At 38.5% G+C, this 72,089-nt stretch overlaps 1 protein-coding gene across 1 annotated transcript; it reads left to right on the top strand.

Annotated features, from left to right (window-relative positions):
* The first annotated feature begins 52,681 nt into the window (after positions 1-52,681).
* Positions 52,682-59,442, top strand: LOC149171226 (uncharacterized). Its single transcript, XM_089425896.1, has 2 exons — positions 52,682-54,163; positions 59,263-59,442. Exons 1-2 carry the CDS (start codon positions 52,682-52,684, stop codon positions 59,440-59,442), a joined length of 1,662 nt encoding a protein of 553 aa, XP_089282022.1.
* The last annotated feature ends 12,647 nt before the right edge of the window (positions 59,443-72,089 follow it).

The following is a 72,089-nucleotide window of genomic DNA, read 5'->3' as shown; positions in this document are numbered from 1 at the left end:
AAGCTGTCTATACAACTAGCATCCGAGACCAGCTTGCTCGGTGAATGTTCCCTTAACATATCTTAGCCATAACAGAAATCATACAGCTATCCAGCATCCAAGAAGAATCATATTACGAGGAGAAAGGAATTAGTGTTTTAGTTTGATTAGGATTTTATGTAATCATAGCTCAGCACTTTTGTAATTAATGAGTTGGTTTAGAAATAGATAAGGGTAATTAATGGTAGATCATCGAGTTCTCCCTTCATGCTTGTTGAGGAGACTCAAGATAGGGATAGTTTTGGGTTTTCCTATATATGGTGAAAACTAGGATGTAATACAGGTTGGACATTTTATACAAAAACAGAGTTATTTGGGCCATTGTAAGACTTGTGACAGTAATAGTAAAACAGTGTTGATTTCTTCTCAAGATTCTCGATGGATTATTGTGTTCAAATATAATGATGGTGTTTTATATTTTATGTTCTTTTACAGCCTTGTTGTAACACAATCACTCAGAATTCATAATCTTATGCTCTGACTTCCTGTGTGTTTGGCAAGCTGTGGTTTTGATGGAGTATGTTTGACATTTAATGCAAAGAGCCTTGACTTCCATGAAATGACTATGTTTTTCTTGTTTACTTAGTGTATGAGACTCCATAGCCCAATGAGAACCAGTTTGATATATATCCAACCAGCTTTTGCTTTCATGAATGAGTAAAGAGTTAGCCATCTGTTGTAGTGAAGGATTTTTATCAAGAGTTTGTGAGAGAGCCCTCTCTGATCAAAGAGGCTAATCTTTGATCTAAAGTTAGGTTGAAAGAGTTACATGAAATCTTGCTTGGTTGCAGCCCTCAGTAGTGATTTTGTGATAACACAGCACTCGGAGGAGCAACAAGTCGTTAAGGGGACAGATAGCCGATAAAATACCTGGTAATAGGAGTGATGGTAAGGAAAGTGAATATAGGTGAGGGTTATGGTAAAATCAGTGGTAAACATGGAAACGATTATGGTAATTATTCCAATACATTAGAAATGACTACATTTTAATGCTGGCGTGCTTATTCGTACATAGTGCAATTTCCAATGAGCATGGGTATATGTGAAGGATACGGGTAAGGATATGATCTGAGTGGGTAATGATGCCATATTAATGGTATGATTGGATGATTTAAATGAGGTACAATAATAATGACAAATGGTATCATTATTATTAAATATGATAATCTCTCCCCCAACTAAGTTATGACCATCCTCAACCCTGATTGGTCATGTCATTAAAGAAATATCATTTAAATTCACGGATTCGTTCGGGGACTTACCTGATGACTTACCTTAGAGGAGTATCAACATCAGTGGAGTAACAATACTAGTAGAGTATTATCATTGGTGGAGTAACAACATCAAAAATGGAAGAGCATTGTAAAAGGAAAAAGAGAGTTGCAAGTGGAGTAGCAACAAGGGAAAGGGAAGAGCATTGTATAAAGGAAAAAGAGAGTTGTAAGTGAAGTAGCAACAAAGGAAAGGGAGGGAAAGGGAAGATTGTTTTGACAAGGGGAAAGGAGATATGTGGGTGGAGTAGCATCAGAACTCAACTTTATTTTATATATATATGAGGTGCAAAGGAATAATTTTCTGCACAAATGATTTCAAAACCAGAATCATCATAAATTTGTATAATAAATGAATCCCTAGAGCTTGAATAGTGATACAACCAGAGGTGATGTCTGTTTGCAAGTAAAGGAGTGTTGAGCTTCCAATTTGTCATAATTTTGTGAAACCATCCATTTTCGCATCATTCCATTCACTCATTGTCATCATTTTTAAACATATTTCTTCATAAACATACCAAATTCCCACATACATGTTTAAATGGTTTATTATTATTATTTTATATATGTTTAATGAATTAAGAATAATTTTGCATGGTTTTACTGATGACAGTTTAGCAAGTTCAAGATTGCTACAGGTTTGTCAAGTTTGTGTAGCTATCTCCATGGTTGAGGTAGTAGAACCACTCTAGAAGGAAATATGACACATGTACATTGTTTCTAGAAGCTCCAATATGTACTTGTATTGGTCAAATTCCACCCATCTCACACATGTGGACCTCTAGCAAAAGATCAAGGGAAAAATGCAGCAGTTTTGACTAGTCAACTTCAAATGCATTTTATGAGCAAATGCAAGCGAATTTTGGAAAACACAAACATGGGTTTTGTTCAGAACGGGCCTAAGTAAGTTGCCTATGATCTGTTTTCTCCAATTCATTACCATTTGGGAGAATTGCGAAGTTCATTGGAGCCTTATTTTCCAAATTACTTGGATATACGGTTTTTCAATTTTTCATTTAATGCATAGTCAACAAAAAGCCCTGAACGAGTTGTTCTTTAGCAAATTCATGGCATAGAGATAAGTTTGGTTAGATCTAGGCTAATCTTTGATACAAAAATATCTGAAATTTTATTTTAATTGATCTCATGACCAAAACTCAAGCAAGACAATTATGAGTTTGTTGATTGTCTCAAAATTCTATAAATTGCAGTCTCTTTGATGAGAGGGATGATCAAAGATGTCAAGGATGATAATAATTTGTAATTTTTGTTGCTGATTGAAGGATAAAAACTCTATTTTTTTCCATTGAATGTATTTTAATATGGTGTAGCGTTGAATGAAATTGGTGATTTAAATCTCTTCTCTTGATCTTAGTTTTCAACACCTTGCAATACTTAGGAGGGTCCCCTGGAGATCTGTGAGAATAGTATGGATTCTTTCCATTTCTTTCATATTCTCATGAATGGTTTGTTTTACATATATCAATTGTTTATTCTTATCATAGATTAAAACCTCATGCTTCCCACAGATTAAATGTTTATGCTTTCTTAGATTAAAAATTTTCATGATTCCATAGGTTAAAGTTTGTAAGTTTTAGAACAAAATCTCCATGCTTTCATAGGATAAAATCTCATTTTTTCTTAGATCAATAATATTTATGTTTTTTTTTTCTAGTTTAACATTAATTTCCTTTCCAAACACTTAGTACTTTCATAGTTTATATTAAAGAATCTAATGAATCTAATTTCCTTTTGAAGTTTCCAATTCATTTTAATTTTTCATAAATATTGAAAGCTAATCTCCTATCACATACGATGTAGCGTACTTCGCAAGTTCACGTGCCCTAATTGACATATAAATGCAAGTAATTTCACAGTCAATTAAATTACCCAACATTTTGGTGTTGTTGCCGGGAAAGTGTATAATATAAGAGTCCTTTTCTTTTCATTAAAAAAAAAACAAACAAAAACTTCAATCACCTACCACCCCCACTATGTCACATGGTGCAGTAAGAGCCACACATCCACATCACGAATTCTTATTTTTGCAGGTAGAAGAAGAGGTAAAAAAAGAGGTTGAAGAAATGGATGGAGATGATGACAATGAATAAGATCCTTTTAAATTTCCCATTCAAGAAACTAATGTCAATGCTCATATGAAGACCATCCCTCCATTTGTACTTCCTAACTTCAAAGGTATGACATTAGAAGACCCGAAAACTTTTATTTTTGAATTTGAAATAATTTGTAGATCTTATGGATACTCATTACACATTCAAAAATTGAATTTATTTTCGAAAACATTGAAGGATAAAGATATTAGATGGTTCATGACTTTAGGAAAAAATTCTATAAGTACATAGGATGATATGAAAAGAGTATTTTTGGAAAAATATAAATATTATTACATACACCATGTCCTTAGAAATGAATTCTTTAAGATGAACCAAAAAGAGGATGAAAACCTAGAAGATTTAGTGGAGAGATTTACTTGTAATATCAAAATATCTAAATTGCATAATTTAGTATCAGACACATTAAAATATCTCCTACTAAATGTTATAAGGGATGAATGGATTGATCTTGTTGACCTGGTGGGAAAAGGAGATGTCTATCAATTTTTATTTGAAGAGATTTGTGAACTGTACAAGAACATATCAAGAGGAAAAGAAAAGTATGTAAGATCCCTTCAAGATCCATTCATGGCAAGAGTAAGTATACCGACATCAGGATTGGTAATTCAAACTGAAGTTAATAATATTTAAGATATTATTGGTAATTTAAATGAACAAATTGATATGCTAAGAATGCAAAACAAGCAAAAAGTTGAGAATGTTGCCTCATTTATATTTTTCCCTAAATGTAGAAAGAAACATGATTTTCATGAATGTCCACTTTATAACATTAAAATTTGTGAAACCTGTGCAGGATCACATACTACTAAACATTTTCCATCATTACCAAGGTTACAGGTAGTTTACCAAGGAGGATATCAAACACTGGAACAATCATATTATGTAGCTCCAAGAAGACCATGGAAAAGTCATCAATCTGGTATGATGCAAGATCTTAATTCACATTATGCACAACAATCACAAATTAATTGGCAAACATCCTTTCCTTGGCAACCTTGTCCATCTCAATCCCAATCTCAAAACCAATCTTAGCAACAAGGTTGACAAGGGCCTTACAGACGAAATACACCATATCCTCAATCTTTCCCTCACTATCCTCAATATCAATATCAATGTTATACATACCATTCACCTCTACCATAACATTAGTTTCACCCTCAGTTGACCTAAATTCAACCTTTCCCATTACCACCCACATGAATACCCAAAAGATCCATTCCCACTCCACCACTTGCACAACCATTTCGAATCCCCAACAATAAAACACCTCAATCCACTTACAATTTTGAGGTATTGCAAAATGATTCTCTAGCTGCCGTTGAAGAAAAACAACTAGGACAAGAAGAATAAGATAAGCTCCAAGAATCATGGATGCCTGTCGATAAAGTGCAGTTGTTGGAACTTGAGATTGAAAAGTTTCATGCATTCCTATCACCAGATTCTATCAATGGAGATCACATCTCTTAAGACTTGCATGACATGATAGCAGGAAACCAAGGAAAATAAGACTACAATGAATCTTGGTTCAAGACATTCATTGGATCCAATTATTCCATTCTTCAGTATCTTCTGACATCATCTCAATCAAGGTAGTTGGTCTCTCATACACTGGTACATATCAAAGAGTATATTTCAAACCTGTATATGAGTTTATCTATCATCTTTTTACACACATGATTCCATTGGAAGTATTCATATAGTTGAACGAGATTTATTTTTCAAGTAAAGTAGGACATATAAAAAAAAATAAAAAAGAAAAGAGAAAAATAAGTCCTATTGTGAAAACCATCTTACTAGCGCAATTGGACATGATCTTTTCTTGAAAACTAGGCAACTAGTGAGCAACGCTCACAATAAGTTCTAAAATTTTATGATGGTTTCAATCTTTTATTGTGGTTCTTCAAATCATGTTTGGTTCTATGCTCGAGTTGACTGATGTGGGATTACTTAAGGCCCACCTTCCAATAGATCTTGTCCCATCAACCTCAACACCTTATCTGGGATCAAGCTCAGATATTATTTCAAGTGCCTTGGAACTTGCATACATCAATAGCAAGCCTCATCATTGTTGGGTTGTGTTATATTCCTTCCACGTAGTTAACAGGGGTTTTGAGGGGCACCCGTAACCCCACTTTATGAGGTCTGGGACAGTGCCCCGAAAAATTTTGGTTTTGGACCCTATGTTAGGTTGGGCGGACCCACCTATGGTTTTGTGCATGATTTTCGCACATGTTTTTTGGATGCGATGGTTTTCGGTCCATGGTATTGGATGCTTCGGCATGTATAAATATGTATTATAACATTGAAAGTAACATAATGAAAATCAAGATGGTAGTCCCGGCTTTGGGATCTAGGGGAAAATCTCTGTGTATATGTGTTTTATGTGTTCTGCTCTCGCATTATTTATTTTCTGTGTTTTAGAATTCGTATGCAGGTAATTTCTATACAGGGTTAAAACCTACATTTGGTATCAAAGCATATTTGGCTTCAAGGGGATGCCTTTGTTGCTGAGGGGTTTCTCTCAGGCCTGTGGTAGACCCTATTCAGTGGGAGATATGCGAGATCGATTCTATTGGTGAAAGAAGATGGTGAGCAGTGGAAAGATAGAGATCAAGAAATTTAATGGTCAGAGTTTTGAGTTGTGGAAACTCAAGATGGAGGATCTGTTGGTGGATAAAGATCAGTGGATCGCGGTAGATCCGAGTACTAAACCAATAGGAGTGTCCGATGAAGAATGGAAGAAGTTGGATCGAAATGCAAAGAGCACAATGCGATTGTGTGTCTCAGATTCAGTATTGTTGAATGTATCAGGGGAAGCTACAGCGAAAGCTTTGTGGGACAAGTTAGGGACTTTGTACCAATCTAAGTCTCTCGTGAATAAACTGTTCCTGCGAAAAAAGTTGTATAACCTGAGGATGAAAGATGGAGACTCAGTGACACAGCATCTGAATGCATTTAATACTGTGGTAAGTGAGTTAGCATCTGTTGATATTAAAATTTTTAGATGAAGATAAGTGCATCAGTTTGTTGTGTTCTCTACCAGATTCGTGGGATAGTCTGGTTATTGCAATAGGTAGCATTGTAACTGCCTTACAGTTTGATGAAATAGTCTCAGCCTTACTGACGGAGGAGATGAGATGGAAAAATATGGAGAGCCAGAAAGGTGATGCCTTGTCTGTACGAGGACGGTCCCAGAACAGAAACAAAAATAAGTCATCGAGTGGGAGATCTAAATCTAGAGGGAGATCTAAATCTCTAGGAAAACCTATAAAGGTGGTGTGCTGGAAATTCAAAAAGGGAGGCCACTTCAAAAGGGACTGTAAATCTAAAGCTCCTGACAAAGGAAAGGGATCTGATGAGGCTCCTTCTATAGAGGCAAAAACCACCTCAAATGAAGGTGGGGATGTGTACTTGGCTTCTTCAAGTACACATGTAGATCATGAGGCATGGTTGATTGACTCAGGTGCATCATTTCACTTCACTCCCCATAGAGAGTGGTTTTGTGAGTATGAGAAATATGATGGTGGTGATGTCTTCTTAGGGGATGACAGGTAGGCTAGAATCATTGGTCATGGAAAAGTAAAGTTGAAGCTGCAAGGTGGAAGGGTTAGAACACTGTCGGGTGTTTTGCATATTCCTGCATGAGCCAAAAATCTGATTTCAGTTAGTAAGCTAGATGATGCAGGTGTAAAAACAGTGTTCGAGAAGGATACCTGCAAGATGGTTCGAGAAGCACTAGTATTGATGCGGGGAGTTTGGATTGGAACTCTGTACAAGCTGCAAGGTAGCACTGTTATTGATGGGTGCAATAGTTCTATGGTTCCTAAAAGTGGAGCAGAAAATCTAGTGGTCTCTAGAGAGAAGACCATGCTATGGCATCAAAGGCTTGGACATATTGGAGAAAAGGGCCTTCGGATACTTCATGGTAAAGGTATGGTAGAAGGTATGAGTAATAGCTCTCTAGATTTTGATTTCTGTGAAAATTGTGTATATGGGAAGCAGAATCAAGTGAGTTTCCCCTGGTAGTAAGAGGGAAAAATAGATATCAGAACTTGTGCACAGTGATGAGTTTGGACCTGTGAAGGTTCCATCACTGGGTAAGTCTGTGTACTATGTATCATTATAGATGATTTCTCAAGGAATACATGGATATATTTCCTTAAGAATAAATCTGAAGTCTTTGACAGGCTTAAAGAATTTAAGGCTCTGGTGGAAAACCAGACAGAGAAGAAGATAAAGGTGCTGAGGACAGATAATGGTAGAGAGTTTTGTAGTAAGGAATTTGAAGAATTCTGTAAGAAGTGTGGTATATTACGGCAAAAGACTACTCCATATACACCTCAGCAAAATGGAGTTGCAGAAAGAATGAACAAGACGTTGATGGAAAGGGCAAGAAGCATGCTCAGTGGTGTCGGGTTAGGACAGGAATTCTGAGCAGAGGCGGTGGATACTGCATGTTACTTGATCAACAGGTCACCTTCATCAGCATTGGAGGATAAGACTCCACAAGAGGTATGGACTGGTAAGAAACCCTCTCTTTCACATCTGAGGGTATTTGGATGTGCTGCATATGTACATGTTCCAAAGGAGAAAAGAACAAATTTGGATAGTAAATCTAAAAAGTGCATCTTTATTGGGTATAAGGATGGTTTAAAGGGTTATAAGCTTTGGAACCCATTAACAAGGAAGGTTATGTACAGCCGAGATGTGGTGTTCAGAGACGTGAATGATGTTATTAAACATGAAGCCCAACCAAAGGAACCTGAGAAGATAGAGTTTGAGCTAAAGGAGGAAGAATCAAACTCTATAGTAGAGGAGGAATCAGAAGATGAAGAACCACAAACTCTGGCTGTGAAAAGATCAGTTCAAGAAAGAAGGAAGCCAGAAAGGTATAGTCCATCTGCTTTCTATTCAAATTTTTCTTTGTTTGTTACTGATGATGATCCCAGAACTGTGAAGGAAGCAGTGGATTTAGAGGATGGAAAGCTCTGGAAAGAGGCAATGGTCGATGAAATGGCATCTTTGCACAAAAATGAGGCTTGGGATCTTGTGGAGATGCTGGCTGGAAGGAAACCCATTGGCAGAAAATGGGTGTTCAAAAAGAAGAAAAATGCAAAAGGAAAAGTGGAGAAATACAAAGCTCAATTGGTAGCAAAAGATTATTCCCAGGTGCTGGGAATTGATTTTGGTGATATTTTTTCTCCTGTTGCCAAGGTAACTTCTATTAGATTACCTTTATCTGTTGCTGCTGCTTTTGATTTTGAAGTAGAACAGATGGATGTGAAGACAACATTTCTTCACGAGGATTTGGAAGAGGAGATATACATGAAGCAACCTGAAGGCTTTACGGTGAAGGGTAAGAAAGAACTATTATGTAAGTTAAAGAAGTATCTATATGGGTTAAAACAGTCACCAAGGATGTGGTATCAGAAATTTGATACATTTATATGGGGACTTGGCTTCACCAGAAGCAAAGCATATCACTGTGTGTATTTTAAATTAATTGGTGACCGTGTTATTTATCTGGTCTTGTATGTGGATGATATGTTGTTGGTTGGAAATGACAAAGAAATTATCCAGGATTTGAAGACCCAATTGTCCTCCAAATTCGGCATGAAAGATCTTGGTGCTACAAACTATATTTTGGGCATGGAAATTAAAAGATATCGGGCAAAGAGGTAGCTCTGGTTAAACCAGAGGAAGTATGTCAAGACAATATTGCAGAGGTTTAATATGCAGGATAGTAAACCGATGAAGGTTCCTATTCCTGTAGGTGTGAGGTTATCTGCTGAACAGTGTACCAAGACACAAGAAGAGGAAGAGGACATGTCCCATGTTCCATATGCAAGTGCAATCGGTAGCCTGATGTACGCAATGGTTTGTACTAGACCAGACATTGCACATGCAGTGGGAGTATTGAGCAGGTTTATGTCAAAACCAGGGAAGGAGAACTGGACAGCAGTGAAGTGAGTTTTCAGGTATTTGCATGGCACTAGTGATTATGGTTTGTGCTACCAAGGAAGACCAGGATTGAACATAGTGTTGGATATTCATGGCTTTGTTGATGCAGATTGGGTTGGAGATCTGGATCAGAGAAGATCTACAAGTGGGTATGTGTTTAACCTATTTGGAGGTGCAGTCAGTTGGATGAGTAAGATACAATATGTAGTGGCACTATCAACTACAGAGGCAGAATACATGGTAGCCACTCATGCAAGCAAGGAAGCAGTTTGGTTGCAAAGATTGTGTTCAAGTATGGGGTTAGTATAGGAAGCTATAAGGATAGACTGTGACAGCCAAAGTGCAATATTCTTGGCAAAGAACCCCGCATAATTCAAATACAAAGCACATTGATGTTCAATATCACTTTGTGAGGGATATGATAGAAGACAAAAAGGTGTTGCTGGTAAAGGTGGACACTTTGAAGAATACTGTAGATGCATTGACAAAATCTGTGAGCTCTGAGAAGTTCTCTTGGTGTAGAGAGACAATGGGCATTTCAGGGCTGGAAAAATGACTAAGCTCTCTTATGGCCCCCTGTGGAAAGAAAACAACAAGTGGGAGAATGTTGGGTTGTGTTATATTCTTTCCACATAGTTAACAGGGGGTTTAAGGGGCACCCGTAACCCAACTTTATGGGGTCCGGGGCAGCGCCTCGGAAAATTTTGGTTTTGGACGCTATGTTAGGTTGGGCAGACCCACCTATGGTTTTGTGCATGATTTTCACACATGTTCTTTGGACGCGATGGTTTTCAGTCCATGGTATTTGATGCTTTGACATGTATAAATATGTATTATAACATTGAAAGAAACATAATGAAAAATCAAGCTGGTAGTCCCGGTTTTGGGATCCAGGGGAAATTCTCTGTGTATATGTGTTTTATGTGTTCTACTCTCGCATTATTTATTTTCTGTATTTTAGAATTCGTATGCAGGTAATTTCTGTACAGGGTTAAAACCTACACTCATTGACAAAAATGGGAATACAACAATGTCTCTTGGTTGTCATATCTTGTAGATGACTCAACTTCAACACATTCATTCATCCCTTTCAAGATGCACTCGAGTAACTTGACACTCATTTACATTATCAGTGAGTTATCTCACATTGGTTAACAATTTTCATCAGTGATTGGTAATCCAATGATTCTTTCCATGCTTGACTTCAGAACATTCATTCGCATGGTAAGAATTGTACCATGAATTTTGGTTTTGGATGAAGACTATATGGTTTTATGGAATGAACAACAACTTGTAGCAGTATATTTGATTGGTTTCTTGTAGCATCATGTTCATCTTGTTTTCATTCAACAACAACATGATGGCACCATTACAATGCTTTTTCATCATTTAGTTTTCAAGCAAAACAATAAAATTGGGTCTATTTCAGTTAATATGCATTATGTTTCATGGTTTCTACTTCAGCATGCAGTACACAATCCAAATCAAAAATTCAAACTTGGAGAAAACAACTTTCTGCAAAAATTGACATTTTCTGCAACAACTATGGAAAGTTGCAGTTTCTGCAGCTATTGTTGTAATAACCTATTTTTTTGCTATAGTGGCTTGTTCCAGAGGTAGTTTTGGCACAAATGTTGCAAGAGATTAGAGAAAAAAAATAAAAATTAGCTTTTGGTTTTTCTCAGAATATGGTAAATTGAGTAAGACGGAGGTAGAATTCCAAAAAAAGGCAATTTTCCAGGACTTTTCAGCACGTTTTTAAGGCATATTTTCAATTTTTACCACTGTGCATAATTTTTTCGTCATCAAAAGTGAATTTTGAAGGTATGTGGTGGTAAAATGTAAAAATACATTGTTTCCTTTTTGAAGCACGCAATTTGGCCTTAAAATGAGTTCATGGCATATGTTTTTGTTGCAACGTTTGGCAATGTGAAGAGTGAAACAAGGCAGAAATTGATTTGAGCATATCTTGCAAACTCTGCATCCGTTGGTCCTAAAATTTTTATGGTAAATGCATTGAGATAGGATAAATAAACACATGAAATTTCAAGAAATTCTAGTGTGTATTTCAATAAATTCGTGACTTTCACCTACAACCATTTATCCATTTTCTCGAAATCTGTGCAACCATTGGCCGTGATATTTTGTGGGAAGATGCATTATATTAATGGTAACAATCTCAAAAAAATTCAAGCGAATAATATTTACCATTTGAGATAAATTGGAAAAATAAGTCTGCTACATGAAAAAGATACATTTTGTGGAGCAAGGTCAAAGTAGAGGTCAACACATCATGGCGCAGAGTACCTGAGCCAAGTCAACACCAAATCAACCATTAGATCATGTTCTCTTCTCCAATTCCAAAAGGTAAACTTGAGGTAAAACTAGCCTTAAACTTTTTAATTTGTTAAAAAAAATTGGAAATTGTAATAAGAAAGCTATTGTAAAACATGTGATCTATGTATTTAACCCTATCATATCCACATTCTTCAAACCATTTTCTCAATCCTTCATTCATATTTTACTTTGCATGCATAATCAATCTCAATAATTGTTTCCAACCTTCATACCTTATTGGATACTCTACAAACCTTGTTATGGTTGAACCCCATCCCATGATTGCATAATCTTTTCCTTCATAAGTTCTTATGTTTGCCCTAGTAATAATGTTGTCTCCCACCATTCTCATGTTTAACTTTCTCTTCTTGTTGCAATATAAATTGATTCATATCTCCTTGATGAATAATTTGACATTTTTGGCCTTCATATGAGACTAATTCAAAATGTGGAGATGATTTTCTTAATGAACCATCATAGTACATGGTTGTAGCACATGATCAAAAATTACATGGGGCATTTGGATTATGTGTCATATTGTTCATCTTCAAATTTCTAATGGAAGCCAAGAAATGATGAGTACAAATCCACAAGAAGAAGAAGGTTGCAAGAAGGCTTTTTTCAGACTCTTGAAATCACTTGGAAGTATATTTTAGGCTTTGATAAATTGTACAACCCTCACCTACAACTCTTATTTTGTGTTATGTGCAACTCATCTAGTCAAAGCTTCACATTGAGAATTCTTCTTATTTCATTATTTTGTGAGTTCTTGAAAAAATATTTGACAACATTGTTGAAGTAGGATTGGTTGCTATAAAAAAATGTTTCTATTCATGGATGATAAGAAGACAAGCATTATGAGTTGCAATTTATGATCATTTCCAACCATGCTAATGGGATGAATTTCACAAGGAGGGAAATCATATTTTATGGTTGTAGTAAGAGTCTTGATGTGTTCTTCACTATATGACATTCTGCCAAGGATTGAACAAATTGTGCATAACTTAATAGTGAGAAGAACTTCATAAATAGTTTCCAAGTTATTGAAAGAGTTATATTTAAAAAAAACATGAATTTACAAAGGCTTTGACAAAAATGAAAAAGTACTTAGATGTGCTAATTTGTGGGCACCCTTGCCCTTCACACAAGTTGTATATGATAATGTGAAAGTAGCTAATAAGTAATGGAGGGATGTTTGTTTTATTGGAGAAGAACAAATCAGCAGGCATCACTTCTACCTTTATAGCATCCATGAGCAACCTAGTATGTGAAGACTTCAACTTATTTGAATTTCAAAGGAGGATGGGTAACTCTTCTTTCTTACGACACAACAAGCAAATATGGAAACAAAGAGTTATGCTACCAGATTTGTAATCTTGAAAAATTGAGAGAGAAAAGTGCATCTTATTGATATAGAGGGTCAATATTTCTCTCTTGGAGCTTTGGTCAAGGATGTAGTTGAAATGACAGAATAAAGGAACACAAGGAACCGGTTGGATTATGAAACTTTGCAATGCTTTATTTGCATGAGGACATGCAAAATCTTCGGTGTGGGGGAATGTTGGGCTTCCAATTTGTCATAATTTTGTTGATGAAACCATCCATTTTCGCATCATTCCATTTACCCATTGCCATCATTATTAGCCATATTTCTTCATCAACATACCAAATTCCCGCATACATGTTTAAATGGTTTATCTTATTATTTTCATTATTTTTAATGAATTAAGAAGAATTTTGCATGGTTTTACTAATGATAGTTTAGCAAGTTCAAGATTGATGCAGTTTTGTCAAATTTCTGTAGCTATCTCCATGGTTGAGGTAGTAGCACCACTCTAAAAGGAAATCCAACACATGGAAATTATTTCTAGAAGCTCCAATATGGATTTGTATTGGCCAAATTCCACCCAGCTCGCACATGTGGACCTCCACCAAAAGATCAAGGGACAAACACAGTGGTTTTGACCAATCAACTTCAAACTCATTTTCTAAGCAAATGCAAGTGAATTTTGGAAAACAAATACATGGGTTTTGTTCAGAACGAGCCCATTTAAGTTCTCCATGAGCAGTTTTATCAAATTCATTACCATTTGAGAGAATTACAAAGCTCTTTGGAGCCATATTTTGCAAATTACGTGGATATAAGGTTTTTCAATTTTTCATTTAATGCACAGTCAACAAAAAGGCCTAAACGAGCAATTCTTTAGCATATTCGTGGCATAGAGATAAGTTTGGTCAAATCTAGGCTAATCTTTGATCCAAAAATTCATAAAATTTTATTTGATTTGATCTCATGACCAAAACTAAAGCAAGACAATTATGAGTTTGTTAATTGTCTCAAAATTCTATAAATTGTAGTCTCTTTGATGAGAGGGATGATCATAATTTTTAATTTTTACTACTGTTAATTGAAGGAGAAAAAATCTATTTTTTTCCATTGAATGTAATTTTTTTAATATGGTGCAGCTCTGAATGAAATTGGTGATTTAAATCTCTTCTCTTCATCTGAGTTTTCAACACCTTGCAGTCCTCAGGAGGCTCCCTGGAGATTTGTGAGAATAGTATAGATGCTTTCCATTTCTTTCATATTCTCATGAATGGTTTGTTTTACATAGATTAATTGTTTATGCTTATCATAGAATAAAAACTCATGCTTTCCATAGATTAAATGTTTATGCTTTCTTAGATTAAAAACTTTCATGATACCATAGATTAAAGTTTGTAAGGTTTTTTTTTTTTTCAAGTTTAACATTAATTTCCTTTCCAAAAAAGTAGTACTTTTATAGTTTGTATTAAATAATCTAATGAATCTAATTTCCTTTTGAAGTTTCCAATTCATTTGAATTTTTCATAAATATTGATAGCTAATCTCCTGTAACATACGTTGTAGTGTACTTCGCAAGTTCACGTACCCGGATTGACATATAAATGCAAGTAATTTAACTGTTAGGATATTCTGACACAAGAAATAGTTAAGTATAACTTGATCTAGTGTAGAGTTAGGTAAAGTTTGTTTCTTTACTATGTACATTTGTAACTTACAATATGATGGTCACAATATGTTCTAGACATGAAGTGATCTAACGGTTCATTCTCTCCTCGATATTACCAACATTTGATCCGTGGCTTAACACCCAATTGGTCCATGATCTCTATTTAAAGAGAATGGAGGGTCATTTGTAGGGTGACTGTCCATGAGAGAAGCTTATGTAAATTTTATTTATTTTATTAATAAATTGCCTAAAGTGGTCGCGTTGTCTCAGGCTATGGACTATTTCCCTCTTTGAAGGTTTAACTAGGTCAAGAATATTGGTGTATTGATCTATGATTTGTTTGTGAGTGGTGTCCTTTGGTGTTCTGTCTGAGGAACTTACCCTATAAATCCCTACATGGTATCGGAGCTATTTGAGGGCCGCCTCTGTTGGTGATCCAAATCTGAAGCCGATACAACTGCATCTGACTAATGTTTCCTAGATCTACTATTTCTGACTTCTTTCGAGCCAAGAGGACTGCTCTATTGTGTTAGAATCATTTGTTCTCGTGAGGAACCCCTTTCGTTTCACGCAAAAAGGTTTTTGGTAGCCCTAGCTACATTATTTTTAAGATCTAGAGGTATACAATTTTTATTTGCAGTTTTAGTTATTCATCTCTCCATTTATTTTGGTTTATTTAGCTCTCTGTTTTTTATTACCGGATCTATACCTTTCATTTTTGTGTATGCTCTTTGCCCCGCAACTCTGTGCGATCTAGGCAAATCAGAAATAGAAAGGAAGATTTTTTCTTGACATGTGTATGCTTTTTTCCACCGTGCCTTAGTGTAATCTTGGAAAATCAGAAACGTTGAGAAAAATTCAATCAGAAACATTGAGAAAAGTATATAGTTTCTGGTGAAAGCTAACTTTAAGCCATAAGGTTTGGTTTTCTTTGCATGTCCGTGTTGGGTTGTGCAATTTTTTGTTTTGTAGGTAAAAATAGTTTTTTGAAGTAAGCACACACCCTAAAGCTTCAGTGACTAAAACAAAAAAAAAAACCCTTCCTCTTTTCCAAAATTTGCTAATCTTGTAAACTAGCTCACTTGGTCCAAAGTTACTTTATGATAATAGAGGTCGTGGGTTCAAGTCTTTCCTTTTGTTGAGTTATTTTTTCAAAAGCACATGTAACTTATGTTTTAAAGTTACTTTATGTAAAAGTGTTCTCACCATTATAAAAAGTGAGTCAATTATAATTTTAAAGTCTCTTTATCTTTTATTTAAGTTACAATTTAGTGAGTAGCTCATAAAGTACCATTGTACAAGTGACTTTCACTTATTTATAAAAGTGGGTCACATAATTTTTTTTTTTAAGTGAACTAATTAGATTAAGTTTGAGGGGGGGCGCAAATTTTCTTTAAATATAACGTTATCATTCATTTCCGCACATTCACGCACTTCGTCGGCATCTTCAACAACTTTTCTTCAAAAAGCCATAACTTTTTCATCCGGAAGTCGTTTTCAGAGCCGTCTTTTTTTAATCAGCCTAATTTTTTGAGATTACAACTTTAGTTTCTGTTAAAATGGAAAGTCCATGCAAAGTTATTCTTGACATCAACAACTCCTTCCAATGGTGGTCTTACATTGTGGATTTACTTAGAAGTAAAAGTCTTTACAGAATAGCTTCAGGCCAAGAAACTAAACCTAAAGATGAATATAAGGCAGCCAAATGGGAAAATATAGAAGATCAAGCACGTGGGTTGATAGGGATGTCTATTTCTCTAGACCTTAGATTCCATATCACAGAACTTGATACCCCTAATGAAGCAATGAAACAACTCACTAAAGTTTTTGGAATTAAAAATGAAATTAGAGCCCATCAACTCGAAAATGAGTTGCTTACATTGGACCCCAATAATTTTTCTTCCATTGAAGATTTTTTGTCCAAGTTCAAGACCCTTAGACTTCTCTTGGAAGGTGTTAAGGTTAAGAAAGAAGATGGTAGCCTTATCTATTCCATTCTTACTAAGTTGGGACCAGCCTACTCTATGTTTGTTTCCACTTTCCATTCTACTAGAGAAGCCTTTATTTCTCACGGAAAAGACTATAAGTCCCCCTCTTTTGATGCCTTTTGTGATTCTTTAATAAGAGAAAAAGAAAAACTCTTACATTTTGGTCTTCTTAATCTTGGAAACTCTTCTAAGAAAGCCTTAGCCACCCAACATCAACCAAATTAAGAATCCTAAGAAGCAGTATCCTAAAACAAATGGTCCTAAACCAAACACAGGTCCTAAGCAATTCCAGTCTCAAAATGAAAAATCATTTCAAAAATATGATAAGGAAAATAAAGGCAAAGGGAAGAATACTGATAGACATTGCAACTTTTATAATCAAGATGGCCACTTCGAATCCAAATGCTTTAAGAAGATGGAAGCCTTAGAAGCAGCAATGAAGAAGTATAACATCCATTTGGAGCACTCTTCAACTTCAACTTCATTTTTAGGAATAGCACTTTCTGCATGTGGTTTTCAAGCATCTCGTTGGGTTATGCACTAAATGTATCTTCTCCTTCTCATCCTCATGAGTGGCTCATTGATTCTGGAGATTCTTATAACATGGCCAAAAACAAAGCCATGTTTTCTTCTTTAAATGATTGTAACACCAAAAATATATATGTTGGTGATGATAGATCTCTTAGTGTTGTAGGGACTGGAACTATTCATCTAGACAATGGTCAATTTAATGATGTACTATGTGTTCTAACCTTATCCTGCAACCTTCTATCTGTATATCAGATAACTCATTCAGGAAAAGGTAAAATTGTTGAATTTTCACCTCATGATGTTGTAATTAAGGACCTAAGAGATCCTAGACAGATTTTAGCTACTGGAATCGCTGATGATTCTACAAGGTTGTATAAGTTTAACAACTTTAAGTCATCCACACTTCCCTCAGTATTTTGTTGCTCATAATGATGAAGTGAGCAAACTTTGGCATGAGCTATTTGGTCACTTAAACTATAGCTCCCTTCGAAATCTCTATAAAGAAAATATGGTGACAAGTCTTCCTATGGTATCTTGCAAAGATGGTGTTTTTTCCAGATGTGTACGCGGAAAACATCATCGGGATAGTTTTGAAAAATGTGCCTCTTGGCACACCTCAGCCCCTTTATAGCTTCTACATAGTGATTTATGTGGTCCACTTCCAGTTGTTTCATTCTCTAGCTACAAGTATTTCTTAACTTTCATTGATGATTTCTCCAGACGCACTTAGGTATACTTCTTAAAACTCAAGAGTGAAGTATTTAACATGTTATTGGACTTTAAGGCCTTTGTTGAGAAATAATCTGGACATCAAATTCTTAAGCTAAGATCTGATAATGGAAAAGAATATGTTAACAACAAATTCATCAAATTTTGCACTAAGCATAGAATTCAAATGTAGCATACTATTCCATATACTCCACAACAAAATGGTGTAGCTGAAAGGAAGAATCGCACCTTAAAGGAAATGGCTAATTGTATGCTTCAATCTAAAGGACTTAGTCTTAATTTTTGGGCAGAAGAAATTAACCATGCTAATTACATAGTAAATCACACTCCTACTAAGGTTTTAAAGAATATCACTCCAGAAGAAGCATGGAGCTCAATTAAACCAGATGTAAGTCACTTTCGTGTTTTTGGAAGTGAAGCATGGGCCTAATGAGAAACATAAAGCCTCAGAACCTATGAGTGAAAAATGTATTTTTGTTGAATATTCTGAAGATGTCAAAGGATATAGACTTATTCCACTTAAGTCCAAAAATGTTATCATTAGAAGAGATGTAAAGTTTGATGAAAATATATTGTCCTACGAGCCTAGTTTGGCGAATGTGCCACCTCTATCTATCCCTTCTATTTATGAAAATATTTTTTCTTCAGATGATGACAGCAAGGATGAAAATCCTCCCCCACCTTCTCAGGATCCTCCTTCAGCTCCTCAGCTTCCAAAATGGGTCTGTGCTACTCGGGATGCAGCAGGTGCTCTTGCAGGTGATCCTATAGATCAGCGATGTACATGTTCTTAGTTCGATAGAGCCTCTTCTTTACTGGCTCAAGCTTTAGCGAATTATGATCCTAACACCTTTGCATAATATTCATGCCATCCAGATTGGGATGCAGCTATGAATGAAGAATATCGTTCATTATTGGCAAATGATACATGGGATCTTGTTCCTCTTCCAAAGGGATGAAAACTTGTTAGATGAAAATGGGTTTACAAAACCAAGTATAGACCAGATGGAAAAGTTGATAAACATAAAGATTGTCTTGTTGGTAAGGGTTTTCCACAAGTTGAAGGCATCGACTATACTAAAACCTTCTCCCCTATTGCCAAAATGAACTCCATCCACCTTGTTCTTTCCCTTGCTGCCTCTTTCAAATGGGAAGTCCATCAGATGGATGTTAAATTTGCCTTCTTGCATGGGGACTTGCATGAAGAAATCTATATGGAACAACCTCCTGGATTTATACAAACAAAATCCAGCCTTGTATGTCAGCTTAATAAATCCCTTTATGGTCTCAAGCAATCCCCTCGGACTTGGTATGCCAAAATGGATAGCTTTCTTTTACATACTGGCTTTTCTAGGTGTCATTCTGACAATACTGTCTACACCAAGAAAGTGGGTAAGTATCTTATCATTATTGTTCTTTATGTTGATGATCTTATCCTTACTAGTAGTGATCCCAACCTTATAAACCAAGTGAATTCTAGCCTTAAAAAGCAGTTTGAAATGACAGACTTAGGACACTTGCATTATTTTCTTGGTCTTCAAGTCTTGCATTCTAAGGAAGGTATTTCCCTTTCCCATTCCAAGTATGCATGTGATCTTCTATGCCACTTTCACATGGAAGACTGTAAGCCAACCCCTTCAACCTTTCAGTTTGGAGCCAAACTTTTAGTCACTTGTACTTCCCTTGAAGTTGATGCTACCTTATACAATCATCTTGTAGGAAAAATTTTGTATCTGACCCATACCCATCCTGACCTTTCCTTTGTTGTTGGCCTTATTTCTCAGTTTGTGAAAAACCCACATGAAATTCATTGGAAAGCAGCTAAAAGAATACTTTGTTATGTTTGAGGTATAATTCAGTTTTGGATTCATTACAGTCTAGAAGCATCTCCTCTATTGGTTGGTTTCACTAATTCTGATTGGGCTGGTGACCCTGATGATCGGAAGCCTACTGCAGGTTATGTCTTCACTCTTGGTTCTGGACCTATTACATGGGCTTGCAAGAAACAAAGTACCATTTCTCTTTCTTCAGCAGAAGCAGAGTATCGTGGCATCATTGAAGCGAGTAATAAATCCTTGTGGCTTCGTCAGATCCTATGAGAGTTTGGTTTTCAGCAGTAGCATCCGACTACACTTTGGTGTGATAATGAAAAAGCCCCTCAACTATGCAAATATCCAGTCCAACATCAGCGCAGAAAATGCATTGAACTACACATGCACTTCATCGGAAAGCTCATTCATGACCATGTTCTTGAAGTGCAATATTGTTCAACCGATGATCAAGTTCCAGACATCTTTACAAAGGCTCTCACAGAGGCGAAGTTTATTAAACTTTGATTTATGGTTGGAGTTCAGGGAGTTGTCACTGAGAGGGGGTAGGCTCTAATGCCTCCTTCCTTCTCCTATTTTGTCATATTTTTACATCCTTCAATCCTATCCCAAGTTTTTCTTAAGGGGGGATGTTATGATAATTTGACACATAGGAAATAGTTAAGTATAACTTGGTCTAGTGTAGAGTTAGGTAAAGTGTGTTCTTTTACTATGTACATTTGTAACTTACAATCTAACGGTCACGATATGTTCTAGACATGAAGTGATCCGACGGTTCATTCTCTCCTCGGTATTACTGACACTTGATCTGTGGCTTAACACCTGATTTTTCCATTATCTCTATTTAAAGAGCATGGAGGGTCATTTGTAGGGTGACCGTTCATGAGAGAAGCTTATGTAAATTTTATTTATTTTATTAATAAATTTCCTGAAGTGGTCGCGTTGGCTCAGGCCATGGACTATTTCCCTCTTTGAGGGTTTTAACCATGTCAAGAATATTGGTGTATCGATCTGTGATCTGTTTGTGAGTGGTGTCCTTTGGTGTTCTTTCTAAGGAACTTACCCTATAAATTCCTACATTAACAGTCAAATTAATTATCCAAAAAGGAGTATGTGCATTGTCTATTATTATGAGTTTAACAGTTCCATTGTCAAACATTGTGTCAACCTCATATGGACCCATCCATCTTAAGCAAATATTTCCTTTAAAATCCTTGAACCGGAAATCATAGAGTAATGCCTTATCACCTTTTTGAAACACCTTTTCCTTAATAAATTTATCGTGCCACTTGGTTCGTTGCTATTGGATTGTGACAGCGTTCTGTATATCTACCAAACCTATTTCATCTAACTCATTAAGTCAATGTTTCTGGGCTGCAGTAAGATCCAGGCCTACTTCCAGAGCTCTCATGAGCGTTTTTACCTTGAATTCCACTAGAAACAAAGGGAATTTTCCATACACAAGCTTATATGCTGAAAACCTTGGTGTATTCCTCCGTGTAGTTCTATATGCCCAAAGTGCTTCAAGGATTTTTTCAACCCAATTCTAATGATGATTACCCATAGTCTTTGTAAGAATATTTTCTAAGACTTTATTTGTGCTCTCGACCTGACCATTTGCTTGAGGGTGATATGGGGATGTCACCTGGTGTTTGATTTTGTATTTCTCCATAGGAATTGCTATTGAATACGATGTAAACGGTGTCCTTCCATCTGCAACTATTTCCCTGGGGGGCCCATATCAAGCAAAAATTCATTCAAATAAAAAGTCTGAGACAGTTTGTTCAGTGGATTTTGAAATAGCTTTAGCTTCCACCCATTTCATCATGTAGTTTGTATAGGCAAGGTTATATACTTTCTAATGAGAAGGAATATTAAACGACCCAACAAAATCAATAGCCAATTTCTCAAAGGGCTCAAGGACTAGTTGAATCTTCAATGGAATTTCATCTAATCGAATAGGTTGGCCCATTTGTTGACAATTGTCACACCCACGATCATATTTTCTAGCATCCCGAAATATAGAGGGCCAACAATATCCCATCTACAACACCTTATGATCGGTTCATTTACATAGAAGTATCCTTCGCAAGGTTCATTGTGGGAAGATTCCAGAACATCGTGGATTTCGTCCTCACCTACACAACATCAGATTTGTTGATCTGGTCCAGTTTAGAATAGGTACCCTTCTATCCATGTATAGCTGGAACTTTATTGAATAATTCTTCGTTGTTCCCTGTATGGAAAATGATGAGGTACCTTACCTGTAGCAAGATAGTTAGCAACATCTGCATACCACGAGGTGTGAGTAGAAATTGCAAAAATATGTTCATAAGGAAAACTATCTTCTGTGCGTTATCTCTTCATCATTAATATTCATCGTGGACAAGAAATATGCTACAACATTATCCTTTCCTGGTTTGTCTACAATAGTTATATCAAATTCCTGTAACAATAATAACCATATTGTAATTTGCTGAGGATTTATAGGTTTATTCATCATATATCTGATGGCTAAATGATCTGTGTGCACAAAGGTGGGGTCCCCTATAATGTAATGCCAAAAAATTTTAACAACATAAATGATAGCCAAAAATTCCTTCTCAGTTATCGTATAATTAAGTTCAGCAGGAGTTAAATTCTTGCTGACGTAATAAATTGCATAGGGTCTCTTGTCTTCTTGTTGTCCCAAAACTGCTCCAACTGACGTATGGGAAGCATCCATAGAGATATGGAATGAAAGTTTCCAATCGGGACCACACAATATTAGAGCCTCATGGACTAATTTCTTGATCCCTGAAAAAGTCGCTTCACAAGCATCAGTCCACACAAATTCTTCATCTTTAGACAATAGTTGGAAAAGTGGAAATGCTATTTTAGAAAAAAAAATGTGAAGTGTCGATAATACCCAACATAACCAATAAAGCTACATGTCACCATTTGTTGGAAATAATACTGAGAGGGGGGGGTGAATCAGTATTATCAATAAAAAAATTTCATTTCCATAATCAAATTCATATATGCTACTTCCACAACTTCTTATGATTAAGTTAATTGATCTTCAATGAGTGCATTAGAACATTATCAACCATATTATCAGTTAACAGATGCAGTAACATAGAGTAGATCATCACACATAAGGCACACACATGAACACCATGATATAAGGTGGAAACCCAATGCGGGAGAAAACCACCTGCTGCAAGTCATCTCAATCTTCTTCTTAATAAGAAAATCCTTTTACAATATTTTTTACTGGTGCAGTCTTATGCCAGTACAGGAGCTACAACCCCCTTTGCTCTTGTATTAGCCGATCCATTTACTAGTACGCAGGCTACTACATGCTACAATGCTCCAAAGATTTCCTTTAGCTCTTGTACTAGTACGTAGGTGCTGACCTACAATCTTATCTCCTCCAGGTACCACGTTTCATCAATTTTCAGACTGGATACACTGAAGCACAACACATAATCTGAAAGGCCACATTTCATCCAATTTTCATACTAGGCCCAACAACATTGAAGCTCATAATCAAATAACCTTCTGAATTACCCAAGCACTAGATCCATACATATACAAGTGAGTCATCAATCAGATCTAGTCCATCAGATCACATAAAATGAGTCAATAAGAACCTGATCCATTCATCCATCAATGTATAAACATTTAATCAATCACTGCTGTTACCAGGACTTAATACCAGAAACCAGACATCACTTCAAAACCCAGAACATAACAATAAACAGGGGCAGCTAAATAGATTTCATGAGAAGTACGCAGCTTCACCCGTACAACTCCTGCGTATAAGTACGCATTGTTTCCAACTGCATTCCTGCGTACCCACGCACTATACCTCACAGACTTCCTGCGTACCTACGCTCTGTGTCCAATGAACTTCCTGCGCCCCTCCGCAACTGCAGCGCTTCTGGGCCTGCGTATCTGCGCACCTGCAGCGCTTCTGTGCCTGCGTTTCTCCGCACTTTTCTTTCACTGTACTTGCGTACCTGCAGGTATAGATAATTTCAAGACTTCAAGATTAACCCAAACTGTCAGATCTATAGATCTGAACATGCACCGAGGAGATATCAACCCATTAGTAGATCCGACTTGTAGTTCTCATGTTTCTCCTAATTTAGATCTAGTTATCTCTCACAAACCCATCACTAGGATTTCAGATCTAGCTTCTCTTAAGATCTTCTTATTTCACAAGTGTCTAGCCAAATGATCTCCTTTGCTTTATATAGGCAAGCTCTCCCTAAAATCATGGATCAATACCAAAACATGGGGCTCAATAATAATAATAATATAAAACAATACCACGGGCCAAAACCATAGAATCAAGAACGGCGGGCTAAATACCACGGGCCAAACATAAGAAACCCCACGTGAGCGTGCTTCTCTGCCTTGAAGTAAGTGAACTGGGGGTACGCACCTCATGAACGGGATAACTGCGGGTATGTACGCACTTTATGTAAGACAAGCCTGCGTGTACGCACCTTCTGTATGGTGTACCTGCGTACCCCTTATTTTCTTCAATATTTGAGAGCTGATCATCAATCTCTACTACTGACCTGAAGCACTGTGATCTATCACCTGTATGGGTTGCCATCAAGGACAATACTTTAGCCATAATGCCAACAATCTCCCCCTTTGGACTTGATGGCAAAGCTTACTAAGAACTTGCCATTTGATTCCTTTGAGCTGTCCTGCATCTATGTATTATGTCACATCTGATATCTCTTCTATAGATTCATCTTCTATGAGAGGGTTGCCATCAAGTACAACACATGCATCATAATGCCAACACCATCTATGTCTTTGGAGTGGGAAAATTTAAGATTACCTCGACCTTAGCGGGATCAACCCGTATTCCTCAGCGAAAAGTAAATTCGTTAGGACGATCCCTTCTTCCATCATCATATGACATTTTACTGTGCAAAGATAAGCATGAGTCTATTTACATAATTTAAGTACTTTTTCTAAATTTTCCAAAGCATATTCGAAGGAATCACCATATGGGGTAAAATCATCCATATAAATTTCAACATTGTCTTTAATCAAATCAGAAAATATTCCCAATATCACTCGTTGGAAAGTAGCAGGTGAATTACAGAGTCCAAACAGAGGACCTGGTATGGAAAATTTCCCGAAGGGAAAGTAAAAGTGGTCTTATCCTTATCTTTAGGAGCTATCTGGATTATATCCACTGAATCCATCCAGAAAAGAAAATAACTTCTTTTTGGCTAATGTATCGAGAACTTGGTCGATGAAAGGTAAGGGAAAGTGATCTTTTTGGGTAGCTTTATTTAGTTCCCTATAATCAACATAAATCCTCCACTTGTCGTTCTTCTTTGGGACAATGACTAATGGGGATACCCATTGGTTGTCAAAGATTGGATAAATAAACCCAACATCCAATAGCTTTTGTAGTTCTTCCTTAACAATGTTTTTCAAAGCAAGGTTCATTCTTCTTTGTGGTTGGCGAACATGGCGATATTCCTCTCTTATATATATGTGATGGGTACATAAAATGGGATGAATCCCTTTCATATATGTCTATTCCCAAGAAAATGCCTCCTCATTTCAAATAATTTTTAGCAATTGTTCAGTTTGGGAGGGCGGTAGATTGGGATTGATATTCAGTCTCTTCCCTGGGTCAATCTCAACTGGAATACTGTTAAGGGTCATTGTGACAGGAATACTTTCAGTTTCAGTCTCTAACTGAATGGCTTCCTGGGTAGTACAACTAATAACAGATTCTAATAGTTGTCAGGTCAGGCAAGAAACATAATCAGGGTCACTAATAAACATATTAATAGCATCGTATTTTTTTCCTCTTTAAAACCAAGAGCTTCCCCAATAGTGAGAATTGGTCTCATATTTTCATTTCCAAGTTTAGACTCTTCCCTGAGGGAAGACCTTTTTGCTAAGGTAAACCCTGGTTCGACCAATGATCTTGGTTCTACAGGGGGATAAAGAAAAAGATTCTTTGTGATCTCTCCATTTGATATCACCATGTTGCCCAATCAACACCCAATGTAGGGATCGATCGTAGTGATCCAAGGCCTTCCTAAGATCATGGGATGCCCCCCAACTAGAGATTGAGTGTGCAGTACTAAGAGATCGATAGGATAATCCCAAGAATCCACGAAAATAGTTACATCTTCCAATTTCCCTATAGGCCTCACAGTAGATCGATTTGCAAGTTCTAGAAGCGTCGGGGTTGGTTTAAGATTAAGTAAGTACAATTATTGATTTTATAACGTTAATTTCAGCCCTAAGGTCTACCATAACATTTTTAATATCAATGCCATTGATTTGGACTATGAGGATCAAGTTTCCTGAGTCACCATATTTAATGGGTATAATTTTTCCCAACATTATGTCTGACAAATTCCCCATGACATGGATAGTAGGTGGGTCTTTCAACTTCCTTCTAGGCTTCTTAGAATACAATTCTTTAATTGTTTTAGCATAATTGACACATCCTTCATGGCCTGGAGCAATGGAATCTTAACAAATAAATTTTGTAATTCCCCCAAAAGATCAAATTCAGGTTGAGGAATATGTTTTCTTAGGGACAACCTCTCAGGATAAGGTGGGCCTGTGTGACTCCCTCGAGTGACAATTGTTTTGGTGGGGGGTTGTTGTTCCACAGTAATTTGTGTCGGATTACCCCCAGTTTCCCCAAAGGGGTGTTCAAATTTTGGTTCCAAGACTTCGTCATTAGTTTGTTCAATAACTATTTGTGAATTATTTGTATTCACCACTCATCTAGATCAAAGATTCAATTCATTGAATGCCGAAGTGGTCAATACCATATGCAGGAAGGTTGAGTGTCTCAACCTATTGGGATCCCCTTTGGGTTCAGGTTGGATTGAATAGGCAGTTAAGGATGTAGAGGAGGAGTATTGGTGGAGGCATTGGGTGGGAGTTGTAACTGTTGTTGTGTCATAGGCTGGGGAAGTTGACTTGTAGGAAGAGGGGGTCCATGCTAGTTCTGAGACCAAGAAGGGACTGAACTAGGTTGAGGTGACCATGATTGCCAGGGTGTAGGATATTGATAATATTGCGACCATGAAGGTGGAAATGGTGTAGGCTGAGACCCAAAATTCCAATTATTAAAATATTGAGAAGGGTCTTGAGTCATACCTTGATTCATATTCTGTGGTCATGGTTTCCATGGCTTCTTTGGTCCCATAAAATAAAGTTGGTTTGTCTCTTCATTTGCTCCTTGAAAAACTACCTTCAACCCAGGAAGTGATGGACACATGCTAGTGGAATGGTTTTTCTCACATATTGCACAGGTTTCGACGATATTAAGTGGACACTCCTTTAGTGGGTGCTTCTTCCTGCATTGTGGACAGACGATGGCCACTGCTTTCTCAGCTTCCATTTATTTCTGTTTTTTCCTACAGAACATCTTGTTGTGAGGACAATGTGCTTAGGATGTTAGTCCTCAAATTGTCTAGTAAGTTCCCAATTTCTACTTTTGTGACCCCACTACTGGATGATTTGAGAGCTCATGTTCCTTTCTTATGCCTCATTTGACACACAGTTCACAGATAGTATCAAACTCTTCCTTTGATATATCTCCATCTCATACCACATTTAGAAGTTCCAAAGATTCTTCTCTTAGTGTTCAGAGTAAGATTATCTTCAAAATACCTTTATCCAAATCACTATGGCATGATATTTGCAGGTTTTATTTAAAGAGTTCCACAAAGTCCTCCATATTCTCTTCCTCCATCTACATAATCTTGAATATTTATTCTTTAATGTCTCGAGACTTGTAGTAGTCCTAATATTTTTCGAGGAAAATTTGCTTCATATTGTCCCATGTCGTAATATATTTTCATCCTAGATCCATAAACCAACGCAATGCTATCCCTTTCAAGGTAGCATGGAATATCTTCATTTTTTGAGCATCTGAAACATAATCATATTCTCGACAGAAAACATCGAACTCGAAGAGGAATGTATTCGGATCCTCCAAAGAGAGACCATGGAAATTAGGTAATGTTGTTAAAGGAATATGGTTTACAACGCCAAAATGTTGGAGTTTAGATATGGGTTATAGATTCAACCCCTTCCACATTTATCTGTCAATCCAGGGTTTGTTAATTATTTCAAGGTTCTCATGCAAAGTCTATGCAAGACATATTTTCCCTACCTAGTATTGAGCATTTACAAAATACATGGCCCAACAAATGCTACGAATCGAGTAACAACAAAATAAATAACATTAACAACAACCTAGAGTAACAACAATTAAGAATCACAACAAGATTATAAAGAAGTTAAGAAAGAACAACAAGTACAAAACATGAGCATCATAACCAAAATGCATACCTATTCACAGGATTAAATCCAACAACACTTGATCAAGAGAGCGAGCCCAACTCTCTGATCAGGGTTGTGGCGAAGAGTTAAAGATCACATAAGATTATAGAAAACTGGAATTAGCTTTAACCAAGGAAAATACAAATAAATTTTTGTTGTTACACCCAAAAGGGAAAGTTTGTCGTTCTTCTCTATTGAGCCTTACTTATATATATTTATCGTTACATGAATAACAATTAACAAACTTAAAAATTGTGGCAATCATACCTATGCACAAATATACAATGATTGTTCAAATAGAAACAAATGCAAAGATAGCAGTTAGAGTTGATTCATCAGTTGTTCGACAATTGAACATTCTTAACTGTCCCATCCTTGAATAGCGCTGCCAACATGTCAACAACATCGCGCCGAGTTATATTCCATTGAGCATCATCCAACGTGAATCTATAAGATAATTATGTCAGCAAGCCATCTAAGCATCATTCTCCTAGGACTACGCTTCATTAATTAACATTTCAAGAAGACATGCCAATTTGATATACCTTCATTGATTTGAGATATAAATCGACCTCATAAAAACTATGAAATGGATAAAAAGGAACATGTAAAAGTGGGTGAAAATAGGTACTTTTATCGGCCAAGAGGAATATTTGGTATTATTTTGATAATATATTGCTTCCTATCATTGTTGGTCTCTTTCAGGAGAGAATTGTAGTAATTAGTAAGCGCCATTTCGAAGTCCTTATGAGTTCTGATCATTTGTACCTCTGTGTTTTTCAATGAGAAAATTCTATTGTGTTGTGTATGTTTTATCATAGACTTGTGGAAACGCTTTGCTTTTTTGTTTCCCTCTTCTAACCACTGGATATGAGATATTTACTTCTAGAATATCTCCTCTTAGGATATGCACTCCTCTAGTTGGCATAAAGTGTTGGCTTCCTCTTAGAGAAGGTCCTCTGATCTTCCTTCTAGTTTCATTCTTTGTTGAATACTCTCCATCTGCCCATCCAAATTGAGATTGGTTTCGAAGTTATTACCAAACTCCTCTCTATTCCATTTTTTAATGTAGCTCTTGAGAAATTTTATCTTTTTTTGAAATATGCACATGGATGTGGTTTTTGAAACTTCAATATCATTCCATCATTCGCTAATCTTTTCCAAGAGATTTGGATCTCTGAACCAACATTTTTCAAATTGAAATGTTCTGTTTTTGGGATCCCATTAGTCCAATTCAAGGCATATTGACTAATGGTCTAATCCTACACAACGAAGAACGAAATCTTTTATAGTAATGTTCCTTTCCAATAGAGATTTTGAGATTAGAAATCTATCAAGACATGAGGTGGTTTGATGCTTGTTGTTACATTTATTGTTCCATGTATGCATTCCATTGATTGTATCCACATTGATGACTGCTAACCTTTGCATTGTCTCCTTAAAGTGATACAAATCAGTATCAAATCTATAGATACCCCCTCACTTTTCATCCAAGCTCTTTATCATATTGAAATCACTACTGGAAATCCATAAATATTCCTTGTGAATTCTTCAAACCGAGTGATCCAGGTGGATGTTGGTGGTCACCCACCTATCCCATTTGGACCCCCATGACTGTCTCTTTTAGTTTTTCAGTTTCTGTAATTGTAGCACAATTTACTATTTTAGCAGTTTTTCGGGTCCTGAACTTTCGGAGCCATTTTGAGGCCCTAAACGACGTTTTTTGGGAAATCTGGGAGCAAAATGGGTCCATGGTCCAATGTTGTTCTTCCCAAAGTTTTAGTGCTCGGATAGATCTTTCTAACGAGCTATTGTACGCGTCAAACAGAGATTGGGTGCCACAGTTACGACCCCAAGAAATTGATGTACCAATTTACCCAAACAGGGCCCACAATTTGGCGTTTCATCTTCTAGTGTTAGGTTTTGGGATGTTAAGGGTTTTCCATTGTTTCTCAACAATAAATAGGCCTTCGAGCCTCATTGTAACACAGTTCAGAGGCATGTAGCCACCACATCTCTTCTCAGAGATAAGCTACCATCGCCCTAGCTGTTTATTTCCATTTTTTGTTTATAAGCATATATCAGTATTTTACATTAATGAAATGAAGTATTATTTCCGTTGCATCTTTGTGTTTATGGTTATCTCTGTAATTTGTTGCATTCCTATTTAAATCCGGATTAGTGGTATCAGAGCAGTCTGCTTTTTCTCTGTTTTTATTTGCATGTCCCCAACGAGGTCGGGATATAAGGAGTTAGGGCTTGAACTAGTTTTACCTTTGCAAGAATAGCCTCGCAAATCCTGACGGCCTCCCATGGCGGATGAAAAGAAAGACGAGGGCCAGGAGATCCTATCAAAATCTTTCTTGAAGAAGCCCTCGAGCAGCAAAGGAACGCGATGATGGATAGCTTTGCGTAGATCCTTAAACAGCTACCCAAAGGCGACGCATCGGCTTCCAATAGCTACTCTGGAAACGCCACACTATTTAAGGTACAAGTTAATTTTGAAATCCCCATATTCGAGGGTCAGATAGACATAGATTCCGTAGATAAATGGTTAAATCTGCTAGATGGGTATCTTTTTGTTCATGAATTTGCGAGTCGGGAAAAGATTGTTTTCGCTCTTCTCAAAGCAACCCCCCACGTTAAGGACTGGTGGGAAACCTATTGCAAGCAGAAGGATGAAAGCACATGCTCACTATTTTTAGCCGCATCCACTTGGGATTCATTTCGAGATGCCATCAAGGAGCAGTACTACCCTGTCAAAAACTACGAGGACAAATACATAAAATGGACTACGCTGTGACAGGGAAGGGACCAAGATGTGCTAGAGTTCACCAACATTTTTCATACCCTTCGCACACAATTGGGTATCAAAGATTCTGATTTGCATCTGGTACTCAAATACCGTGACCGCATACACAGATACATCCAGGAAGAGATGGAGTTCCTGAACATCTCCTCACTCAGCACAATGTATCGATATGATGTCAAAATCGAGCAAAAGTTCAAATAGAAGAAGCGAGACTTTGGATCTGCGAATCCGAAGACCAAAGGACAAAGCCAAGGCAGGGTGACCTAAGACAACCCATCGAAGCCGCAAGAAAATAACAACACCACGAAGTCGAAAAAGGACACGGGAAAGTGTTGTGAGCTCCACAAGAGCCCCACTCACAACACAAGTGAGTGTCGGACCAAGCAGTCGCTAGTGGCTGAGTTGAAGGCTTCCGAATCATATGAATGTTCCGACCCTGAGCCAGAACCCGACAAGGGGAATGGCAAAGGGAAGCAGATCATTGATGTGGATCCCAGCACCACTGTTGCCACCACTCATAGATGTGAGTGAAGGGATCACTGCTGCAATTCATTTTCGACAGTGGCAACCAAAAGAACCTCATTTCAGTAGAGGTCGTGAAGTGGTTGGGCCTACTGACTACACCACACCCGCAGCTGTATAGTATCGAGTGGCTTCATGAAGGACGGGATCTCAAAGTTCGCCAGCAGTGTCGCCTTCCCTGCAACATCAAACCCTTCACATACGAGGTATTGTGTGATGTTACACCTTTGGATGTTTGTTATGTATTATTAGGCCAGCCATACTTGTGGAGGCGACATGCTGTGTATGATTCAAGGCCTTGTGCTGTCATTATTTCTTTGTGTAATTCATTATACAGGATACCGGAGGTAGCCCCACCTACCGCCACCTCTTTGATCTCTACTAAGAAAGGCAACAAGCTCATCTCCCAGACTAGGAAATTCATTTTCTGTCTGATTCGCTCCAAAAGTAAGGGGAAGATCGTCACCACATCCATGATCCCCACGAAGGGTTCCTCCACGCAGCAGCAGTAGCAGCAAAGGAATACGGTCATGACAGAACACAGGAACAACTTCTCCTCACCCACAAGGGTACCACACAAGCTTCAGGTGGGCAACAAAGTTTGGTTGCATCTGCAGAAAGAACGCCTTACAAGAGCCCATCAGAAGCTCCAACCACGCCGACATGGTCCTTACAACATTACCAAGGCTATGGGAAACAATGCTTTGGAGCACAACATTCCTCCATTCCTTCACTCACACCGAGTGTTCAATGTGGACCGTCATCGACCATACTTCCCACCTTTACTGGACACATCAGAGATTACAAAACAACTCACCAGTAACCCAGCTCAGCAGAAGCTTCCTCATCCCAAGGAGGAACTCAACGCAATGGGGACCATTGCTTCCTAAGGGGGGAGAAATGATCTAGGTGGATGTTTATGGCCACCCACCTATCCCATTTAGACCCCCACGACTGTCTCTTTCAGTTTTTCAGTTTCCGTAATTGTAGCACAATTTACTATTTTTAGCAGTTTTTCGGGTCCTGAACTTCCGGAGCTGTTTTGAGGCCCTAAATGACATTTTTTGGGAAATTTGGGAGCAACATGGGTCCATGGACGAATTTTTCTCTTCCCAAAGTTGTAGTGCTTGGATAGATCTTTCTAACGAGCTATTGTATGTGTCAAACGGAGATCGGGTGCCAAAGTTACAACCCTGGGAAATTGATGTACCAATTTACCCAAACAGGGCCCACAATTTGGTGTTTCATCTTCTAGGGTTAGGTTTTGGGATGTTAAGGGGTTTTCATTGTTTCTCAACAATAAATAGGCCTTCGAGCCTCATTTTAACATAGTTCAGAGGCATGTAGCCACCACATCTCTTCTCAGAGATAAGCTACCATCGCCCTAGCTGTTTATTTCCATTTTCTGTTTGTAAGCATATCTCGGTATTTTACATTAATGAAATGAAGTATTATTTCCACTGCATCTTTTTGTTTATGGTTATCTTTATAAATTTTTGCGTTCCTATTTAAATCTGGATGACCGAGGCTAGGTTTTGAAGGAACATCATCCTTTACAAAGGAAGATGGGGTCCATATACCATTGTGATACATCATGCATCTATTGCACCTAAAAAATGGATTTTTCTTAAAGAATCGTTGGATAAGCGACCCAGTCAAAGAGTTCAATTTCTATTAGTTTCCATATAAAAACATATCCTCCTACATGGCCCATAGCATCCAGGGCTATAGCCTGAGAACCTTTCCAACAGGGGGTCATGATTGTTTTCAATTTATCCTATGGCCATTTAGTCTCTTAGAGAAATATTATTGTTGGAATTTCCTTTCATATTATCTTCTTGAGATACCATTGTTTGCAGAGATAATTGAGGCCTCTAATATTCCAAGAGATTAGTTTTATTGTGAAGCTTGGTGGGTTGAGGAAAACACCTTCAAGATCAACTGAACCTTGCCAAAACTAGCCAAAAATTCTCTAGCTTATTTGATTAAGTCCTTATTGATTTTCCATCCCTTCCTTCTCCCATCCTTGGTAGAATTGGAGGGTTCATTGAAGGGAAGGAATTGCACCCCCAAAGACAATGAATAATAATTTAGGAGGGGATTTTTTTGCAATCTCTTACCTTCAGTTATACTTGATGAAGTAAATCCATTTTTTTTTTGGGATAGAGCATGGGTCCTTACCTTAACATACCTCTAGCATGAAGAATAAAGCCATTTCATTCGTGTCCGTATCTTTTGCATCATTGTTTTCTCCTAGTTCGACTTCATCTATCATCTCTGTTACAGGGAAAAGTGTCTATTTAGAACTGCTCTATCCCACTAAGGTGTGACAGCTACCTTAGAAACAAACAGAGAAAAGCTACTTATGTTTTTCCTTTATGAATCATAGATAGAGAGGAATAGAAAGACCAACCTCTGTCTTCCGCTAATCCTTTGATTCGATCCCTCTCTTCTTTGATAGTCCCCAGCTACCTGCTCCCTTGCACGCCCAGCTTCACAAAGTACCTGTAAGATCACAGAAGCATAGCACTATACAAAGACATAGATTTATATTCATAAACAACTTAGGATCAGATTTAAATTGACCATACAAATGTAACAAGCATCAATGATACAAAATCATGGAGGAAAACTCAAATAGCTTTTATTGATAAACAAGAAAAAATCCAGGAGGAGTTACAACCAGTTGTTCCGACCCAGCATCAACCTCCCAGCAAAGAAGCCCCTCTTCACCTCAAACAAAGCTTAGATCACCCAACAATCTGATTTTTGTCTCTAGAAACCAACAGCAATTCCTTACAATATGCAAAATTCCAGCCTCCGGATCTCTGGGATGAGGGATCCATATATAGATATCTGTAAGGGGGATGAGTCAGCTTGTGATTTGATTAGTGTCTTCTCTCTGTCATTTCTTGCTTCCACTTGGAGACTGAGGGCCTCTTACTCATCCTTGGTCGAATTCAGTGAGGCAAGTGTCACAAGAGAAGATTCTAGAAGCTTCCATTGCCTCTCCACCTCGCGGAATGACACTGCCATTTGTCATTTCTCGCCCATCTCAGCCCATAGAAGGGAGTTTTGAAATTCAACGCACCCTCTCAGTGCATTTGGGTGAGATGCAACGCACCTAGCTAGTGGAGCAGTTGCAATGATCCTGTTTTGACCAATTTTGAGTAGTTTTTCATGGAGAACTTTTGGGAGAAGCTGTAATCTGTTGACCTTGTTCCTTTAGGGGTTAGAACAACACTTTTAGGGACTTAGGAGCCCTTGGTTTATGGACATTTCATGCTTGAGGTTGTAGGGCACAAAAATGTCTATAACAGTTGCCCCCTATAGTATGAGGCCGTTAACCTTTTGGTGTCGGGTGAAATGCTTTATTATGAGGATCCGAAGTTCTTTCAATGTTGGGAGGAGACCTGTAATAAGATACAATACAATACATTATCTTCATAATATTTTCATGATCTAGCTGAGGCGGGCATTCCCATGCTCAGCTTTATAAATTCATTTTCATGTACATAGGACAGACAACCGTCTGAGTGTAGACTGATGATTCTGATAGAGTCGTCATCCTTTTGGTAGGATGATTATCTGTGCTGCAATGATGTACATTTAATGTTTTTATTTCCCTGAATATATATCACAGCCCGCATGGATGAAACTAGATCTGGGGTCTTCAATCTCGTTCGATCTTCACTCGAAGTACAAGTCGATCCATGTGAGAAATATTCTGAAGTCGAACATGGAAAGACATCGCTTGATTACCAGTCAATGATGTAAATCGTTAACAAGCGCGAGAGGAATCACCGATAATGATAATGACCCTCAAGGTACTGCAGTACAATTCACGTGGTGTGAATAAAGGACTTGGCATCGAACACCACGCAAAATCTTTTGGTCAAAGGCCATTGATGTAAACCTGTCGCCGGAAGTGAGAAACTTGCCATTGAGACATGCAAGCTTCAAAGTACTGAATGGGGTGTTCCTAGATCAACTTCTTGGATAATGAGCTGATGTCGACAAGAAGTGATCCGTCACAGGAGGGCCTTAATGAATCCCACATCAATGACACGGAACAGAGAAAATGATTTTGATGGAGGTGAAAACGATCTGGTGATATAAGGTTCAGGGTGGCGGTCATGAAAGAATGGAGTATAATGTATGGTAGTGGGTGAGACACAGGTGACTTCTCTGGATGACTTCTCTTGAACATATCGGCGACACTGATGTGATGGATTGGTAGCATTAACCCCAAATGTGGATGGTATGGCGTGACCATGGTGATGTGACCGGTGAATGAAACAACCCAACCTGACTCGAACACGAAGTGGAAGTGTCATGTTCAAGAGCGACTTGCTACCAACAAAGTTTCTTTGAGTTTTCTTCCCAATTTTTCCCCAGTCATTGCTGACCAGTACCTCTTTATTTTTGTCAAGCTTGAGGAGGATAACATATGCTTGTTCTATAATTTGCCCTTCGGGCAAACCCATCGCTATGTTTTAACGTGCCTAGCGATAGTGAAACTCGTTCTCGTCTAAAGACAAGTTTGTCGCTATTAATCTTTTTAACGAGTTTAACAACAAAGATAACTCGGTCCTTTTCAATTTTAGAGAGTCTGAAAAGAAACATAAAGGTAACTCCAAAATTCCTTTTTCGTCATCTAATCCCTTAAGTCCGAAAAAGTATAAAACAATACAGAAGGGATGAATTTTCGATAGTTTTAACGAGCCGAACAAAACAAGCGCTCGATCTTTTTGTGTAATAATCCCTCGGGTCCAAAAAGATTAAAATCTAGAGGAGGGATAGCACTTCATGTCCCTTTAACGAGCTGGAGAGGCCAATGGCTCAGCAATATTTTCATATTTTACGAGTTATTTGAAAAGAGCTTAAAGGAGACTCGTCTTTTGAGGAACGAGTGATAAAACGGGTAGCAGCTGATTCCAGGTAAGGTTTGGAATTTTCCAATCACGGCTGTTACACAGTAATTTGTCACTGTCTCCCTGTCAGTCTCCCTACTATGTCATGAGTTCAAATTAATCATGCTCATGCCCTCTAATGTTGCCAAATGACCCACTTTTCCAAAGTTTTTCCCATCATCGCGACTGTTATTAAAATAACCACGCTGACTCATGCCTCATAATACAATGAATGCGCTGCCAGCGCGGAAGCACACGTGTTTCCCGCACTGGTCGAATTTCATGAACCAGCGCATCTTCTATTCATATTGGGTCGCGCTGACATAACCTTCCCTGTTATTCAGATGCGATGTCAGCGCTCAAGTGCAGTTATACACCCGCGCTGATCTTGTTTGGGCGAGTTTGTTCTAATAGCCGGCCTTCCAGATGACTCCAGACCTGGTTGTTGGCCTTGTAAATGTCGCCCTCCCTTCTCTGGCATGTTTGTTTCGTCATTTGAGCCACCTTCCTTGGAGATAAGCTCATTCTCCCACCATTCATGGAGACTCCTTCTCCTATTTAAGCCTCTACCATTTCCATGAGCAGCTAGTTTGGACAGTGTGGAATTGATAGTGTTTAGAGTGCTGCTGCTAGTGTGTGAATTTGATAGGTAGTTGGTGTGACAAGTGTGGGATTGCTAGAAAGCTTAAGGAAGGTTGTGAAGTGTTGCTTTCTTGTGTAAACTTGTGTGAGAGAGAGTTTTTGTCTTGGGAGATCTACCTCCAAGGGTGAATGCTTAAGAGACTTGTTGGCTGGACCCTCTTGAGAAGGATTCGACGTCAGAACTTTGGTTGTACTCCTCTCTGTTTTTGATTAATAATAGATGACTACTATTATGTTTCCACTCTCATTTGTCTTTGTAATGGTTAATGTGAGTTATGTCCTTTCTGACTGACGTATAATTGCATTTATTAGATTTCATGCTTGTGTTTGTGTTTCTCTTTATGTGTGCAGGTGTCTATTCACGAGGATCGTGGAGGATTGTGACCGACCAAAGCGAAGGAGCGAGAGAGACGTCTCTTCATCAAACATTAGCGTTGGAATCCAAGTAGGTTTTCATTGCCTACCTTTTATTTTCAATTAGGAACTTGCATGGTAGCATTGACTGATTGTTGCTACACCCGTTCTGGGCTAGTAGGGATCGCCTCTATCCGTAGAGGTGATTTACCTCTCCAACAATTTAGCGACTCCGCTGGGGAGCTGGCCTTTGTCCCTTTTTGTTCATTCTTGCTTTGAGTTTGATTGTTGCTCTCTTTTCAAAGATTGGGGATTAGTTCTCTACTTTTGGATTTCCTGGTTCAGTCTGGGAGGTGCCTTGATTGTTTAAAGAGTCATTGCCTTGGTTTGGGAGCTTTTGGCTTGATTGTGCCTGTTTTTTAGCTTCAGCACGGTTTATAATAAAAAAGTCACGCTGCCATCGCATAGCTGTTTCTGTGACTTCGTGGTCATCGCTGTTGTACATTTAACAATCGCGACGGTTCTGAAAATCGACCCAGCGCGGTTAAGCCATGTACTTCCGCGCTGACAGCGCTTTGTTACTACGCGTGGTTTCTGATCAGCGCTTTGTTGCTATGTATCACCCGCGCTGATACCTATAGAATTGAATTTTTTTCAATTCTACCTCCTGAGCTTGTTGGTTTGACTATCCCCTGCTCTTTCCACCTGGTTTATGACTTGATTTCTATTGTCTGAACATTGAAGCACTTGCTTGGGAAGTCTTGTTGGGCGGATCTTGTTTTTGTGTCTTGTGACCTGGTGTTATCATCCCGATTTCGTTGGATTGGCTTTGTTTTGTTACTCGTTCACAAAGATTCGTTTACTACTTGCCTTTTGCTTTTGCGAAAACCTTCCTCTTTGCTTGCTTTGCTTGGTTGTTTAGGTGATTGTTATTGAACCAGTCTTCGTATTGTTTCGATTACTTCTCACTACCCGGACACGGATTACAGTTGTTTGGGGTCAACCGGTTCTTTTCACATTTGTTTGTTATTATTTCTCGAAAGTTTGTTTAGTGCACTTTGCCATTGAAAAGAAAACGAACAATCTCTTTTGCGTTGAATTAGTTAATTGAAATTAGAAGCTTTTCATTGATTAAGTGATTTAAAACAAAGAAAAGTTTCATTTCCTTGCCATTAGCTGCATTAGATTGTTTGATTGATTGTGTTCATTTTGTTTGATTGAAAATTCTTAACCCTCTCATAGTTAGAATTCATCGAACGAAATGGTATTCTTTGGCATGTAGTTTGCATCTAGGCAATTTTGAGAGTTTTCATACGGTAGGACCTGAAACCGGAACTTAATCAAAGATCAACCATAAAATGAACTGAATGAACTTAAAAACGCATTGGAACATAACGCTCATATTTTAGAAGTCTAGGCTAGAGACGTGCTCCGGCGTCGTTAAACCTAGTCACTGTTGTTTCACATTACGGTTGGGTGATTCCTCCTCTTGTGACTCGATAGTGGTCTAGCACGGACTTGAGCTCCCACGTACCGTCGCGTATATAGGGGAGACCCCACTAGGTTATCATCCTTTATCCACAGGAAGCCGTGTCTGCCGCCTTACAAGTCGTAACGCACCGAACACAGCATTCGGGAAGATTGACTGCAGTATGGAAGGTCCTTGGTTCTCATACGATTGCCAAGGTGTATAAGCAGTTTTACGGATTGCCTGGTAAACCCTTTGCCTAGAGTCTCCAGAGTAGTCACTTTTGATCCTTTTCGGACTCCTTAAAAGAAAAGGTGCCAGTGAGCGTCTTGTCACTTCGTGCTCATTAAACATTCGAAGGAGACTAGAGTCATCTTTTCATCCTTTTCTCGACTCTTAAAACATGAAAAGGTCAAGTTTAGTTCCTGTGTCTTAAAAGTTTATTTGGCCACGATTAACGTTACCTGGTTAGATCTTGTGTGCGTTAGCTTGGGTAGGCTTCTTTTTGTTTGCCATGGCAACTTTTCCGGGGTTCACCAACCCAAGTTCCCCTCCTGACGGGAATCCTGGTCATTTCCCTCCTCTCGGGAATGTTGGTGCTCCTTATATGGCAACGTTATCCCTTCCGGGGTTAACTGTCGGGTTGCCTGTTTGGTTGTTTTCAACCTCTTTGGTCCCTGCCGTATCGGCTGCTAGTCCATCAGTCCCTCCACCTGAACAACATCATGTTGATCCTAAGGTGGATCTCTCCCCTTCGACGCCTACTTCTACGTCTTCCTCTTGTACTTCGCCTGGTGAAAGTCTCGATTCAAATAACCAGGTGGCTAAGAAGAAGAAGAAGTCTCCTAAGGGAGAGGCTACAAGTATAACTGTTACTCCGTCGAGTACACCTGAAGTCGGGCCACCTTCCGCTCCTCCGCGGAAGGTTAAGTTTCCTTGTCGATTATGCAAGGAGGACCATCGTCTTCGCAATTGTCCTGGCATTCCCAGGGTACTAGAAGTATGGTCTCGCGATCCGGCCCACCCCTCATCGTCCTCTAAAGCTCACGGCGATGCTACCTTATCAGTTGGGAATGGTAAGGGAAAAGGGAAGATTCGAATCCCCTGTAGAATTTGTGAAGGCAATCATCCCCTTCACCTTTGTCCACTCATGGATAAAACCTCCAGTGTCTTGGAAAGTCTCCCAGCTCCCTCACCCCAACTCCCCGTTGGATATCAACGTCTTTCTGCAACTGCAGATCATCCGCCTCCCGACAATGAGATTGGTTCACATTCTTCTCTTGTCCAGGCCCCTCTTCCCGCACCCGACTGTGTCCAGCCTGTTCCAGACCAACCATTGGTCGGGAAGAGTGTCGACTCACGTCCGCCGCTCGCTCCCTCTGTTTCGGAAGAGAATCACGCCCATGTTCTTCTCGTCTCTTCAGATTCTCCTGAGTCCCGAAATGACCCTCCTAACCCAGCTGCTCCTGAAGGTTCTCCTTCGGTTCCTTTAGCACATGGGGGCAATCATACGATTCCCCCACCAAGTAGTCTGGTCGCTTCCTTCGATTGGAATCACCTGATCGTCGGTCGCCTTCCATCCCATATGCCTTTCTAGATCACAGTACATGCCTGTGTTAAGGCAGTACCTGGCACTGTCTTGGATGAAGGGGCGTCTGTCAGTCTTATGCCGTACACTACTTGGCAAGCCTTAGGTTCCCCGCAGCTTGGGCCAGTCACTCAGAATCTGTTGGCCTTCGACGGAGGAGCCGGTCCATCTCTAGGAGTTCTCCCAAAGTTTCCTATTACTTTGGGAGGCAAAACCGTCTATATAGACGTCTTGGTTACCCAAGGTGTTTTAGACTTTAGTCTTCTCCTTGGTCGCGACTATGTTTATGCCATGGGGGCCCTCATTTCTTCTCTTTTCCGTGTGGTTTGCTTTCCGCACGATGGAAGAATTGTGACTATCGATCAAGTGTCATTCGTTAGTCCCCCGATGCCTCCTGCACCATTGTCATCCCCTCCTAGTTTTCATCCACCAGTTGCATCTCCCCCACCACAGATCAACTACGTGGCCACCTATCCCGTGCCTGGATCCAGTGATGCCGCCATCGTGCATAGTGTCCTGGGGGCATTGGGCCCTGACTTCCAAGATGTATCCCTTCCACTGGGAGTGGCAATCTTGGAAGCCCCGACTTTCTATTCATTATGATGAAGTTCGGGTGGAGCATAGTTCCTTTCCGGTGTCAAGCTCCTTAAAAAATGAAATTGGGTCTGGTTGGAGCATAGTTCACTTTCCTATGTCAAGCTCCCTAAAAAATGAAATTGGGTCCGGTCAGAGCACAGTTCCTTGTCTTGTGTCAAGCTCGTTAAAAAATGAAACAAAGAGTCCCGAGGATAGTTTTGATCTTGTGGCGACCTCGTTAAAAAACGAAACACATGTGCGGAGCATAATTCCTGATCTTGTGTCAAGCTCGTTAAAAAATGAAACAAGGGTTATGAGGATAGTTCTTTTACTGTGTCAACCTCATTAAAAAATGAAACAACACCTCCCTTTCCAAATCGATTCTTTTGATTAAGATCTCGTAAAATACAAGTTGAGTCTTTCATCGATCTCGAGAGTGAACCTTCATTCCATCCACTTTGTTGAATGCAATGAAGCTTGGGGGGCATGTACCTCGATTTGCGTTATTATGCTGGGGGCATGCAAACTTATAACAAGCATAGTTTTTCGTTTCAAGCTTGTGTAAACATGAAGCTGAATCCAAGCAAAGTTCTCCATGGTTCAAGCTTGTGTAAAAATGAACCCATACCCGATTTACATCTCGTGATTGCCATTTTTATCCGCTGAATTCTGCTAGATGAACCTTGGTTGTTTCATTCCATTACTACCATCTCTTTGGCCGATCATATGCTCTCACTTGGTTGTTTATCCTTTCCTGAGGAACCGCAGCGATGAGTGGTTTTATTAGCCAGCCTCTTGACCATTACATGTTTGAGCAGTTCCACCATTGCTGAAACCAGTTGCTACCTTTTATACCACTCGTTCCTCTAGGATGAGTCACCTTTAAGCTCTTTTCTGACTCGTAAAATGTGAAAAGATTGCCGAGTATTTTTCCCTTTTGACTCGTTAAAGAGAATAAAAATGGAGGTCTGCTTTCAGCTCTTTTCTGACCGTTTAAAGATGAAAAGATTGCCGAGTCCCCCTCTCGGCTCGTTAAAAAGAACGAGAGGCGGTCGCCTTTAAAGCTCTTTTTTCGACCGTTTAAACTAAAAAGATTGCCGGGTGTTTGTCGTTTCGAACTCGTTATTGGCTCCAAAACGACGTACTTCTGACCGCTTTCCTACTTTTTCGGGTCGAAGTCACTATTTACGAAAAGTACTCCTCGATCATACTGGTCGGGCAGTTATTTCGAGCATTGTTTTATACTTTTTCGGGCTCGAGAGACACAACTTTACGAAAAAGGACCCCCCTGGAGTTTTCTTTTCCGTTGTCTTTTCAGACTCTTTAAACAGGAAAAGACGTCGAGTTCTTCCTTTGTCAGACTCATTAAAACTTAATGACATCGGACACCGTCGAAATGACGCTTTCCAAGCATATGCTATCCCCGTCAAGCTTGTCGTCCAAAAATAATCGGGGTACCTGCCAGAAATGGTGGGGAAAATGGAACTGTAATAATTGTCGTGTCGGCAGTATGTCGCTCTTGAACATGGCACTAGTCTGCATTCGTGTCTGGGTGGGGATTTCTCATCTTGTTTTACACTAGCCTCCGTGGGTTTGGGTTATCCTATTTTGCCTCTCATCTGCTCATTGCCTTGTCACCATGACCTCTGCTCATTTGATGTCAGACACTGCCAAATCCACTGTCGTGCCGCCGATATGTTCAAGAGAAGTTGACCTCTGCAAAATTACAACCTCCCTCTGATACCTCACATAAAATATCCTATCCTTCTCTGTCTCGTGTCGATGATGTGGGAAGCATTATGGCCCACCTTCGATCAAGGTTACTTCCTGTCGACTTCAGCTCATTATCCAGGAAGGTGACTTGGAGACTCCCTTCAGGTGCCTTAGAGCCTGCATGCCTCAATGGCAGGTTCTTCGTGTTTGATGTGAGGTTTTCATCATTGGCCTCCGATCGAATGATTCTGCGGGTGTTCGACACCAGCTCATTGATTCACACGCCGCGGATTGTACCTATAAGTACCTTGAGGACCATTGTCATTATTGGTGGTACCTCTCGCGTCTGTTAACAGTTTTCATTATTGACTGGTAATCGGACGATGTTCATGCATGTTCGACTTCAGCTCATGTATTCACATGCTTGGACTTGTACTTTGTTCAGGTCGGGATGGAGCGCAAGACCCTGGATTTTTGTCTGTTGCAATCCAGGTTGCGATTTTGTGGATTATTATTACATGACTCGTTGATGGATGGCTGCGCCCATACCTGAGTCTTTTGGATGGCTGCGACCATACCTTATTATCATCATGGTCTCTTCAGCTGGGTGGCTGCGTCCATACCACAGACCTTCTTCGTACGTCTTTTGGATGGCTGCGCCCATGCCTAGACTACATGTGATAGATTCTCAGAGATATCAGTTGTACATACATGCAGATTCTTCCTGGTGGTGTTCCAGTTCAGCGAGTTTTGTAAAGCATTTCACCCCTCCCACTCTCTCGGGCTTCATGCTTTAGGGGGCATCTGTTACATAGTAATTTGTCACTGTCTCCCTGTCAGTCTCCCTGCTGTGTCATGAGTTCAAATTAATCATGCTCATGCTCTCTAATGTTGCCAAATCACCCACTTTGCCAAAGTTTTTCCCATCATCGCGACTGTTATTAAAATAACCGCGCTGACTCGCGCCTCATAATACAATGAATGCGCTACCAGCGCGGAAGCACACGTGTTTCCCGTGCTGGTCGAATTTCATGAACCAGCGCATCTTCTATTCATATTGGGTCGCGCTGACATAACCTTCCCTGTTATTCAGATGCGATTTCAGCGCTCAAGTGCAGTTATACACCCGCGCTGATCTTGTTTGGGCGAGTTTGTTCTAACAGCCGGCCTTCCAGATGACTCCAGACCTGGTTGTTGGCCTTGTAAATGTCGCCCTCCCTTCTCTGGCATGTCTGTTTCGTCATTTGAGCCACCTTCCTTGGAGATAAGCTCATTCTCCCACCATTCATGGAGACTCCTTCTCCTATTTAAGCCTCTACCATTTCCATGAGCAGCTAGTTTGGACAGTGTGGAATTGATAGTGTTTAGAGTGTTGTTGCTAGTGTGTGAATTTGATAGGTAGTTGGTGTGACAAGTGTGGGATTGCTAGAAAGCTTAAGGAAGGTTGTGAAGTGTTGCTTTCTTGTGTAAACTTGTGTGAGAGAGAGTTTTTGTCTTGGGAGATCTACCTCCAAGGGTGAATGCTTAAGAGACTTGCTGGTTGGACCCTCTTGAGAAGGATTCGACGTCAGAACTTTGGTTGTACTCCTCTCTGTTTTTTATTAATAATAGATGACTACTATTATGGTTCCACTCTCATTTGTCTTTGTAATGGTTAATGTGAGTTATGTCCTTTCTGACTGACGTATAATTGCATTTATTAGATTTCACGCTTGTGTTTGTGTTTCTCTTTGTGTGTGCAGGTGTCTATTCACGAGGATCGTGGAGGATTGTGACCGGCCAAAGTGAAGGAGCGAGAGCGACGTCTCTTCATCAAACATTAGCGTTGGAATCCAAGTAGGTTTTCATTGCCTACCTTTTATTTGCAATTAGGAACTTGCATGGTAGCATTGACTGATTGTTGCTAGACCCGTTCTGGGCTAGTAGGGATCGCCTCTATCCGTAGAGGGGATTTACCTCTCCAACAATGGCAGTGTCACAAGGATGGCTAGTGAAATCACTCTTCGCAGCTGTTCCTCAAAATGGGTAAAAAATCAAATGGAGGTGAATGATCGGCCAATGAAAAAGTGGAGGTGACGGTGCAAACACGACCAAGGCTTTAATGGCTGAAGTACTACACTCACGATCACGCATAGCAAATAGTCATATACCATCCCTAAATGGTCTTTTCACGCAAGAAATGTCTTAATCTCCAGTCTGTCCACTGGATCTCTGGGATGAGGGATCCATATATAGATATATGTAAGGGGGATGAGTCAACTTGTGATTTGATTAGTGTCTTCTCTCTATCAGTTCTTTCTTCCACTTGGAGACTGAGGGCCTCTTACTCATCCTTGGTCGAATTCAGTGAGGCAAGTGTCACAGGAGAAGATTCTGGAAGCTTCCATTGCCTCTCCACCTCGCGGAATGACACTGCCATTTGTCATTTCTTGCCCATCGCACCCCACAGAAGGGAGTTTTGAAATGCAACGCACCCTCTCAGTGCATTTGGGTGAGATGCAACGCACCTAGCCAGTGGAGCAGCTGCAATGATCCTGTTTTGACCAATTTTGAGTAGTTTTTCATGGAGAACTTCTGGGAAAAGCTGTAATCTGTTGACCTTGTTCCTTTAGGGGTTAGAACAACACTTTTAGGGACTTAGGAGCCCTTGGTTTATGGACATTTCATGCTTGAGGTTGTAGGGCACAAAAATGTCTATAACAATCTCCTCCTCATCATTCCTAGGAATTTCCTTCTTTGTTTATGAGTTTTTCCTTTTCTTACTAGTTGGATAATGGTTTGGGTTCTGTTGTATATCAATCACCCCGAAGTTGGGGGCTATTTTCTCCTCTGCTTGTTTTGGATCTGGAAGTTCTTCATATTTGTTCTTGGACTAAAGGGGTTCTCCCATAGTCGTATTTGGGTTCCTTTGATTTCTTCATCTATTGATGATAGGTTGGAAACCACATTCATCCTACTACAACCTTTGATTAGGTCAAGGGGAATTTTACACTAGAGGGAAATCTTTGAACAAGTTTTCATATTCGTGACATCGCCTGCACTGAAAGAGGACATGATCATAATCTAGGGATTGAATTATTTCCTATTCAGATAGGATATTTCTATTGATTCCGGTAAGGGCTTGGAAATATTCATGTACACACATATTTTTGCATGTGAAATGTATCAGCCTCACTTAATTACTATTAAGACTTTCACGAAAGACTCTATGGAGTTTCCAATGCCTTCCTGGATATTTTCCTCTCAATATTCCTTTGGGAGAGAGTACAACTGTATCCAGTCTTGTGCTGTAGGTACTTCTCCTTCTCTGGGATATATCTCGGGGTCTAGAACCTCATAAAGAGTCTAGAATTATTGTAAAAATAGGGCCCATTTTCAAAATTCCTTGTATGATCTTCCAGATTGGCGAATATAAATGTGAAGAAACCCTTGGCACCCAACTCCAAATCAATGTGCCCTTTGGGTTGTCACTTTCGCTTGATCCATGCAAGTAGACCCCTCTCCATGGGCTAAACCCCAATAAATTTACAAGTCAATGCGTGATTTTGCATGTGCTAGATGAAGCCCTACTCTGCCACCAACTCAGAAACTGTGCATAACTCTCCAGGCCTGAACTGTCTCTCAAGATTATGCAATTTTGACTAGAAGCTCCCACAACCCAGCTTTGTGCTCCTCTGGAAAATTCCACTGATCTTTTGGCTAGTGCCACTGGATGCCCGCACTGTCTTCCTCGGAGAAATTGCGCAGATCCTAGCTGGATGACCTATCCAGTGCTCCCTTAGAAAATTGTGCAAACTGACCCAACAGCTCCTCGACACCCTGCCTAACCTTCCTCCCAGGAACTGCACAGTTCTGCCTCCTAGTTGGGTTTTGCCCCACAACTAACACCATTGTCTTAGATAGGAAAAATCTATCCCTCGGTGTCATTTACACAGTTTTTCCTAACAGTGCTCCAGAGCCCCGCATCCCAACCTGTGTTGTACTCCCACAGCCTCAGTGCCTTGTCCCTCTCCCAGTCACCTGCACCGAAATGGTAAACAATGCATCATGGTTGACTAGGAGACTTTTGGGATTTGATGTCGTCTCATCATGAGTGATTGCAGGAACATGTATATCGATGAAACATGGCATGATGATGAATGGGATGGGAAAGAGGCACATGCTAGAAGACTTTCTTATGGTCGAAGGAACACATGAAGCACATCAAACAAGCGAGCAAAAGGGACACATGCACATGCACCATCAAGCAAAGACCAAGACCATCGAAGACCCCTCACACTTCCATGCAGAGGTGAAGACATGTTATACCAAGATCATATCATCACACAACAACACATCAGCTCGACACAGACACCACAGTCAACCAATACATGTCAACAATGTCATGTCGAGTTGTGTCATGAGTTGTCTCAGCTAGATCACTACTATGGGCCATACTTGTTGTAATAAATGTAAGGTAAAGTGGAAGTCCAAGAGACCCACATATGAAATCAAAAAGTCATGTAAAGTTGAAAAGTCATAAGAAGTCAAACAGTCATGAGGGAAGTCGAAGAGTCACAAGGGTCAGTTATACGCCCTCATTGTATGAGCAAAGGAATTTTCACCTTGGCTCTTCCCATATAGCCTTGAGAGTCTATAATCTGTTCTTTGAGGAGTGAGGAGGGGCTCCAATGTCCCACTACTGGGACTAGTGATGTATGGTATACATATGTGTCTTGGATCTTTCGTTTAATTCAGAAGCCTGTCTCAGGCTAGCACATTTTCACGCATGTTTTGTATCCATTTGTAAGATTATTCTTTAAACGTTTGTAATGCATATTTTCTTAACTTGTATTAAGATAGTTGAACTACTTCGGTTATTTTAGTACTCATATCGTTGAAGATGTGTTGTATTTTTTATCACCATGTCCCGTTTGTGTGGACTACTCCGCCGACATTAGACAGACCATCTTTGTGTTTTCTTGGTTTTAACGATTGTCACCCCCTTGTGGACTATTTCGTTGGACGGTGTACGTTTTTTCCCTTGAGCTTTGGTTTTCACGACTACCGCATCCGCTGAGGACTATTCCACTAGATGTCGGGCAGACCCTTCTTGTTGTCCGTGTGTGTTTCTTCCTAGGTTGGGACTATTCCCTCTCATCAAGAGGCTCACTTTACCTCCCCTCCTTTTTGACAGTAAGAGAACCCGGACACAGTCACATTACGTACTCACCAAGCACACTCACCTCGCTTTCTTAAAGTTACAATCATAACCCTCTCATGTGTTGAACAGAAAGAGCAAAGGAAAATCTCTAAGAGAATGGCAATCGGGCCATCATACCGGATGGGACTCCTACACCAAATGGTGTGAGGTCTAGTTGGGACTTCATACCAGGGAGATCCCCTGAATGTTGGTGGGTCCAACACCATGAACAGGTTCCTTTGATTCCTTCGTCTGTTGATGATAGGTTGGAAACCACCTTCATCCTACTTCAACCTTTGATTAGGTTGAGGGGCATTTTGCAGTAGAGGGAAATATTTGAACAATTTTTCATGCTCGTGGCATTGCCTTCACCGAAAGGGGACATTATCAAAATCTAGGGGTTGAATGATTTCCTAATTTAGATAAGATGTTTCTAGTGATTTCGATAAGGGCTTGGAGATATTCATGTACACACATATCTGGGCATGTGAAGTGTATCAACCACACTTAGTTACTATTGAGACTTTCACAAAAGATCGTATGGAGTTTCCAATGCCTTCCTGGATATTTTCCTCTCAATATTCCTTTGGGAGAGAGTACAACTATATCTAGTCTTATGCTGTAGGTACTTCTCCTTCTCTGGGATATATCTCGGGGTCTAGAACCTCATAAAGAGTTTGGAATTATTGTCAAAGTAGGGCCCATTTTCAAAATTCCTTGTATGATCTTCAAGATTGGTGAATATAAATGTGAAGAAACCCTTGGCACCCAACTCCAGATCGATGGGCCCTTTGGGTTACCACTTTCGCTTGATCCATGCAAGTAGATCCCTCTGCATGGGCTAAAACCCAATAAATTTACAAGTCAATGCGTGATTTTGCATGTGCTAGATGAAGCCCTTGATTTTATCTAAGTGGACTTGATAATTAGGGTCTTTCATTACTTTGGGAAAGCATTGATTCCGCAAGTGGCTTTGCTAGAAATCCATTAGCAGCGATGAGTTTGTTGGTCACAGTGATGGTTGGTTCTCAATGTGAACATCCTTATGAGTAGATTGATGAGGCACTCCTGATTACATGCACTAGAGTCGTCCAATAAAATGTTGCAGTAGGAGGGGTTTGAGTCCCCTCCCCCCTTTGTTGACACCATGGGACCTTCAGAATGTGACCGGATTTGAAGATCTTTGCAAGGGCAAGCTGAAAGTGCTATGATATGGGTCTGATTAACAACAAAAATGGTGAAAATTGAAGCTAAAGGTAAACTCTAGCTTCTACTACCCCTTCTTCACCAATAACAACAAACTATAAAATGGTTTCACATATAGAATTATCCATTGATAGTTATTATCCAATTTAATTTTAATCATTCGTATTAAATGAGATGTATTGTCTATATTATATAAGAGATAATATGTGAAAATATTATATAATAAGATATATATATATATATATATATATATATATATATATATATATATATATTTTCCCGGTGGTTCACGAACATCCGTGGTCAGGGGGTGCAGGCTACGTCCACGTAAATTCTAAGGCTGATCTCTAGGATCAAACCCCTCGGCCATCACAGACTTGACCCCAAAGGCTTCGGGTAGAATCGACCCTGTGACCTCCCGTTTTGGCGAGGCAAGACTTGACCAGTTGGGCTAACCCTTGGGGCTTTTTTTTTTTTTTTTCCCGGTGGTTCACGAACATCCGTGGTCAGGGGGTGCAGGCTACGTCCACGTAAATTCTAAGGCTAATCTCTAGGATCAAACCCCTTAGCCATCACAAACCTGACCCCAAGGGCTTCAAATAGAATCGACCCTGTGACCTCCCGTTTTGGCGAGGCACGACTTGACCAGTTGGGCTAACCCTTGGGGCTTTATAATAAGAGATATTATCTAATAAATAATAATAATAATCCAATTTTAAGGTCAATGCCAAGTCACACACCAAATTGGTGTATGAGATCCCCTTGTTTATGAAATAAGAGACCCATCGCCGTGGAAAAATTATATGATAAGAGAATATTTTCTACCGTAATTTTAATTTTCTAAGTAATTAAATGTTATTGTAATAGTGTCAATCCATTTGAATTTTGAATCTATTGTGTATCAAGAGAGATAAAATTCCTCAAAGTGCAAACAGTTCCTCTAAATTTTTCAATTTCAAACCAAAAAAAATATATTTTAAATTATATTTTAAACGTTTGATCCCCTTAATTGATAATAAATTTAAGCTAATTTTAATTTTACTAAACTATTAATTATTATTACTCATAATGACTATTAAACCTAAATATTCTAATAAAAATAAAATATCATTATTCAAAAATATAAATATAACTAAGCACATTACCATAAGGACATCATTGTGAACAAAAGGATAGAACTTGACTCCCTTTAACAGCAATCTCGTTGACAATTAGCATATGGGATCTGTAGTTCATCCATTTTAACTGCAAGAGAAATTCCAAAGGAATAGAGAGAGCTTCATTCCTCAATCAAAGTTTAACGAATATATGCAGACACATGCTATGGTAAAAGATAACCATTAATTGAACTTTTTTAATCAATGAATTAAGTTAAAGTCTCATGACTGTCCATGGTTGTTTATAAAGAATCCTTTCACATACTGGATCTGCGTTCATACAGTTGGAAAGAAAGAAACAAAAAACACTAAACTTAATTGGCCACTTAGCATTATTAAGGGCTTATAAAGAATCCTTTCACATACTGGATCTGTGTTCATACAGTAAGAAAGAAAAAACACTAAACTTAATTTCCAGATTAGCATTATTAAGGGCTAATAGATTTTGCAAAGTGGAATTTCAAAATTCAAAATCAAACAACGGATTAAAAATCTGAAAGTTTAAAAGATTTTGTTATTCAATTTTTTTTCAGTGATAAGATCTTGAAAATTATAATATTGTCATGTCAGATATAAATAAGAAAGTTTTTTAGTGAGGGAAAAGCATCTCCGTTGAAAAATCATCATATAACATATATTGCGGAAACGAACAGATTTACATATATGGCCGATACAAATATCGCACAAATATCGCGGTAGCGTGTAGAAATACGTCATCACCAAATCAAATATGCTGCAACATCATGCAGCTCCCGCAAGATTCGAACATAATTGGGGGTGCAAAAGCTAACCGCCTCAACCAACACCTCATGAATTACCATAAACTGGCTTCTGATCAAATTTCATCGCTGATCCTCAGTGGGCCTGCGGTGAATTACTTTCGGTCGTTGGCGGAGACTTAGAGGTAGTACTCGTGAAACTTGAGCTGAAAAACTAGCTGGATTTTAAATGTTTGGTGACCAAAACATGCGGAATTTACAGCACGTGCATCAGTAACAGTGCACAGTTGAGGAAAGGCATAATGAGGAAGGATATAGTTGTAAAGGGATCAGAGACACAGGTGCCAGTTCAGTAGAATTGAACAGGTTCAATAAAGGCATAATATGGACGGACATGGTTGTAAAGGGCAATCCAGCCACAGGTGACAGTGGAGCGGTATAAGGGTCAAGGAAGCCCCTTTTTGTTTGGAATTCAGCAAATTCAAAATGGCTTAAAATTGTTAAATTCGTCATTAAAATCACAATGTCATTCAACTGGATTGATTCGCAATTTGAAGCATAAGATTCTAGATTTTTTAGAGATTAGTTGGCACAATTGAATGTTATTTTTTTTCATAAAGTTGGATTTATTTTATTTTTATTTTTTCAGGAAAAGCCAATAATAAATGAAAAAATAAATAAAACTTATTTAAGTGTACTTTATATTAGTTAAATTTAGTTAAATTTAGCTAGTTAGATTGAATTTTTAGGATTTTGTTTGATAAGGTGAGTCATTTTCAAAATTCAGAAAGTGCTTTAATACTAAATCAAAGTTCAAACTTACAATAACAAAATTAATTATCTATTTATTTTATGTTTTAGAAGTTTTTTTGGGTATATTTTCTCATTGAATTTGTTTAAAATTAGTTACAGATTGGTTAGATTTACAAGTTTAAGCTATAAATTCTCTACAGTTTAAATGCCTTGTAAAAATTTTAGGGTGTTGAATTTATTTATACATTCAAAAATGAATTTATAAAAACAAAAACTAGTAATTTGACTAAAAATTGTTTAGTCAATATAAAATAATGAAACAAAGCCTATTAAAATTGATTTGAAAATTTTGTTAAAATTCCAACCTTAATTTTTTTATTATCTAAAATCTAACCTATTAAAAATTAATTTGTCTAACTCATTAAAAATTGATTGGTGAAACTCATCAAAATTTGAAACTCTAAAAAACCCATTAAAAATCTATATAAGACGAGTAAAATAATTCCAAGTTGAATAAGTAAAATAATTCCAATTGAATAAAAAAAATAAGTCAACCTACATTTATTTAACAACTTAATAAGATAATTCCAACAAAATACACACCCACAAATCAGAACTATCTACCTATTTCAAGTTTTGAACGTCTCAGAGATTCTTAATAAGGGGAGCAGAAAGCTGTGCACAACCAGTTCATGGAAGATGATGTATCATTCACTTTAATTAGCGTCGGGCAGAGTGTGCCATGGAATCGCTGGCCAGAAAACTCCCATGTGAATTGGAAGCTTGCCAGCCAAGAATGAAAAAGCACCGCCAGCTTGTCACTTCCACCGGGAGCTTATAAGCTCGTAAGAGAAGCCTCTGCATTTACTGTACACAGAGGAGAAGAAGAATCATTCCTTTGTGCATTGAATTGTGAGGGAATGGGGATTGAACCCGAGAAGGGGATAGCCGAAGAGGAAAGATGGGTGAGGGGCGCCATTATTGGGGCAGGAGCTCACGGCATGGTCAGCCTCGCCATGAACAGCTCTCATGGCCACCTCTTTGCAGTCAAGTCTGCAGCCGGTTTTAGTCGAGAATTGGATAATGAGTTCGAGATTTTGAAATGTCTGGATTCTCCATATATTGTTCGTTGCCTGGGGCGTAATTACAGTGTGGAGAACGGTGTGAGGATGTACAATTTGTTCATAGAGTACATGCCTGGTGGCAGCGTTGGGGATCTGCTGGGTAAGTTTGGAGGAAGGCTGGACGAATCAGTGATCAGAGCATACACACGTGGCATCCTACGTGGGATCCATTACCTCCACAACCAGGGGATTGTGCACTGTGACATCAAGGGGAAGAATGTTCTTGTGGGTATCAATGGTGTGAAACTTGCTGACTTTGGCTCTGCGAAGAGGATTGGTGATGAGGGGGAGCGCAGGGAGCCCCTTCAGTTGAGGGGGACCCCTCTGTGGATGGCTCCAGAGGTGGTGAACCAGGTGGAGCAGGGGCCTGCTTCTGATATTTGGTCTCTGGGCTGCACTGTCCTGGAGATGGCCACTGGCAGGCATCCATGGAGCCAAGTTTCCAATCCCCTTGCCGCAATGTATCGGATTGGATGCACAGAGGAGCTGCCTGAGTTGCCTGCTTCGCTTTCGCCTCGGATCCGGGATTTCCTAGAGAAATGCTTTCGGAGAGATCCCAAGAAGAGGTGGACTAGTGCAGAGCTGTTGAATCACCCTTTCCTAAATGAGGACTGCTCTAACATGGAGAACGAGGAAGTTAATGCTGTACCCGAGTCCCCAACCAGTAATTTTGATCTTGGAAATCAAGTATGGGATTCCTGCTCTTCTCAGCCTACTCCCATTCTGTCACTCAGCATCCCAAACCCAGATGGGGAATGCGACGCAGAGGCATTCAGTAATAGGTCAATTAAGCAATGCCCAAGGCTGTCTCCTAGGGACAGAGTAATGGCACTTGCCTCTGAATTTGAAGATCTCGCTGACAGGCCTAATTGGTCTGCAAATCCCCCTTATCACTGGATTATTGTGAGATCTTCCAGAGGCAAGTCTTCAACATCAGATCCTCCTGTGTCAGATGCCAACAGTCATATAAGATCCTTCAGCCAGGATCTTTCTTCAAACTCAAAAGCTAGCAATCGGGAAGAGTTGCAGCCAAGAGGCAAACAAGATGAACCCTCAAAGTCCAGGGTCACTGCAACAGAGGCTCAATACGAATCATCTTGCAGCACTTGTTCTGAGACTCTACAGAGCAACTTGCTTTCTACGTTAGATGAAGCTTTGGAGTTGAATGAAAATTCATATCAGAGCATTCCTGGTGATGATGCTGGCATTCACAACAGATTACTACCAAGGCAGGCATTTTATATCTTTGATAATAAGTGGTCCTCCTCAACAGGAGAAGTTTGCTGCCCTTGTAGTAGTATGTGCACTTGTCAATTTTGTCAAACAAGTCTGACAAAGGCGCAATTGTACACTAGTTACATTGCAAATAGTTTCTGTTGTAGATTTGATTCAAAATTAATTTCAATAGATTTTATCTGGTCACGTAAATGATTTCTTGACTGGTTATTTAATTTGCATTACTCTGATTTACTTAAGAAAACAAATTGCCATACATATCATATATCAGAACTGGAATCACTACACATATCTTGATACTTGATTTTGAGATAGAACAAGTGCTCCTTTTTACAGTAACACCCTTAGGTGGGCTCATTTGAAGGGCCACATACTCAGTCGACTCTATTCGAGGGAGCATCACTTTGATGGATCCAAAGAAGATCGAAGGTCAACAATTTGGTAATAGGGATTTCGATCAACTGAGCTATCTATCCGGATTTGGATTTAAAGAGGATCGAAGTTCAACAATTTGGCAACAGGGACTTCGACTAATTGAGCTATTTTGGCAACAGGAACTTCGATCAACTGAGCTACCCATCCAGATTACATGTACTCCAATTCAATCATCCAAATTACATGTGCTCCAATTTACAACCAGATCAGATCATTAGCCATTGAACTTTTAAATGGTTCTGCACAATAAATCTAAGGTAAATGAATGGTTTTTAAGCACTGAAAGACTCTCCCGGTGCCCTTTTCTGCAAAACCAAGCCCTCAATTTCATTTCTCTTTCTGGGATCTGTAGTCTTGTTCTTTGGCTTGTTAAGGACGAGCTTAAAACAAGAGCAATTCTGATTTTTTTTAATGTTTTCTCACTTAGCTAATGAGGTTTTTAAAGTGGTTTTTAAGAGAGGTTTTTATAAGCAAAAACTCTGGTAAACCGGATGTTTTTAAGTTCCATTAAATAATGTTTAACGCTTTTAGTTTTTTACTAAGTATTTTACGTTTTTTTTTGGGTATATTTTTGAATCTCTAAAATCCAATAAAATTTTATAGAATAAAAATTTAATGAAATTATACCTTTGAATTATTAAATCTACAAAATTAAAAAAGTTTGGAAAGTTTTAAATTTATTTATACATCAGGAAAAAAAATATTTTAAATAATCAAAAACTACTATTTAATAATAAAAAAATATTACCAAAATAATAAAAAAAAAAAATTAAACTACAAATTTCTATATTCATTTTTTATATTTATATAATATATTAAAAACAAAAAAAATGCTTATGTTCAATTCAACCAATATTCACTCACCTTTAAACGCAAGTATTGATACCATTGCACCTTGCTTGGGCAAGCTTTCGCTACTTGAAATGTTTCTTCCTCTTTGATGCCATTATGATGTGTTTTGCGCTTGACATAGAATATTATGCAAAGCACCTATAGTGATGTCAATGCAAAAATTTGGAATGGAGATTGGATATGGTTTAAATTTTATATTGGCTAGTTATGAAGTTAAATCTGACTAGTTAATCAAGTTAGTAGAGTTGTTTTCCTAAGTTAATTTTATTAAGTAGGTAAATTAGAAGAGCAGTCTTTTTTAGGATATTAATTTTTTACTTATTGTATTTATCTTAAGGATATAAAGCTTATATACTTTAAATTAATGATTAATTTTATTTATTTATAATATAAACATGTGAATTATATTTATATATATATATATATATATATAATTGTTTATTATTTAAAATTTAGATTTTAAATTTTAAAGTTTTACACGCGTAAAATTAAATTGTCAATTTAATATAAGTAGGTAAAATAATTTTTATACAATTTAATTAGCAACATATATAATGCATAGTCTTCAGATGGGGTGGGGTGTTTTGCATGCGACAGGGCGGGGTGAGGGTTATCACCATTCCATCTGGTTATTCGATCCGGAGGTGTAGCAACATGCCCCTTTTGTTGGTCCTTCAAGCACATCAAATTGGCACGTGGAATAATATAATGTTGCAATCTAGCACCATGCAATTTAAACTCCACCCTTGTCACCCGAAACCCTGTCAAATCCACTTCACCTAGCACACAATCTTACTATTTGATCATTTGAGCTCTTTGTTTGTGTCACTGAGCACACTTTTACACCACTATGTATGGCATTCAATGCCACAATTATGGTAATTCATAGCTCCACCACCATTGACAACCTTGTAAAAAAGAATATGTTGTCACTACGACAAACACCCTCCAAAATTTTGCCTACACTCGAATTTTGGAGCCGACTACGAAACTTGTGATCGGTTCTTGTGATCAGCCGTTCCCTAGTCACTTGTTGGTTAGTTGATGCTTTTGAGATCCCTTCTTGGATTGGAAGTGTCGAGGGTACTTGTTCACACATGCTTAGTCTGTAACAAGTTCATGAGCACATTTTTTTATGCAAACTTGAACAAGCATAGCATGGTCTATCAAGACTGTGCTTGTGCAATGTCCAATCCATGTCGACAGCCAGTGTGCACTGACATCGACAATTTCTCACTTCTAATCACATTTGGACTTCTATTTCGGTGATTTTTGCAAATTGTCGCTTTTGTGCACCCTTGTTTTCACGAGTGTTGTTTTCATGTTGTTGGTTGTCGCTTTTGCTTGCTTGCACTCTAATTGGTGTCATTTTCATGTTATCTTCACTCTCGCGTGTATTTCTTTCACTGTCGTTCACATATCGCAAGTGTTGCTCACATTTTAGGACTTGTCTTCTAGCATGTTAAGTGTCGCACAATGTACATAAACTTGGTTTGGTACTTTCAAGAGGTTCTCCTTGTGTAAATGAGTCAATATTACCATGTAAACATCCACCGCACTCATTCCAAAGTTTTAAGCACTATCGCACAAGTGTTGTCACGGTCGTCGCAAAGTGTATCTTAAGTGTCGCACTTGTTATAAGTTATCATAAAGGTTGTTACACTAAGGGAAGTATGTTGTTAATGTGTCCTGAATGATCTATGTTGTGTCGTCAAACACTTTAAATGTGTGATCACAGTCAAGTCTTATCACTATTCACATCAATTTCACTGATCCCATACTTAGCCAAATTTCGAAAAATTCCCAACAACTTAGCCTCATTCGGCCTTCCTGAACTACGCATTACGCAGTCCCAGCCCTCAAGCTACAAACCTGCCTCTTAACATTGTCCAATGCATAGTTCCTTCCTTCCAGGACTGGACACTGCGCAGTTTCAGTGCTCAAGTTCGAGCCTTGGCCTCCAAAATTACGCAATTCAAGCCTCTAGCTTGGCCCCAACTGCACACTGCGCAGTCTCTGAGCTGAAGCCCAAACCCTGAGATCTTGAACTACATTCCACAATCACCTAATCTTATCTGCCTCCTAGAATTGTTTAGTTGATAGAAACAGTGCAAAACCCTGCAGCTTGACTCACTGAACCTCAAAACTGCGTAATCTTCTTGCACAGTCTAGCCTGAATTGCGCATTATGTTGTCTCAAGGCTCAAGGCTCAACCCTAATCTCTTGAACTATGCAATTACGCAATAACTTGGGCTCCTCTGTCTTCAAGAACTGCGCAATGGGAAAAATCATTGTTCAAGCCCTCAACCTGGCTCCCTGAGCTCCCAAACTATGCAATTTATTTGCTCATTCCAAGCTTGAACTGTGAATTATGTAGTCTCAAGGCTCAATCCTGACCCTTGACTGCATGAGCTGCACAACTATGTGGTCACTCAGCCTCTCTCTCATCCTGCCACCCAGTTTTGGCTTAGTTAGTGTATCATCATGCAACATCTTAGACTAGGGGTTTATCATATTGATGTCATCTTGTCATGACTGGATTGCATATGTAGGAACTCTGTCATGCTATGGAAAGATAATGAAAAAGGATATGGAGAAGGAGGACATGTTAAAATACACATATGGAGTTGAAGAGATAAGATGATCATCAGGCGAGAAGACGAAGGAACACAAGATTACAACAGAAGATCAAAGATCAGGACCACATGAAGACTCCATCCGATTCACAACTCTTTGGAGGGTGGATATGAAGAACAAAGCATATATATCATGAAGATGAAGCATTGCACATATATTATTGAAGACAAAGGAGCAACAATAATGGCTCGACATTACCATGTTATCAAGAAGTCCTTATCAACAGTGTCATCCCATGTCATGTCATGAGTCATCATATGCCACATCATTCTTATGGATTATGTAATTCCTATTTGAAAATGTATTGTAAAGTGGAAGCCAAAAGACATGTACAGAAGATGAAAAGTAATGTTAAGTTGAAAAGTCATAGGAAGTCAAATAGTCATGAGGGTAGTCAAAGAGTCACATGGGAGGTGAAGCATCACCCCATTGGTTATATATACACCCTCATTGTATAAGAAAATAACTTTTCACCTTGGCTCCTCTGGTGATCCGAATTGGATCATTATATTGTTTTCCATCCATCTCGATGCATTTGGAGTAGAAAAAGTGGAGGAATAAGCTCACGGGACCATTTTTACTGGTAGGACCCAGTTTGGCCAAACAGGGTCTGAAACCATTTCGGAGCGTTTTGAGGCATCAAACGACATTTTTTGGGGGTAAAAATTTGTCGCAAAAGTGTCGGACCTTCTTAGGATATTCTACACACAGAAATCTTTCCAACGGCGTAAGAATCACGTCAATAGGAGTCCGTATGAAAAAGTTATGCCACTAAGAAGTTGACCTTCCTGTTTTCACACCTATAGTTCAGGAGGATGCCGCATCAGCCCACATTATTCATGGAAAAGGGGCTAGACACGTGTTTTTGATGTAGAAGACTTTAGAAGATTCTATTTTGTAACTCTACTTAAGAGTTGATGTAGTCAAACTTAACCTAGTAGGCTATCAGGTTGTGTTATAACCAGGCCACTGTTGGTGTCCCAAATTGGTCTATTTTTACCCTATTCCCATAAGCCTTAACCTATGTTTTATCTCTATTTAACCCTCTCATTCATGCACTAGTCCAAGATAATCATCTATTCCTACATATACTTTGTATTTCATAATTACTTTACATAGATTTCATGCCTTTTAGTATCTCTTGTAACTTATGTTTAACTTTCCTAAAAGTATTTGAAGAACTAAGTGTTAATCATTATTTAGCGTGATTAGTGCAGCGAGATTCCTGCACCGCCAATGAATTGCTTCGTGATCTCCGTGACATTCCACGAGGGCGTTTTGATCCACAACTCCTAGTTCGGTTGCAGACTATCCAAGGATGGACATTGGCAGCATATAGTCAGGGATGCTTGCCGAGAATATGGTCTACGGCCAACAAAGTCTGTGTTTTATTATAACCATTAGCTGGTTTTGCAAAGTTCATTTGTTAGTCCGTTCGGCCAAAAGGCTTGAATAGGAAATGACTGTAATTAGCAGAATATGGCTAAGGCCGAGAGACTGTATATAATGAAGACTATAGGTAGAGCCAAGGGAGCAATCTCCGAATTGTAATTTTGTTTATTTTGTAATTCTGTATCGCCCTCAGTTCTAGGATGGACTTGTACCATCATGTATATTTGCTGATCAAGTTAATACAAGGAATGCGCCATGTTTTCTTCATGCTGTGTTTAATTTCTATTTTATGTGTGATTAAGTGCTGAATCATTTCGTTTCCTAAACGAGAAACGAGCTGGTTGGCTAGGGCCCAGCCAACCCAGCTCATTTACCCTTGTGCTTTCGCCATTTAAAAATTCAGTGTGAACATTTATTCATTTGCAGTTGCGTGGCTTTGATTGCTCTTATGTTTATTTCAGAGTTCTGAGATTAATTCATTTTATAGTCAAGCGTGAACGGATCCATAGTTTGGAAGTTTAATTAAGTTTATTTCTTTCTTGCAATTTCTTTCTTGCAATTCTTTTCCTGCAATTTTTGCCTTAGTTTTCTTTTGCTCGGGTCATGCAAGAAGATTCTTCCTGTACCAGTGCATGTAGTTTCCTGCACTCCAATTTTACTTTACAACAAGTGTTACGTTCCTTTCCTGCTTATAATTTCATTTATTCCTGCAAGCAAACATATTGTCAATTCAAGTAATCATTCTCAATGTTAAGAATTATACTTTTGAAGGATCTTTACATGAATTAAGAAAGAAAATTATTACAAATATTATACTTTATACTTGCAGTTCATGACTTAAGGACAAGGAACAAAAATGTTATAAGTGAATTGCCGAGAGTTAATTGATGCATGCAAATTACTTTCACTACTGCTTGATTACTTTTAATTGTTTTTTCTTTATGAAATTTACTTTCATTGCAAAGTTTAGATAATTAAAGCATTCTTCTTCACATGTCATTTATCTCAGAATCTAGCTTGTAATTGAAATTCTTTTCAATGCGTCTTTTAATTCTTTAGAAAGTAAATTGGGAACTTTGGTGAAGAAAGCTCTGTCTCGGTGCAAGAGCTAGTTTCTTGTTACAGGAACAGAGTGCTCCAAGCCTTGAGGCTTAGATCTCCTCCATAAAGACATAAATCTCCAGTAAAGAAGGTAAAATATACTTTTCCACATAAGTACTATACCTGCACTAGTACAAGCAGATTGCAATAGTACAAGAACAGGTTGCTTGGTGTAGAAGGAAGATCAATTGGGAAATAGATCTTGCAAGGGCCCACTTGTTAAACTGTTAGCCATCTATACTGAAGATAAACATAGTATTTCATTTCAGCATTTAAGATTGTTTCCAGTTGTGTGAAAGTTCATTTACTTGATTTCCTTGCAAATTATTCTTTCACATTCCAACACTAGAATTTCTTTGGTGTCAATTGCCTTTAAGATTGTTTTCTGTCTGATTTTGCAACATTTCATTTAAGAAGTAGGATTAGGAATATGAAAAGTTCATACCACTTATGGAATTACATGTGCTTCGTCTCTAAGTTTAAAAAACCCCTGGGTTGACATTTAAGTGTTGAGGAGTTTGCTTAAGTGCAATTCCTACACCGAACATTTTGGCACCGTTGTCGAGGAGGTGATTTGAATTGGTAAGATTTTCCTTTTTTTGCAATAGGGATAAGTCTGCTATTATTTTTTCTACAATGTGCTTCTATTTGCTTAAAGGAATTTATAGGTTTCCAGTTATTTTTAAGTTGCAACATTTTTATTGAAATTTTGTTTTGTCATTTTTTGAAATGAATGCCTAAAATAGGTAGGGGTCTGAAGCCCACTAGGGGCCAAAGAAATACTAATAAATCTGAAACCAAATCTCATATTGGGCCTTCTTTTGCAGGCATAAAGTCTTAACAAACTCAGACTCATCACGCAAGAACAGTCCACATGGGCTTTGGCAGCATTGGTCCAGGTGTGACACAACCCACAAAGGGGAAGAAGGGGACTATTAGAAACCATAGTCAGCCTTAGCAGCCTGTTGAAAGTGATTCATGTGGAAGAACAACAATGGCATATTAGGAAGACCATGTAGAAAGAATTGATGAAAATCAGGTCAATGAGGAACAATCCACTTTTGGATTCCCAATTGTGGATCCTCATACACAAGTACAAATGAAAAATATTTCACCATCAGCTCTTCCTCATTTCTACGGTAAGGTACATGAAGATCCAGACTCTTTCCTATTTTAGTTTGATATTTTGTGTAGAAGTTATGATTATTTATCTGATGCCCAGAAGTTAAAGCTGTTTCTTGCAACTTTCAAGGACACAACACTCTGCTGGTTCATGGGACTAGGAGGAAACACTATATTTTCTTGGGAACAAACGAAGAGAGTGTTCTTGTCAAAATATCACAAATATTGTAAGACTAGAGATATTCAAGATGAAATATTTTCTATTGTGCAAAATGATGATGAGACTCTAGAGGACTACTTGGAGAGATTCTTGTACATCCTCCAAAGGTCAAAGCACAAATTTGATCTAAGTACCATTAGAACCTTGTTCTTATGGGGGCTTATTGACGATGCTAGGAATAATTTAAATATGTTAGGACAAGGGGATATTGCTCAAAAATATTTTGATCAAATCTATGACTTGTGCAGGAAATTCTCGAGGAACCAATATAGATCCGGTAAAGGAATGCGGAATAGAAATAAGAAAACCGAATCTACTAATGCTATGATTATTGGATTAGAAAACAAAATGGACAATATGAAAATTGAAATAATGAATATTGTTAGTAAACAAATAGACTCTTTGAAGTTTCAACAAAAACTTGTAGAGGAACAAGATTCATTGTCCATTTTTTGTCCAAAATGTAGAAGAAAGCATCTTTTAAGAGAATGTCCTCTTGATATTAAAGAAACTAATAAATGTGCAATTTGTACAGAGAACCATGCCACGGAAAAATGTCCCTCCATACCTAGGCTGAAAGTTGTACTTGAAGGAGGACAACCTGAAGCCGAATCACTACATGCTATGGGAGCATGAAGAAATTGGCTTTAGGTAAGTGCAGGTATGGCTCCCAAACCTCCACCGCATTTTTTGGTTATAATGCACATTCATGTTCCTCTCCTAACAATAGTCACTCTCAACATTGGCAACATGGGAACCAATATCATTATGGACAACCCTCTCAATCTTGGCAACAAGGATGGAGAGGGTCGAACCATTCATATCATTCACACCATTCCTATCCTGCACCTATGCAGTCACACCCTCCTACATATGCACCTTACCTAATGCCACAACCATCATTACTTCAGATGAGTCATCCAATGCCACCATCGCCTTTACCTCAACCATTTACACCAGTGAGTGTGCCAAATGAGTGGGATCACATCCATGCACACAATGACATCCATGCTCTTGAATACCCTTGCATGCGATCGACATCGCTGCTCACCTTGTTTGCACCATGCCAACGACTGGATGGGTCCATAACCTGGATGGGCGTAGTTTCATCAGTCTGTGCATGTTGCGCCTCCTGTTGTGCCTATTCTTGCTGCAACTTCTTCTATTGTCTATGTATCTCTTGTTCTTCCTTGAGTTGCCACTTAAGTACTTGTAACTCCTTCTCGGTTTCTCTCTCTGCCTTTGCGTGATCCTCTTGTCGCGCTGTCGCCTCATAGCCTCAATCTCTAAAGCTGTTTTCATCACAAGTGGATCTGCTTGAGCTTGCAACTTTGTATTGCCTATGCGTTGTCAACAACCTTCCTCTTGCATTTGTCACATGTAGATGTGCTACTTTTCGCTGCTGCTGATGGTGCTGCTCACTGTGACGTCGTCGTTGTTTCATCTTGATATCCTTGTTCATGAACAACTTGATGTCTTCATAGATAAACAAGTTCATAGACACTTGATCGACTGCATCCCCAGTTGTGCTTTGAACGGTGTCTTTGACTGTGCTTTGAACGGTGTCTTCGACTGTGCTCTCTCGACCATGACTTTGATGGATCCAAAGAAGATCGAAGGTCAACAATTTGGTAATAGGGACTTCGATCAACTGAGCTATCTATCCGGATTTGGATCTAAAGAGGATCGAAGATCAATAATTTGGCAACAGGGACTTCGACCAATTGAGCTATCTATATAATTTGGCAACAGGGACTTCGACCATTCAGCTATCTATCCGGATTACAATTTAGCAACAAGAACTTGGATCAACTGAGCTACCCATCCAGATTACATGCACTCCAATTCAATCATCCAAATTACATGTGCTCCAATTTACAACCAGATCAGATCATTAGCCATTGGACTTTTAAATGGTTCTGCACAATAGCTCATCCAGATTACATGCACTCCAATTCAATCATCCAAATTACATGTGCTCCAATTTACAACCAGATCAGATCATTAGCCATTGGACTTTTAAATGGTTCTGCACAATAAATCTAAGGTAAATGAATGGTTTTTAAGCACTGAAAGACTCTCCCGGTGGCCTTTTCTGCAAAACCAAGCCCTCAATTTCATTTCTCTTTCTGGGATCTGTAGTCGTGTTCTTTGGCTTGTTAAGGACGAGCTTAAAACAAGAGCAATTCTTTGAGTGTTTTCTCACTTAGCTATTGAGGTTTTTAAAGTGGTCTTTAAGAGGGGTTTTTATAAGTAAAAACTCTGGTAAACCAGATGTTTTTAAATTCCATTAAATAATGTTTAATGCTTTTAGTTTTTTACTAAGTATTTTACGTTTTTTTGGGTATATTTTTGAATCTCTAAAATCCAATAAAAATTTATAGAATAAAAATTTACTGAAATTTTACCTTTGAATTATTAAATCTACAAAACTTAAAAAATAGAAAAGTTGGGAAAGTTTTAAATTTATTTATACATTAGGAAAAAAAATATTTTAAATAATCAAAAACTACTATTTACTAAAAAAATTATTACCAAAATAAAAAAATAAAATTAAACTACAAATTTCTATATTCATTTTTTATATTTATATAATATATTAAAAAAACAAACAAAAAAAAATGCTTATGTTCAATTCAACCAATATTCACTCACCTTTAAACGCAAGTATTGATACCATTGCACCTTGCTTGGGCAAGCTTTCGCTACTTTAAATGTTTCTTCCTCTTTGATGCCATTATGATGTGTTTTGCGCTTGACATAGAATATTGTGCAAAGCACCTATAGTGATGTCAATGCAAAAATTTGGAATGGAGATTGGATATGGTTTAAATTTTATATTGGCTAGTTATGAAGTTAAATCTGACTAGTTAATCAAGTTAGTTGAGTTGTAAGTAGGTAAATTAGAAGAGCAGTGTTTTTTGGAGATTAATTTTTTAATTATTGTATTTATCTTAAGGATATAATGCTTATATACTTTAAATTAATGATTAATTTTATTTATTTATAATATAAACATAATGTAATATTTACGTAAATTATGTATATATATAATTGTTTATTATTTAAAATTTAGATTTTAAATTTTAAAGTTTTACACGCATAAAATTAAATTGTCAATTTAATATAAGTACGTAAAATAATTGTTACACAATTTAATTAGCAACATATATAATGCATAGTCTTCAGATGGGGTGGGGTGTTTTGCATGCGACAGGGTGGGGTGAGGGTTATCATCGTTCCATCTGATTATTCGATCGGGAGATGTAGCAACATGCCCTTTTTGTTGGTCCTTCAAGCACATCAAATTGGCACGTGGAATAATATAATGTTGCAATCTAGCACCATGCAATTTAAACTCCACCCTAGTCACCCGAAACCCTGTCAAATCCACTTCACCTAGCACACAATCTTACTATTTGATCGTTTGAGCTCTTTGTCTTGTGTCACTGAGCACACTTTTACACCACAATGTATGGCATTCAATGCCACAATTATGGTAATTCATAGTTCCACCACCATTGACAACCTTGTAAAAAAGAATATGTTGTCGCTACGACAAACACCCTCCAAAATTTTGCCGACACTTGAATTTTGGAGCCTACTACGAATCTTGTGATCAGTCGTTCCGTAGTCACTTGTTGGTTAGTTGATGCTTTTGAGATCCCTTCTTGGATTGGAAGTGTCAAGGGTACTTGTCCACACATGCTTAGTATGTAACAAGTTCATGAGCGCATTTTTATATGCAAACTTGAACAAGCATAGCACAGTCTATCAAGACTGTGCCTATGCAATGTCCAATCCATGTCGACAACCAGTGTGCACTGACATCGACAATTTCTCACTTCTAATTGCATTTGGACTTCTATTTCGGTGATTTTTGCAAATTGTCGCTTTTTTGCACCCTTGTTTTCACGAGTGTTGTTTTCATGTTGTTGGTTATCGCTTTTGCTTGCTTGCACTCTAATTGGTGTCATTTTTATGTTATCTTCGCTCTCGCATGTATTTCTTTCACTGTCGTTCACATATCACAAATGTTTCTCACATTTTAGGACTTGTCTTCTAGCATGTTAAGTGTCGCACAATGTACATAAGCTTGGTTTGGTACTTTCAAGAGGTTCTCCTTGTGTAAATGAGTCAATATTACCATGTAAACATCCACCTCACTCATTTCCAAAGTTTTAAGTACTATCGCACAAGTGTTGTCACGGTCGTTGCAAAGTGTATCTTTAGTGTCACACTTGTTATAAGTTATCATAAAGGTTGTTACACTATGGGAAGTATGTTGTTAATGTGTCCTGAATGATCTATGTTGTGTCGTCAAACACTTTAAATGTGTGATCATAGTCAAGTCTTATCACTATTCACATCAATTTCACTGATCCCATACTTAGCCAAATTTCGGAAAATTCCCAACAACCTAGCCTCATTCGGCCTTCCTAAACTACGCATTACGCAGTCCCAGCCCTCAAGCTACAAACCTGCCTCTTAACATTGTGCAATGCATAATTCCTTCCTTCCAGTACTGGACACTGCGTAGTTTCAGTGCTCAAGTTCGAGCCTTGGCCTCCAAAATTACACAATTCAAGCCTCTAGCTTGACCCCAACTTCACACTGCGCAGTCTCTGAGCTGAAGCCCAAACCCTGAGATCTTGAACTACACAATTTCACAATCACCTAATCTTATCTGCCTCCTAGAATTGTGTAGTTGATAGAAACAGTGCAAAACCCTGCAGCTTGACTCACTGAGCATCAAAACTACGCAATCTGCTTGCACAGTCTAACCTGAATTGCTCATTATGTTGTCTCAAGGCTCAAGGCTCAACCCTGATCTCTTGAACTACGCAATTACGTAATAACTTGGGCTCCTCTGTCTTCAAGAACTGCGCAATGGGAAAAATCATTGTTCAAGTCCTCAACCTGGCTCCCTGAGCTCCCAAACTATGCAATTTTTTTGCTCAGTCCAAGCTTGAACTATGAATTCTGCAGTCTCAAGGCTCAATCCTGATCCTTGACTGCATGAGCTGCACAACTATTTGGTCACTTAGCCTCTCTCTCATCCTGCCACCCAGTTTTGGCTCAGTTAGTGTATTATCATGCAACATCTTAGACTAGGGGTTTATCATATTGATGTCATCTTGTCATGACTGGATTGCATATGTAGGAACTCTATCATGCTATGGAAAGATAATGAAAAAGGATATGGAGAAGGAGGACATGTTAAAATACACATATGGAGTTGAAGAGATAAGATGATCATCAGGCGAGAAGATGAAGAAACACTAGATTACAACAGAAGATCAAAGATCAGGACCATATGAAGACTCCATCTGATTCACAACTCTTTGGAGGGTGGATATGAAGAACAAAGCATATATATCATGAAGATGAAGCATTGCACATATATTATTGAAGACAAAGGAGCAACAATAATGGCTCGACATTACCATGTTATCAAGAAGTCCTTATCAACAGTGTCATCCCATGTCATGTCATGAGTCGTCATATGCCACATCATTCTTATGGATTATGTAATTTTCTATTTGAAAATGTATTGTCAAGTGGAAGCCAAAAGACATGTACAGAAGATGAAAAGTAAGTTTAAGTTGAAAAGTCATAGGAAGTCAAATAGTCATGAGGGTAGTCAAAGAGTCACATGGGAGGTGAAGCATCACCCCATTGGTTATATATACACCCTCATTGTATAAGAAAATAACTTTTCACCTTAGCTCCTCTAGTGATTCAAATTGGATCATTATATTGTTTTCCATCCATCTCGATGCATTTGGAGTAGAAAAAGTGGAGGAATAAGCTCACGGGACCATTTTTACTGGTAGGACCCAGTTTGGCCAAACAGGGTCTAAAACCATTTGGGAGCGTTTTGAGGCATCAAACGACATTTTTTGGGGGTAAAAATTTGTCGCAAAAGTGCCACACCTTCTTAGGATATTCTACACACAGAAATCTTTCCAATGGCGTAAGAATCACGTCAATAGCAGTCCGTATGAAAAAGTTATGTCGCTAAGAAGTTGACCTTCCTATTTTCACACCTATAGTTCAGGAGGATGCCGCATCAGCCCACATTATTCATGGAAAAGGGGATATACATGTGTTTTTGATGTAGAAGACTCTAAAAGGGTCTATTTTGTAACTCTACTTAAGAGTTGATGTAGTCAAACTTAACCTAGTAGGCTATTAGGTTGTGTTATAACCAGGCCACCGTTGGTGTCCCAAATTGGTCTATTTTTACCTTATTCCCATAAGCCTTAACCTATGTTTTATCTCTATTTAACCCTCTCATTCCTGCACTACTCCAAGATAATCATCTATTCCTACATATACTTCGTATTTCATAATTACTTTACATAGATTTCATGCCTTTTAGTATCTCTTGTAACTTATGTTTAACTTTCCTAAAAGTATTTGAAGAACTAAGTGTTAATCATTATTTAGCGTGATCAGTGCAGCGAGATTCCTGCACCGCTAATGAATTGCTTCGTGATCTCCGTGACATTCCATGAGGGCGTTTTGATCCACAACTCCTAGTTCGATTGCAGACTATCCAAGGATAGGCATTGGCAGCGTATAGTCAGGGATGCTTGCCAAGAATATGGTCTACGGCCAACAAAGTCTGCGTTTTATTATAACCATTAGCTAGTTTTGCAAAGTTCGTTTGTTAGTCCGTTCGGCTGAAAGGCTTGAATAGGAAATGACTGTAATTAGCAGAATATGGCTAAGGCTGAGAGACTGTATATAATGAAGACTATAGGTAGAGCCAAGGGAGCGATCTCTGAGTTGTAATTTTGTTTATTTTGTAATTTTGTATCGCCCTCAGTTCTAGGCTGGACTTGCACTATCATGTATATTTGCTGATCAAGTTAATACAAGGAACACGCCATGTTTTCTTCATGTTGTGTTTAATTTCTATTTTATGCGTGATTAAGTGCTGAATCATTTCGTTTCCTAAACGGGAAACGAGCTGGTTGGCTAGGGCCCAGCCAACCCAGCTCGTTTACCCTTGTGCTTTCGCCATTTAAAAATTTTGTGTGAACATTTATTCATTTTCAGTTGCGTGGCTTTGATTTCTCTTATGTTTATTTCAGAGTTCTGAGATTAATTCATTTTATAGTCAAGCGTGAACGGATCCATAGTTTGGAAGTTTAATTAAGTTTATTTCTTTCTTGTAATTCTTTTCCTGCAATTTTTGCCTTAGTTTTCTTTTGCTCGGGTCATGCAAGAAGATTCTTCCTGTACCAGTGCATGTAGTTTCCTGCACTCCAATTTTACTTTACAACAAATGTTACGTTCCTTCCTGCTTATAATCTCATTCATCCCTGCAAGCAAACATATTGTCGATTCAAGTAATCATTCTCAATGTTAAGAATTATACTTCTGAAGGATCTTTACATGAGTTAAGAAAGAAAATTATTACAAATACTATACTTTATACTTGCAGTTTATGACTTAAGGACAAGGAACAAAAATGTTATAAGTGAATTGCCGAGAGTTAGTTGATGCATGCAAATTAATTTCACTGCTTCTTGATTACTTTTAATTGTTTTTTCTTTATGAAAATTACTTTCAATGCAAAGTTCAGATAATTAAAGCATTCTTCTTCACATGTCATTTATCTCAGAATCTATCTTGTAATTGAAATTCTTTTCAACGCATCTTTTAATTATTTAAAAAGTAAATTGGAAACTTTGGTGAAGAAAGCTCTGTCTCGGTGCAAGAGCTGTTACATGAATAGAGTGCTCTAAGCCTTGAGGCATAGATCTCCTCCATAGAGACATAAATCTCTAGTAAAGAAGGTAAAATATACTTTTCCACATAAGTATTGTACCTGCACTAGTATAGGCAGATTGCAATAGTACAAGAACAGGTTGCTTAGTGTAGAAGGAAGATCAATTGGGAAACAGATCTTGCAAGGGCCCACTTGTTAAACTGTTAGCCATCTATACTGAAGATAAACATAGTATTTCATTTCAGCATTTAAGATTACTTCCAGTTGTGTGAAAGTTCATTTACTTGATTTCCTTGTAAATTATTCTTTCACATTCCAGCACTAGAATTTCTTTGGTGTCAATTGTCTTTAAGATTGTTTTCTGTCTGATTTTGCAACATTTCATTTAAGAAGTGGGATTAGGAATAGGAAAAGTTCATACCACCTATGGAATTACATGTGCTTCGTCTCTAAGTTTACGAAACCACTGGGTTGACATTTAAGTGTTGAGGAGGTTGCTTAAGTGCAATTCCTACACCGAACATTTTGGCGTCGTTGTCGAGGAGGTGATTTGAATTGGTAAGAATTTTATTTTTTTTGCAATAGGGATAAGTCTGCTATTATTTTTTCTACAATGTGCTTCTATTTGCTTGAAGGAATTTATAGGTTTCCAGTTATTTTTAAGTTGCAACATTTTTATTGAAATTTTGTTTTGTCTTTTTTTGAAATGAATGCCTAAAAGAGGTAGGGGTCTGAAGCCCACTAGGGGCCAAAGAAATATTGATAAATTTGAAACCAAATCTCATATTGGGCCTTCTTTTGCAGGCAGAAAGTCTAAACAAACTCAGACTCATCACGCAGGAACAGTCCACATGGGCTCTGGCAGCATTGGTCCAGGTGTGACACAACCCACAAAGGGGAAGAAGGGGACTATTAGAAACCATAGTTAGCCTTATCAACATGTTGAAAGTGATTCATGTGGAAGAACAACAATGGCAGATTAGGAAGACCATGTAGAAGGAATTGATGAAAATCAGGTAAATGAGGAACAATCCACTTTTGGATTCCCAATTGTGGATCCTCATACACAAGTACAAATGAAAAAATATTTCACCATAAGCTCTTCCTCATTTCTACGGTAAGGTACATGAAGATCCAGACTCTTTCCTATTTGAGTTTGATATTTTGTGTAGAAGTTATGATTATTTATCTGATGCCTAGAAGTTAAAGTTGTTTCCTGCAACTCTCAAGGACGCAACACTCTGCTGGTTCATGGGACGAGGAGGAAACACTATATTTTCTTGGGTACAAATGAAGAGAGTGTTCTTGTCAAAATATCACAAATATTGTAAGACTAGAGATATTCAGGATGAAATCTTTTCTATTGTGCAAAATGATGATGAGACTCTAGAGGACTACTTGGAGAGATTCCTGTACATCATCTAAAGGTCAAAGCACAAATTTGATCTAAGTACCATTAGAACCTTGTTCTTTCGGGGGCTTATTGACGATGCTAGGAATAATTTAAATATGTTAGGACAAGGGAATATTGCTCAAAAATATTTTGATCAAATCTATGACTTGTGCAGAAAAGAGAAACAAATATAGATTCAGCAAAGGAATGAGGAATAAAAATAAGAAAACTGAATCTACTAATGCTATGATTATTGGATTAGAAAATAAAATGGACAATATGAAAATTGAAATAATGAATATTGTTAGTAAACAAATAGACTCTTTGAAGTTTCAACAAAAACTTGTAGAGGAACAAGAGTCATTGTCCATTTTTTGTCCAAAATGTAGAAGAAAGCATCTTTTAAGAGAATGTCCTCTTGATATTAAAGAAACTAATAAATGTGCAATTTGTACAAAGAACCATGCCACGGAAAAATGTCCCTCCATACCTAGGCTAAAAGTTGTACTTGAAGGAGGACAACCTGAAGCCGAATCACTACATGCTATGGGAGCATGAAGAAATTGGCTTTAGGTAAGTGCAAGTATGGCTCCCGAACCTCCACCGCATTTTTTGGTTATAATGCACATTCATATTCCTCTCCTAACAATAGTCACTCTCAACATTGGAAACATGGGAACCAATATCATTATGGACAACCCTCCCAATCTTGGCAACAAAGATGGAGAGGGTCGAACCATTCATATCATTCACACCATTCCTATCCTGCACCTATGCAATCATACCCTCCTACATATGCACCTTACCTAATGCCACAACCATCATTACCTCAGATGAGTCATCCAATGCCACCATTGCCTTTACCTCAACCATTTACACCAGTGAGTGTGCCAAATGGGTGGGATCACATCCATGCGCACAATGACATCCATGCTCTTGAATACCCTTGCATGCGATCGACATCGCTGCTCACCTTGTCTACTCCATGCCAACGACTGGATGGGTCCATAACCTGGATGGGCGTAGTTTCATCAGTTTGTGCATGTTGCACCTCCTGCTGTGCCTGTTCTTG

This window comes from Pinus tabuliformis, chromosome 4_2 (genome assembly GCF_031772625.1).
Source record: "Pinus tabuliformis cultivar Carrire ecotype Pingquan chromosome 4_2, CPIR1, whole genome shotgun sequence".
Lineage (NCBI taxonomy): Eukaryota > Viridiplantae > Streptophyta > Pinopsida > Pinales > Pinaceae > Pinus > Pinus tabuliformis.
The sequence above is the reverse complement of the archived record's forward strand: the minus strand, read 5'-3'. Positions and strand labels throughout refer to the sequence as shown.

Excerpts from the sequence above, each read along its gene's own strand:
- LOC149171226 (XM_089425896.1), top strand. The coding sequence starts at position 52,682 with ATGGGGATTGAACCCGAGAAGGGGATAGCCGAAGAGGAAAGATGGGTG. Across the intron at positions 54,164-59,262 it reads GGTCCTCCTCAACAGGAGAA|CGAGATTCCTGCACCGCCAA; the intron begins GTTTGCTGCCCT and ends TGATTAGTGCAG.